Consider the following 54,460-nt stretch of genomic DNA (forward strand, 5'->3'; position numbering starts at 1 on the left):
CAGAAATTCCCAAATAAAACTTCCAGGAACAAAACTCCAGTGCTTCTAGGTCAATGAAAAAATATTTTAAGTGGCCAGAAAGCAAGAATTCAAGTACTGAGGAGCCACAGTCAGGATTTTATGTGATTTAACAGCCATAACTTTAAATGAGTAGAGAGCTTGAAATACCATATTATAGAAAGCAAAGGATATAGGCTTACAGTAAAGAATAATGTACCCAGAAATACTGAATTTAATTCTAATGGAGAAGAGGGGAATGGACCTTTATTAGAGAATTTCCAAACATTCCTGATGAAAAAACCAAAAGTGCACAGAAGTTTTGAAGATCAAATATGAATGAAGAGAAACAGAAAAAGGTAAACACAAACATGTAATGACAAAGCATTACACAAGGATAAACTGTTTACATTTTATTATGGGGAGATATGTGTGTACTCACTAAATTCTATCAGCATCACAGAAGGGGTCTAATTAAATGGAAGCCTATAGTTTGGGGCATGTCTTGTTCTTAAGAGAAGAATAAAAAGAGAGGAGAAAAGAAATACAATAAATATAATGGTGGGGGGATGGGAGGAAAGGGTGTTTAAGAAAATGATCCCAGATAGTCAAATGTATAAGTAGACTTTTATACAAACAAGGAGGAAGAGGAGTTGGGGGGGGGGGGTGGCGCTGCTGACATTTGAATCTCACTCTCAATCTCAATTATTCAAAGAAGAGAAGAACACACACAAAGTTAGATAGAAACATGTATCTTACAGGGAAGTGGGAAATGGGAGAAAGGAGAAGGGGGAAGTTGTAGGAGGGTAGTTTGAGGGAGGGATTAGTATTAAGCAAAACAAACCAAAAATATGCAAAAGTATAGTTCTTTTTTTATGGCACATGAGATTCTGAGGGATACCCATGGCAAAACAAATATATGTATGTGTGTGTATATATATATAAACATATACATATGTGTTTATGTGTATATGTATATATAGTTTTCGTCCAGTTTTTTAAATTTTGTTTTCAATTCCAAATTCTCTTCTTCTCCCTCATCCTTTGAGAAAGCAAGAAAAAGAAAACCTATTACAAATATATATATCCATGGAAAACAAAATTTCACATTAGACATAATCCAAGGAGGGAGAAAGCAAAAGAAGAAAGAAGGAAGAAGAAGAAGAATGATGAAAAGAAGAAAGGAAGGAAGGCAAGAAAGGAAAAAAGAAAGAGCAAAAAAGAAAGAAAAAAGAGAAAGAAAGAAGGAAAAAGAAAGAAAGGAAGGAAGGAAAGAAGAAAAGGAAGGAAGGAAGAAAGGAAGGAAGAAATTATGTTTCAATCTACTCTGAATCCATCAGTTCTCTTTCTGGAGGTGGATAACATATTTCACCATGAGTCCTTTGGAATTGGTTATTGTTTTAATCAGAGTTACTAAATCTTTCGAAGTTGTTTATCCTTATAGTTTTGTTGTAATTACATACATTTTTCTTCTAGTTCTGCTCACGTCGTTCTACATCAGTTCATAAAAGTTTTTCTATTTTTTTCTTCTGAAATTAGCCTCTTCATCATTTCTTTTAGCCTTTATCATTTCTCTCACACTTACATCACATTTTAATCACATAAAAATGTAATGGAATTTTTTTGTGCTACAAAAAATGACGAGGAAGATGTTTTCAAAGTAACCTGGAAAGACTTTTATGAACTGATATGGAATGAAATGAACAGAACCAGAAGAACAATTTATACAGGGACACCAATATGGTCAAGACAAACAACTCTGAAAATATTAAAAATTCTGATCAGCATAATAATCAATCACAATTCTAGAAGATTCATGATGAAACATGCTATTCACTTCCAGATAGAATATAGACTGAGTTGTTTTTTTGTTTTTTGTTTTTTGTTTTTCCCTGGACATGGCCAGTGTGGAAATTTATTTTGCTTGACTATATATATTTGTAATAGTGGTTTTGTTTTTCTTTCGTTCTCAATTGGGATAAGGATGAACAGAATTGAGAAGGAGTGAAAGTAGATTTTTGCTGATTAAAAATGTATATAATTTTTAAACAGAAAGAAATAAAAGAATCAAGTGACTATGCCACTAAATAGAGCCGGAGCTCAACATCCTTTTTTACTGCATGACCATTCCATCTGCCTTCACTACTGACCCTCTCATTCTCTGCTCTGATAAATTAAATTCCCAATCAATTGATGCTTCTCCCAACCAATGACTTCAAAATTCCCACCTCCTACTTCCCCAATCCCATGATTCAGTCTTATCTGAGTAGAATCTTCAGCTGCTATCACTCCTCATACTCTCAACTGAATCCCCATCAACCCTACCTCATCCTGCCTTTACCCAGTTATTGTTCTCTTCTTCTGTTGTGCCATCTGGAATCCCAGTTTTATCATTAATGAACCTTCCTTCACCCTAAATTTAACTTTGAGATTCATTCAATCTTGTACTCATTGAAAATTGATTTTCTCTAAAAGATATCTCATCCTGGATTGCCCCTTCCCTGGCCAAAAAGAGAAGTCTGAAAGTTATTTGCCTTCTACTTATATTTCCATGGACAACATCTATCAATCAGTATGCTACAGTGGAAAGACATCTGTATTTGGAGTCAGAGGACCTGGATTCAAATCCTGACTCTGTTCCTTACAACCTGTATGACCTTACATGGAGACCCCATTTTCCTTTCTTGTAAAATTGAACTAGGTGACCCATAAGGTTCCTTACAGTTCTAAATTTATGATCTTTTCAGGTGTATTCCATCCATTTATGTTACCCACTGGCAGATCTTGTAGTTATACAAGGGTTCTCAGGTTACTTTCCCTTCTTTCTCAAGTTCAATACTTGGCTCACAATCTCCCTCTCCACCCCACCAGTCCCTGATTTTATCTTTGCTGATTTCATACTGTTGTCTCCTCAAACACCTAGCCTCTTAGTTCAATAACCTTCTTAGTTTTTCAGTTCCATGACCTACAGCTTCATTATTTCAGTCATATGTGGGGATAGAAATTTTTCAGACATGCCCATCACTTCCATGATATTGAGTTCTGAAATTTCTCTCTTAAATCATAAACACCTATCCTTTTTTTTTAATTATTTAGAAAAACAGAATAAGAAAAAGGAAAAGCAGAAAAGGAATACAAAACAAAATGAAACAAAACAAAAGAGAACATTGTCATGTGCCCAGCAGAACATCAAGGAAGATTCAAAATCTATAACAACAAATTACCAGATCAAGAAAGTATATATATTAGTAAAAGAAATTATATTCATGAGTGTCCATTTTTACTCCCTTGTAAATTGTTCTTTTGTTCTCTGCTGCTCATCTTTTTTACTTTATTTTTCCCTCTTTCATCCTCCCCACCCCCAAGCAAGCTATAGTTAGAAAGGATATATTTATATATAGAGAGAGATATATACATACACATACACACACACACACATCCCCACACATACACAAACATATCTTTTCTATCTCTGCTGACTCCTATCTCTGCTCTCTAATTTGCCTTTCAATTACTTAACCTCCCTCCACCCATGGATCCCTCCTTTGTCTTCTTCCCTCACCCTTTACTTCTTTGTCTGTTCATCCCTCCCCCCTTTTTCTTTATAGATTTTGGAAGGTGCTTTATCCTTCATAGTATATATGTAGTATTGCCTTTTTAACCCATTCTCAATGTGAGGTTTTCGGAACTATGAGCCCTCCTTCCTCTTCTAGCTATTCTTCTGCACCTTATTTGTATAACATAATTACTATTTTTACCTTAACTCTGTCCCAATCTTTCTTTTGAGCTGCCTTCTTGTTGATGTCAATCTTAAATACTGACATGTTTAAAAAAAAAAAAACCAAACCAAACAATTTGTCCATATTGAATTCCTTAAAATTGATCTTGGCAACATCTTGATATTGGCTCTTATCTGTTAAATTTTCTAAGTTTGGTTTGGTTGACATAAAGTTCTGAAAATCTGCAAGTTAATTGAATGTCCTTTTTTTTTTTCATTCAATATTATAGATAATTTTGTTGGATATGATATTTTGGGCTGCAGGCGTAGTTCTTTTGATTGTCAGTAGATATGATTCCAGGACCTGTGGTTTTTTTTATTGTGGTTGCCAATAAGTGCTGTACGATTCTAATTGTAGCTCCAGCATATTTGAATTGTTTTTTTCTTGTTTCTTGCAAATGCTCTCTTTGATCAAAGGGTTTCGAAATTTGGCAATAATGTTCCTATGTGTTTTCCACAAAAGATTTCATTGAGATGGTGATCAGTGGATTTTTTCTATTTCTACTTTTCCCTCATGTTCTATCACTCCAGGACAATTTTCTTGGATTATTTCTTGCATAATTGTGTTAAGTTCCTTTTTTTGGTCACAAATTTCAGGCAGTCCAATTATTTTTATATTTTCTCTTGATCTGTTTTCCAGATCTCTCTCTCTCTCTCTCTCTCTCTCTCTCTCTCTCTCTCTCTCTCTCTCTTTTTTCATAAGATGTTTCACATTCTGTTCTATTTTTTTATTCTTTATAATCTATTTTGTTATCTCTTGGTCTCTGGTAGCTACACTGGCTTCTCCTTGCTCAATTCTAATTTTCAAAGAGTTATTTTCATCTTTGAGAGTCTGTATCTCTTTTTTCTAGTTGGTAATTTTTTTTTCATCATCTTGTTTTTCTTGGATGGTTTTTATTTTTATTTTTTTTAATTTTTTCCTCAATGTCATTCATTTGATTTTTACATTGTTTTTTGAATTCTATAAATTTTCTGTGGGCAGGGTACCATTTCATGATACTTTTTGGGGTGGAAGCTTTTTTTACTTTTTTTTACTCTTAAGAAGATGAACCCCAGTCTTCTGTGTTCCCATAATGTGTTTCTAAGGTGGGGTTCTTTCTTTGCCAGTTCATTTTTTTTAATAAGAGGTAGTGTAAGCACCATTAATAGTAGGATGGAGGTATATGCCTCAAGCTTCTCTTCATCTCTCACCCCTGACCAGGAACCCCAAAGCAAGAGTTCCACCCTCCTGCAAGTGCCCATAGCCAGCAGTGTCCCTGCCCTCAGTCTTCCAGGATCCAAACCCCGACTCTACAAACATCCCAGGAGGTGAAAGTCTCTGTGGCTCCTGCTGAGGCTCCAGCCTCGGCTCCCCCCAGGGTTCCCCACTGGTGTTTCTGAGGTAGCTCCTCCGGAGGTGTTTGCACCTCACATGGATTAATCCCCAACCTGGGACTTTCTTTGGATCTTCTTGGGTTGTACAGGAGGATCCCTGTTCTGCCCCAAGTCTTCTTGAGCCTGTCTGTGTTCACAAATTTGTTCTGTTTGTGAGGCAAATCTGGAGAGCCTTAGACTTGCTAGCCTACTCCACCACCTGCCCAGAATCCTCCCTGCCTGTCCTTCTAATGCTGTCTCAAGCCCAAACTTTTAATTTATCCTCAATATGGCTCCAGGACTTCACCTGCTCTTTCCCCCTCTACAATCTTGGCTCAAGAGCCACCGGGTTCAGTTGTTTACCACTGTCCTTTGCCTTTGACCCCTCGCTCCACTTGCCTTTTGTTGAACACATTCTGCCAATGAACCCTGGGTTATATTCTCTATCTTCCTTCTGCCTGAACACTGCTGGAGGAAGGCAGGCAAATGGATTGACTTGGTCCACCACAAATGTAGGTTGTTCTTTGTCCTTCCTTCTGGAGGAGGCCCATGGCAGCAGGGAGGGGAGGCCATAACAGTGAGGGAGGGCTGGGCAAGGTCACCTGCCTCAGGTTCCCCCCAGTGACCAGATGGAGGTCAGGACGACTGGAGATGGTCCTGGATGCAGTGGGAGACCTTGGTCATTCTAAGCTAAGGTCTTAAACAGGTCTCAGTGTGGCTAATCTGAGCTCCATATAATCACATCTACATAGTGATCCTTTCCCTCTCTCATTGACCATCTATCATATCTTCCATAACAGCTATTAGAAAGCGGCTCTCCTCTCCTCAAGCTTTCAATAGTTGCTCCCATTTCACTTCTCAGTAGATGACCTTATCTCCTACTTTACTAAGAGAATCAAGGCAACTTTCCTAAGTTTCCTTGTTTTACCTAATACACACCTGGAAGTCTCTGTCTTCTCCAAGTCTTTCCTTGTTTGCTCTTGACTCTTGGGAAAAAATTGGAGTCTTTTTCTTTGCCAAGGTCAACCAGTCTATTTGTGCTTTTGAAGCATCCTTTCCCATTTCCTTTGGGAGCTTATTCCCACCCACCAATCTCAATTTTAATCTCTCCTTTTCTACTGGTATCTTTTCCATGGGTCAAGGCTTCCCAATCCTTAAAAAAAATCGCACTTTTCTCTGCCCTGCCTTCAGACTATTACACAATATCTTTTCTCCCTTTGAAAATCAAACTCTTATATTTCTGCCTTTATTTCCTTACCCTCTTCTCATTTTTCAACCTCTTGCAAATCTAACCCCACAACTTCAATGAAACTAGTCTCTCAAAGGCTACCGAAGATGAAAAGTTTGAATCCTGCCTTTATTAGGCACACGAGTTGTATAAATTTGAACAAATCACTTAACTTTCCTAAGCCTTGGTTTCCTCACCAATAAATGAGCATAACAATATATGTAGTACCTATCTCATGGGGATGTTTAGCCCTGAATAAGATATTTGTTAAGCTCTTTTTCAAACCTTAAAGCCTATATCAATTCCAACTTTTGTCATTATCATCAATATAATTATCATCTCATAAATGCTAAATCCAAACCTTGTTCTGAAGATTAATTTTTTCTTGACCTCTCTGAGGTCAACCAACATAGTCAACCATTTTTTCCATCTGAATTTTGCATTTCTCCAGTTCTCCTGTCTATTTTTTCTCTTGTTCTTATTTGCCAGATCATAATACATCTGTTGTTTCCATCCAAGGTCCCAGTCTCTTACTACATATACTCTCTCAATGATTTCATCACATCCCTTAGTTCAGTTATAATCTCCAAGCAGAAGACTCCCAAGTCTGTATATCTAGCTATACATCTCTCTTGAAGTCCAGAATCTTGAAGATCCAAAGAAAATCCGGGCTGGGGATTAATCCATATGAGGTGTAGAGTCCTTCTGAAAAGGAAGAACCCCAGTTGACTACCAGACATGACATGTTGACATTTCAAACTTATCATATCCAAAATGAAACTTATCTTGTCCTCCATACCAGTCTTTTTTTTCCCCAAACATTCCTATTTCTGCTGCTATCCTTTCTGTTCTTGGGTTCACAATCTTATCATTATCTTCGACTCTTTCCTCTTTCTTACTATGAAGATATCTCCACAACATTTGTTCCCTTCTCACATAACCACCAGGCTTTTATCACCTCTCTTCTGGATTATTTTAGTAGCCTCTTAACTAGTCTTCATGATTCTAATGTTCATTCTCTTCACAGCTGTCAAATCTTCCCAAAGAATAGAGTTGATTGTGTCATGTCCCTTGCTCAAAAACCTCCAACGGGTCCATTTAGCTCTAGGATAAAATACATACTTGTCGAGGCGCCATTCTAGTCCCAATGCAATCTGGTTCCAATCTATCTTTCTATCTTTATTTCACATTATTCCCAGTCATACAATGTGTCTGCACAGCAGAGCTACAGTATGAATTTAATTTTATAGAGGAAAACATTAGGGCCCAAAGTGGAGAATTTCCTTGTCCAAGCTTACACAGAGGAGGCAGCTGCAGAATTGTTACTCTAATGCATGGCTGCCTTATAAGGCTCTTTTCCTTATCCCAAAATGCTACTCTATTATCCTCTGTCTTTAACATCCAATCCTGGGCTATTCTAGGAATGTGTTGATCTCATCCTGGTTTTAAAACTGAGAGTCTTGTTAGGGCTGAGATGACTTTGGTCTCTTCTCTTCATATTCTCTGGGAAGGAAGATCAAAACAGGATTATCAGTAGCATTTGTGTTTCCCATCTCTGGGTCTGACAGCCCCATTTTCTTGGATAGTTCAGAGGTTCCAAGTAGCATTTGGGATTTAGTCTCCTTTTAAAAAGTGTTTATAAATTTTCCTGCAGTTACTTCCCTTTTCACCAAGCTGACCAACTTATTTTCTTCAATACTAGCATAGGACCTTTGAATTTTTTCTCTGTTAAAGATCAATAAGATCATAACATTTAGAGTTAGAAAAGAAGACTTTAGAGATGCTCTAGTATAACTGCATTCCAAGGTAAGGTAATTGGGGTTCAGAGAAAAGAAATAACTTGGACAAGGCCACATCACTAGTAAGTCCAGATTTGTATCAAGGTCCAATATTATAAATAATATGAGAGGATTAGACCAGTTGATGGCTGATGTTTGTTTTAAGCTTTTTTTTTTTTAATTTTAGAATTTATTCATTGCTGAGTTCATAGAAAAGCCTCAGTGAATATTTATTGAATATCTGAGAATAATTTGAGCTCTCCATGGTTCTTCCCTGATTGGAAATACTAGACTTCCATTCAATTTTATATCCTTTTTTCCCCCCTCTCACTAAGGTAATTGGGGTTAAGTGACTTGCCCAGGGTCACACAGCTAGAAAGTGAGGTCAGATTTGAACTCAGGTCCTCCTGACTTCAGGGCTGGTGCTCTATGTACTGCACCAACTAGCTGTCCCTAAATTTTATACCCTATAGTACTACCATATTTTAGTGAGGAAGCCATATATATATATATATAGCCTGGTTCAGAAAGCTTGAATGCTAGTATCATACTTCGTTTTATCCAATAAAGGACTTTCACTCTAGTGAGAGTAATTTTTTTTTTTTTTAACAGTGAAAGAGAAGCTACCAGAGGAAGGGTTCTCTAACAAGAACTTCTAGAAGGACTGGAAATGATTTTTGACAGAAATTAAATTTAGGCCAGCTCTTTATACTGTACACCATAATAAGATTTAAGTGGCTACTAGCCTTAAATATATTGTTTTATAAAAAAAATTAGAGAATGAAATGAAGCACCTTTCACAACTATTACAAGGAAGATGATTTTAAAAAATAGATCAGAACTTAATGGCTTTTTATTTTTTAAAACAAATTCTTTCCCTCTCTTTGACCTTCTTCCACCCATTGAAAAGGCAAGCAGTATAGTATCAATTATACATGTGAATTCATGCTAAACATATTTCCATATTAGCTACTTTTTTAAAATAAAAGAAATATATATATATATATATATATATATATATTTATGTGGAGAGAGAGAGAGAGAGAGAGAGAGAGAGAGAGAGAGAGAGAGATTGAAAGGAGAAATATACACATTCTCAAGGTTTATTGGTTCTCTCTGGAGGTGGATAACATTTTTTATGAGTCCTTCACAACTGTCTTGGATCATTGTATTTAAGTCTTTCACAGTTGATCATCATTATAATATAATGGTTATTATATACAATGATTTCCTGGATCTGCCCATTTCACTCTGCGTTAATTCATATAGTTCTTCTCATGTCCAACTCCTTAATGTCTCTGGGCTGAAAGCTCCTGAAGCTACTACTGCCCCTGTCACTGCCTCCAAGGCCCATTACTGGTAAAGATGTATGTAGATTGCATTCTGGACTGGTCACCACTCCAGTCACAGACCTCTCTTTCTGATGTCCTAAGTTGTCTTGGGCTTAAAAAATGTCTCACTCTAAATTTTTTCTTGGTTATGCCATTCTAAAATTTTGATATATTATTTTCAAATTGTTTGGGACAGTTTGACTGGGTTTGTTGCTTCTACACCGCCATATTGGCTCTTCCCATAGAATTTAAAGTTAACAAATAATTTTAAAATAGATTGTAATTGATATTTTCTGCTTTCTATCACCTACATTTCTCCATGTTTCTCTTCACTTTCCTGACTAATACTATCCTTTACAGAAAAAAGAGAAAAAATAAATCCAATCAACCTGTTAAAAAATTTGATATTTTATGCACTGTTACATATTTATTTTTCCTTCCCCCATCTCTTTAGAAGGACAAGAGATGTCTTGTGATAACTCTTTGGAACCAAGATTCAAAATTGTAATTTAATAAAATTCAGTATTGTTTTGTTGTTCCTTCCATTTACATTATCGAAACTACTGTTTTCCTAACTTTACTCACTTCACTGCGCATATTTTCATATTTCTCCATATTTACCATGTTTGTCATTTCTTTTTTTTTCTCAATGGTATTTTATTTTTCCAGACACATGTAAAGATAGTTTTCAGTATTCATGTTTGTAAGACTTTGTGTTCCAGATTTTTCTCCCTTCCTTTCTTACCCCTCCCTCTCCCCAAGAGAGCAAGCAATCTGATATAGGTTAAATATGTGTAACCCTTTTAAACATATTTCCATATTTGTCATGCTGTACAAGAAAAATCAGACCAAAAGAGAAAAAAAACCATGAGAAAAATAAACAAACCTTCCAAAAAATGAAAATACTATACTTTGATCCACATTCAGTGTCCATTGCGCCCTCTCTCTCTTAATGTGGATGGCATTTCCATAAGGAGAAAATTCTTAACCAAATAAGAGAGAATTATCATAAAAAATAAAAGTGGTAATTTTGATTACATGAAATTCAAAAGCTTATAGGAAAAGAAATTATTTATTTCTCCACATTGTATTCTTTTATACTTTCCTTCTCTTTATTTTTTGTTCCTTGTATAAAAGAGAAGAGGGTAGTGAGAGAGGAGTGTTCTTAGCACCAATACTCTAGGTTTGATGCAGTTTGCTTCTGCTCCTCTACCGCTGTTCTCTTTATTTAGTCCAACAACAGGTTGGACTAAATTCCTGGACTTATTCCTGGAAATCTACTCTTTTTAGTGTTTATTTTGATTAGAACTGATTCCTCCCTTAATCTACTCTTCCTTATTCTCCTGAGAACTTTTTTTTTTTTCCAACAGGAAAATTATTCACGAGCAAGATGAACAAGAGTAGACAAAGGATGCACTGTGGCTATTCTAACCAAGCCAAAGGAAAACCAGATTTAGGAAAGCCCCAACCCTCTGCATCCCATCCAGCAGACAGCTTCCATCTTTAAACAGCTGGTTACTTAGATAACTAAGCATCCCACTAATAAAGTAAGGAGTGACACACAGAAGGCTGTGGGTCAGTCTGGCCAGTTTTTTTTTTTTTGGGGGGGGGTATGAGATGCAGGGGCTGGGAAAGAAACTAAGTGGATTGAATGCCTTTGAGGCTGCAGAAGAGTCAAGTAATGGATCTTCCTAAAGTTTATAAGTGGTCAGACCAGGCTGTACCAAGAAACTGTTCTCTCCGCCATTGCCAGTATTATCTCTGCACAACAGCTCAGTGCCCATCACTAGGCACCTCTCAACAGCTGTGGGAGAACTCTGGGCTGAGGGTTCCTCCCAAGCATTTTCCAAAGCATTTAGCAGTAGTGACTGATGAAGGGATCAGGAAATAGCAGGTGGGAGAGGTTGCAGGAAGCACTGATAATTGATGTGCTCTAGTGGAAGAGATTGCAAGGGATGGAAATGAGCCTTTGGGGAAAGGGGCTGAGGAAGAGGAGGAAGATGAAGGAGAAGAAAAGGGGCAGGAGCAAGACCAAGAGTGGAGAATATACTTGTTAGCATGTGTTTATTTATATCTTATTTAGAGGGTCACTAGTTCAGAATGGTAAATTTTCCCAGGTCTCTGGTATATTTACCTTTTTTGACTAAAGTTTAGCATTTTCTCTCTCCTTCTGGGTCTTTTTTTTTTTTTTTTAGGTTAAGAGAATTGCTTCTTCTCTTCTCAGCATATCCCCAGTTACTTGCTTGACAATACTCAAATCTAACAGGCCATTTTTGTTTTGAGTTGTTGTCTTATATTTGAATTCAGGTCACTGAATTTCATGCCCAGATTCATCTTGGGAAAGAGTGGAGAATAAAATAAAAATGTGATACTCTCTTCCAACATGCCTTATTTGAACACAACACCAGAATTCCTTTACAATATGTTCAGAATTAAAGTTAGTATAAAGAAGGAAGTTCTGACAGGAATCAGATTCACCTTTCATGCTAAGTTTTTTCAAATTTATCCTAATTCTGTATTGACCCTACTTTACAATGCACGGTGGAACTAAGCCACCAACATTACAGTCTCCCAAAGTACAGACTCCCAAAGAGCCAAAGGGCTCTTTAGCATCCCTTAGGTGTGGTAGCAGAAGAAAGGAGATATCTGGGAAATTTTCAGTGTGATATCCCAAGTGAGGTTGGGGAAATGCTTGCAAACAAAGCAGAAAATCCATCTGTAAAAGGAGGGTTCTCCATCCCTGCAAGAGACTGCCTGTAAAAAGTGTAAAAAGTTAACCTTTAGTTTGTTTGTTCGCCTACACAGCACTTGAAACTGTGATAGTCTCACTCTTATTTTTTGAAGTTCAACTTTCTTTAATAAATTGATAGCAACTAGAAAAAAAATACATCTCTTCACAAGCTACAAAGGGTATAAAATTTGCTTCTCTTATATATATATTTTTAATGATATGACCTTAAAGAATCAAGTCACATATAACAGTTTGAATTTACTGTGGTATAAGGTATAATTAGTCTAAATTCTGCCAGACTGCTTTTCAGTTTTCCCAACAGTTCTTATAAAATAGACTTTTTTCCCCAGTAATTTGTTTGGGGATTTATTAAAAACTGGGTTATTGAGTCTCATTAATTCTATTCTCTTTAGTCTAGTCTGTTCCATGGATACCAAATAATTAATTGTTGCTCCTTGTAATATAGTTTGAAATTTAGAAGTGATATTCTTCTCTCATTCCTAATTTTTTTTTATGTTTCCCTTTTTTGTTCCTCCGAATAAATATGCAGTAACTTTTCATTGGACATTCTGTCATATATCTTTCCCTACTCTTATCCATCCTCTTCTCAATTTCCAAAGTGATTTTCATTAAGTATAGGTCTGATCATGCCGGGCTGCTACTCGATAAACTGCAGTGGCTCACTATTACCTTTGATTTGATCTGATTTGATTTGATTGTGCCTTATTGCTCCATGTTTTAAGCTCCTATGGCTCCTCTCTGCACCACTGATGCCTTCACCCCTGTAATCCATAGGGGCAAATGGTTGTATAGACCTCCCACCAGGAAATTGAGTCTATGTTTTGACAAAGTCTAACTCTACTCTGTCTGACCTCTTTCTCTCTTTCCCTCTTAAGCTCTCCAAACTCCTTGCATCTCAAGTGTATAAACTAGCTATTAATTTTATAATGGATATGTAGTATGGGTTCAACCTGGGTACAAGTACCCATAACAAAGCAAATTCACTCACTAAGTAAGAGTTAACCATGTTCAGGAAAAGTAGAGAAGGTAAAACTTCTGAAATATAACTGAGCATATGTTCTCCCCTTAGTTAAAAAAATATTCTGGTTCTGCAAATTATACAAGGGTGTCTTTGTGCTCAGCAGTCAGTAGCCCCAACTTTGCATATCCTTCTAAAGACCTGGGAAAATTCCATATTTTCAGACTGTTCACTCAATATACTAATGGTGTTATCTTCCCTACTTAATACTTTCCCTAGTACCTTATATTCCCTCAAAGATCTCGAAGTCATTTATAACTCCCAGTTCATAGACGTCCCTAAAACATAACTGTTCAGTAATTCTTTCTTAATGCTGTATTTCCTTTTATTCCCATACCAGGAGTGGTCTATATATGTGGGAGGTAGGGGAGGAGAAGGGAGCAAGAGGGGAACTCATTAGCATTTGCTCCCCCTAAGATCTGATTGAATTCTTTGGATGATATTTACTTAAAGATGGGAGCAGGGGCAAAGGGGAAGGGAGTAGTAACAAGAAAGAATCAAGTAAAACAAATCATGTGTGGCAGTTTGACTCTTCAGCTGGTGGCTCATCAAGTGATGAGAGACTTACTCTCTAGGATTTTATAAACCTGCCTATGATTGGAAAAATATAATAATAATAATAAGTAAATCCTTGAGGATGTAGTGTACATTAGCAGATAAAATTATAGGACTTGGAATCAGAGACCTGCATTTAGATCCCTTCTCGCTTACTAGCTATGTGAGCCTGAGTAAGTCACTAACTCTTAGCCCTAGGTTCCTCCTCATTAAAGTAGAAATAATAATAAGTCTTACTTCACAGAATTGTTGTGACACTCAAAGTAGGCATTAAGCTAGCCCTAAGCAGAGTGTCCCAAAAGTTTTAGAGCAGGATTGAGCTAGTAAAGCACTAAGACATCACTAATAAAGCTTAAAACGGCACCAAGAGTTTTGGGACACTTGTTTGTCTTAATCTGTACTATAAACAAGCATAAAATACAGACCTTTTCTTTCCTGGGCTCACAATCTGTTTAGGAGACTAGATACATAAGGAAAAGAAATAAACAATGCTGGGCTGTACATCCTTATGGCCCAATTATTGGTATAGAAACTTGGTAGGGGACTTTGGGGCCTTAATGTATTCATCTGTAAAATGGGGATAACAATATTTAGACTTTTTCATAAGTGTACTGATTAAAGCACCTTAAATCAGGGCAATTAAGTAGCACAGTGGATACAGTACTGGCCCTGAGTTCAAATGTGACCTCAGGCCTTTGACACTAGCTGTGTGACCCTGGGCAAGTCACTTAACCCTGCTGGACTCCGTTTCCTCATCTGTAAAATGAGCTGGAAGAGGAACAGCAAACTGCTCCAATCTGTCAAGAAAACCCTAAATGAAATGACAAAGAGTCAGATATGATTGGTCAACTAAGCAACAACAGACCCTTAAAGGACCTTGGAAATGGGGGCTAACAATAAGGGTGCTAAAAATCATCATCCATCTCATTAGTAACAGTAATCATAGCTATGGGAAATGAGAGAGGGAAGAAATCATGGGCGCGAGGGGGGTTGGGAATGTGTCCTGGGGCAGGTAACTTTGGCACAGTGTCTCCAGATGTTCTGGGAGGAAGGCCTGGTCAGCAGAGGCTGGGAGGTGCCGTTGAGCTCTGAGCCCAGCCCAGAGGGCACTGACCCTGCTCTTCCTGTCCACATGAACGATACTCCCTGAGCCTCAGCCCCCTCCCCGCCTTCCCACCAAAGAAAAGAGGAAAAGAAGGGGGAAGAGGAGGCAGGAGATGCTTGCCCTGCAGAAGGCCGGGCTGGAGCCAGCCCCGGAGAGAAGGAGGGTTCCTGTCTGCCTTCTGGATTTCTGGGCTTGGACTGTCTCCCGGTGTGACAAAGGGACCGCACTACATCAGGGAGCTGACACACAGGTGCACAATCACCCTGTGTGCAGGTGCACCCAGACATAGCCACGTATGTGTACACATCTGTCCATCTGCCAGTGGAGGCAGACCCTCGGCCAGCCATCCCTGGCTGCTTTTCTTGAACATTGGTTTTAAAGCCACATTTCTGGGGAAGATTCTCCAAGGATCTAACAAACATCCATCAATTCCCTCCTTGGGAGAGCTGGGGGAGAAATATGGGGAAAAACCAAATGAGTAAATTTTGGACTTCGTAAAAAAGCTGAGCCTCAGGGCAGGAAGTGAAATGTTAGGGGTGGCGGGCAGTGGTAAATGTTGAGGTAGGAATAGTGGGATAGTCACAGAAGAATGAGACATTAGACCCTAAAGTGGGGATGGGCTTCAGATGGGGGGAAAAAAAAATATATATATATATATGTATATATATATATGTATATATATTAGAGAGAGAGAGAGAGAGAGACAGAGAGACAGAGAGACAGAATTCTTAGAACTGCCAACTAAAAAAATTAGTTGAAACAATAATTTTCCCCCTAAGGCAATTGGGCTTAAGTGACTTGCCCAGGGTCACACAGCTAGGACCATTAAGTGCCACATTTGAACTCAGGTTCTCCTGACTCCGGGGCTGGTGCTCCATCCACTGCACCACTAGCTACCCCTGGAAACAATAATGTAAGCAAAGTAACAGGATATAAAATAAACTCATACAAATCATTAGTATTTCTATATTATACCAACAAAACCCAGTAAGAAGAGATAGTAAGAGATACCCTATTTAAAATAATTGTAAACAGCATAAATAACCTAGATGTATACCTGCCAAGTCAATTACATGAATTATTTGATCATTCATTAAACACTTTTTACACAAAGTCAGATTTAAATAAATGAATATTAATTGTTCATATTTAGAAATCAACTACAAAGGATCTATGAAGGAAGATGCTATTTACTTCCAGAGAAAGAACTGATAAATAGAAGTTTGCATGACATGGTTTTCCTTATATATGTATGTATATAAGATCTGTATACACATACACATATATCCACAGACATACAGACATATGTCAAATGTTAGCTTTCTCTAGTGTGGAGTGAAGGAAGAAGGAAGGAAAGAGACAGTTTGTAACTTAAAATTTAACAAATAAATAAGATTTAATTTTTAAAAAATGTTAGAATTAGATAGAACTTTAGCTGTTAGTTCATTTTCTTCTTAAGCACAGAAAGAGGAGCAGTTTGCCAAAGGTCACCAAATAATTTAATGACAGAGACAGAAATGAAACCAGAATCTTATTTACTCCTCCCTGATTATTTGTTCTGCTGGAAAAATCCTTGGACAGGTGATTACAGTGCCTCCTGAGGCTGAGCCTCTCCCCCAGAGATTCCAGATTCCTAGGTTTAATTAATCATCTTTCTTGAGAGAATGCTTCAGAGGCCCTGAAATCAACAGAGACTTTCTCTCCTCCTCAATCACCCAATCTTCTTCCTTGCTCCAGGTCTTTAAGGGGAGGAACATTTTTTTCCCCTTAAACTCATTTGATTTTTTTTTTTTTTTTTTTTTTTTTAGGTTTAAGTTGTTATGATTTTAAAGGCAATGCTGACCTCTTTGGATAAAGATACTGATGAGTGTGGGGACTCCATTCTGTCAACACTATATTGTCAGACACTCAGTTGTAGTGTCCAAAAAGTGGCCAAAACCAATTCAAAAGAATACTTGCCTGCTAAAGAAAAATGCCAGTGAGATGATGTACTTCATTCTCTCTTTTGTACTGTGAGATTCTTGAGCATATGTCTCTTCCATCTCATTATTCTTTTCCTTCTCTCCTTTCCTCTTCTAGAAGGACAAAGCTTAATAAAAGTCTGTTGAATAATTGCACATGTAAAACCTAAATCCAATTGCTTACCATCTCAGGGAGGGAGATGGAGAAATAGGGAGGGATGGAATTTGGAACTAAAAACCTAAAAAAAAAAAATCCTAAAACAATGAATGTTAAAAATTATTATTACATATAATTGGGGAAAGATAAAATAGTATTTAAAAAAAGATAAGCTGAGGGGAGGTGAGAGTGACAATGCAGATTTGAAAATAAAATAAAATTAAATTAAAAAATTAAAAAAAAAAGTCTGCTAAATTTAATTTGAAATCAACCACTCAGAGTCGACTGTAGGTTGTCTTTTACTGGTCTTAGCTATTCTTCATATGGCACCCAATGGGGCTCAATCGCCAAGAATATCATGAAGCTTCAATGGCTCCCACTGTCTAGAACAAAGTCCAACTTCCTATGTTAGACTTTAGCATTCCAGTTCTCTCTTTCCAGAACTATTTCATGCTTTCTTCATGGGCAATCTTTATTCCAACCAATATGTTCTATTCCCCAGCCCCCAAATAAAACATCAGATTTTTCTTCTTCTAGAGCTCTGTTGATTCTTAATTAATCTGTAAATCTATGACTTTTCCTATAGCACTACTCCCCTCTTGGATCCTCTCTGCCTCTCCAAATCCAATTTATTATTCAAGTCCATATCTTCCAGAAAACTGTGCAAATTCAATAAGATTTAATTGCAATACAGTCTGTAGTCTTAGTAGACCACATGGCACAACAGTAATTTTTTATTTCCCCTACTATCCTCTACTTATTTCCCCTACTATTAGATAGCCTTTGATATACCCTATCCAAGATATTGGACAGTAAGAATGTGTAGTAATGGAAAGGATATTAAACTAGGAGTCCAAAGAAATGGATTCTTCCAGATCATAGTACACGGCAACATCAATATTATAGGGTAATCAATTCTGATGAACATGACTCTTTCCAACAATGATTGATTCCAGTTCCAATGATCTTGTGATGGAGAGAGCCATCTACACCCAGAGAGAGAATTGTGGGAATTGAGTGTGGATCACAACATAACATTCTGACTCTTTTTGATGTTCCCTTGCACTTTGTTTTCTTACTCATTTTCTTTCCTTTTTGATCTAATTTTTCTTGTGCAACAAGAGAATTGTATAAATATGTTTACACATATTGGATTTAACATATATTTTAATATGTATAACATATATTGCAGTGGTTCTCAAACTTTTGTTTTCAGTATCTTTATCCTATTAAAAATTATTGAGGATCTCTCCAAAGTGTTTTTGTTTATCTGGGTTATATTTATAGACATTTACCATATTGGAAATAAAAACTATTTTTGAATTTGTAGACCCTGTAAAAGGGTTTCAGAGATCCCCAGGATTCTCTAGACCATACTTTGAGAACCACTATATTATATTGAATTATTTGCCATCTAGGGGACGGGAGGAAGAGGGGAAAATCTGAAACACAAGGCTATGCAAGGGTCAATGTTGAAAATTATCTGTGCATATGTTTTAGAAATAAAAAGCTTTTTAAAAAAGTAGATTCTTGTTCATAGATAGAGTCAATATAAAATTACTCTATTGATTAGAGAAATGCAAATTAAAACAACTTTGAGATATCATCTCAGCTTTGTCACTAACTCATTATGTGACTTTACAAGGTCTCAGTTTTCTTCTTTGCAAGATGAGGGAATTGATCCAGTTATTTCTAAGATCTTGCTAACTTGATGTTTCAGGGTTTATCCATTTCTCTCTATCCTAAGAAGAGCATGTAATAGGGATTAAGCGAATGTTTGCTCAATATCCAAGAAACTAGCTTGGGTTTCTCCGTTCTTCCTGGATGGGGAGTGCTGGGTATTTGGGCATCTGTACTTTCTGGTGAGGTAGCAGGGCATTAAGCTTGGCTGCCAAAGTCATGACTTGCCCAATAACAAAAACCACATTCATGAAGATGTTTCACTGGGGGTCTGTGGGATGACATCTGGTCTTCCCTTTGTCACACTGTCAGACCAGCTTGGCCATAGGATTTGGATTTAGAACATGCCTTTGGAAACAACTGGTAACTCTTGTTTATTAAAGAAAAGGGCTCGAACGACTCCCTTTTTTTCCTCTTTATCTCTCTTCCCCTTTCCCTTTCCTGTTTCTTTTAAAGTCCTTCCTCCACTCCTCTGAGTTCACTTCACTTCCATATCGGTTACTGCCAGTTATCAGGATCAATGAAGGAAGACTTCAGGAGTGTGGAAGTAACTCTGGGTTCTTGAGGGAGAGCACACTTGGGAAAGACTTAGTGAGCTACAGAGACTTGTGATGCAGAACAGCCCGCGGCTTTACATCATGATTATAAATCACATTTCCACAGGGCTGTGAAGTTTATACATCACTTTCTCCGTAACAACTCTGTGAGGTAGGCAGTATGGGTGTTATTATCATCACTCTACGGATGTGGAAACTGAGGCTGAAAGGAGACAAATAACTTGTTGAAGAATACACAGCGAGTTAAGTATTGTAACTCTGGAGGCGAGCTCTTCAGACCCCAAATATGGTGCTCCTGCCCCATTCCACCGCACTGGTTATTCCTTGAGGGACTATTAAAGAAGCCCTAAGTGTCTCGAGTTCAAGTCCTGCTTCAGCTACTTACTAACTGTATTATCTTGGGCAAATAACTTAATCTCCCTGGGCTTCGTCCGCAAGATAGGGACAAGCAGTATTTGTGCCATCTACCCCACAATGGGGTGTTTGAGAACTGTGTAAGTGCTAAGAACAATACATTTGTTCCATTCCGGTCTGTGTGACGTGGGAAATGCTCAGATTAATCAAAGGCAGCAGGTGGTGCTGTAGGGCAGAGCGCAGAACCTGGAATCAAGAACCTCATCTTCCTGAATCCAAAAGTGGTCTCAGACACTTCCTGACTGTGTGGCCTTAGATCAGTCACTTCACCCCGTTTGCCTCAGTTTCCCAATCTGTAAAATGAGCTGGAGAAGGAAATGGCAGACCGTTCCAGGGTCTCTGCCAGGAAAGCCCCCAAGTGGTCCCTGCCAGACATGACTGAATTGACTGCGCAACAACAATATTTGGCTTAATGGGTTAAAAGTAGGAGGGACCTCAAGGCCCAGAATGTCTAAGCTGGAAGGGACCGCAGGAGACGGAGCTCATCTAGTCCGACCGTCTTGTTTTATAGAAGGGGAAACTGAGACCCGGACAGGAGATGGCAAAATGTCCGGGGGAGAGGAAGGGACCGAACTCAGGGCCTTTGAAAGGAACTACTCTGGGGCTTTATGAAGCCGAGTAAGAAGAGGTCTTTGTGACCGGGAGAGGGTCAGAGGAGCCAGGAGGGTGCTGAGCAGCACTGAGAGGGAAAGGGGCAGGCTGAGCCTTCTGGCCTGAATTATCTACTAAGACAAATAATCAAATTCCAGGGACCACACGGTTCTGGCGCCAGAAGACCAGGAGGGGGGCAGGGCCGGGCAGGCCCTGCTTTAGCAGGTGGCGGCCCAGGCCTGACCCAGGCAGGATGCCCTCCCCCCTGTCCCCCAACGTGCACCAGCATCTCAGAGGAAGCCCACCTCCCTGACTGGACCGTGGGAAGTTTCTCTGTGGCCACCCCAGGTGAGGGCTTCATCAACCCCCAAACTGTTTATAGGAATACTTACAAGCTACAGGGCCTGCTCATTGAGGCTCAGCTGGAGGCCCAGGTCCAACAGCTGGGAAACATCTGGCAGCTTAACCCACCCGCAGCCGCCAGAGCTGCAGAGTGCCTCAGGATCTCAGCTTCTGGGCGGTGGGGGTGGGGGTGCAGGGCAGGAAATGCAGCTTGGCGGCTCTCTGGGATGAGGTTCCCCTGCCCCCCGCGGCTGCTCGGGTTTCTGGGCGCCACAGATCTTTCCGTGTTGGAGGGGCCCTGACATCATAACCCAAACTGTCCTTTGGAATCACCCTTTGCCCATGCCGACACAGATTCTTCAGGGTTTCTGGGCCGGGGGCAGGAGGGAGAGAGCGGGGGAGGAGAGGACAGGGAGGATTTTTGTAGCTGCATTCTCCGCTCTCCATTTGCTGCCTTCCCCTAAAAGAGTGAGAATGGGTTCAGGATCTTGGGACACATTTCAGTGAGTAGCAAATAACTGATAAATAATACACTTTAAATAAATAGAATACTTCTAAATACAAAAATCACTAATAAAGGATGAGTTATTCACATTTATATAGTGTTCAACCATTACAAAGTTTTTAAGGTTCTATTGCTCCTTGCAACACCCCAGCGAAATAGTGCAAATCCCATTATCCCTGTTTTACAGATGGAGAAATAGATGTTTTGAACAGGAAAAGGTCACACAGCTTGGGAATGTTTGGCGGAGAGGGAAAGACAGATCTTCTGTGTCCAGTCTTCTTCCCACTTCACCCAACAATTCCTGCAATGTATTATCTCCTGTGCAAGGGCTTGAAGCAGCTCTAGAGAGGGATGATCCATCATGGGTATGGCTGCTTCCTGTCAGAGAACTGTGGTGGGCACTCAGAAGGACGGGGTGGGGGGGGGGGTTGTTAATGGTAGTGGAGTGGAAGGAGGGCTGGTGGATAAATTACTGATCCAGAAACTCGACCATAAGGTCTCTTCTAGCTCTAACTCTGTGATAGGTATCAGTTAGGGAGAGAGCGTGGTTGAGGTTTGGAAGAAGGAATTAACACCAGAGTCTGCAATGACTAAGAAAGAACATTTAGTGGAGGCCAAATTTCTCTCAACTCCATTTGTAGCATCCTAGGACCTAGGATGCTTCCTTGCAAAGACAAACCGAGAGGGACCGAGTTTGGGGAGTTGGAAGGCCGGAACCTTAGCTCCGTCAGTATTCTCACTTTAAAGACGAAGAAGCTGAACCCCATAGGGAAAGGTCCTCGCTCCGGCTCACTGGGGAGTGAGTGCCCTGACTGGAAATCCAGGGCTTCTGCCACCGTAGCAAGCAGGTGTTTCTACCTGCCAGCATAGGTATCCTCCATCTCCAAATCTGGCTGTTTGCATACCTGGGGTGGATGACTGAAGAACTGTGTGGCTCCTGCTGATAAGCAAGCAAGGGTTGCCAGGAGTTGGCGAAATGGGGCTTTGTTGGGGTCTTGGGCCCATAGAAAGGCCCATAACTCCTAGCCACCGACTGCTTCCCATCCCCAAGGGAAACCTCTACATTTGGCACCCCACACTCAAACCAAAAAGAAAGTTCTACATTTCCTTCCACTGGGGTTTGGGAGGGAGGCTAGTTGCCGAGTAGTTTGCCCAAGAAATGGAAAAGCCAAGAAAGCCTGAACTCACAGTGGCAAGTTGTCGCCCTCCAAACATGGGGACTACTGAACAAGACACTTTCCAAACATAAACAGAATTGGAAAATTGTTCCCAGATTTCCCAGGGCTCTGAGCAAAGGAGGAGAAAGCAGGGGAGGAAAAAGGCTGGATCTTATAGTTAAATTACTGAACAAGAAACAAGGATGTCCCAGCAGCCTGGTGCTTGGTATCCTTGATGAAAAAAAGACCCGTTTCTATGGCATTCTAAGGGTAACAAAATGCTCCCTTTACAATGGTCCTGGGAGAGATGTAGGGCCTTCATTTCAAGTTCCTCACAATATAACACTTTCCTGCTTCTCATTTTTTTAAAATAAAACTTTTTTTATTTACAAAACATGCATGGATAATTTTTCAACATTGACCCTTGCAAAACCTTTTGTTCCAAATTTTTCCCTTTCCCCCTCCCTCCCCTAGATGGCAGGTAGTCCAATGCATGTTAAATATGCTAAAATTTATGTTAAATCCAATATATGTATACATATTTATACACACAAGAAAAATCAATCTAGAAAGAAAAAAAAACCTGAGAAGGAAAATAAAATGCACCTGCCTCTCATTTTTACTCTTTACTCTCATACACCCCCTCTAGGGTTTCCCTGGAGCTAGACCCACTACATCTTTGAGCTCTGTGTCACTGACTGTCCCCCACATTTAGAATACCCTTCCTCCTCTCCCTGCCTCTTGTAGTGTCTATCCTCCTGCAGGAGCCAGCTCCTTGTCCCCTTCTTTATCAGGCCTTGCCTCCCCCTCCAAAGCCACGAGGTATCTGCTTTGTGTTTTGTACCTATTAGAAGTCCATCTAGTCCGTCCCATTAGAATTTAAGCAACTTGCAAGAAAGAATTGTTCTACTTCTGCCTTTACATACCCAGTCCCTTGCATACAGTAAGTGCTCCATCAATGCCGTGCAGCTAACTGGTATAGTATACAGGATGCTGGACGTGGAGTTGGGAAGGCCTTAATTCAAATCTTACCACAAATACTTTGTGTCTCCTGCTTAATTATTTAGCTTCTCTGTATCTTATTTACCTCATCGGGGATCCCTTCCTGCTCAAATTCTGTGTTTATGCTGGACATTATTCTTATTTTAAAATGGGGGAAACTAAGAGTTGAAAAGGGAAAATGACTCTCACCAATTGCCAGATCTGGGGCTCAACCCAGGATTTCTTACACTAGATTTTAGTGAACTTCCCTGAACCCAGTTTCCCAATATGGCTTAGCTCTTCAGCCAGGAGCTTTAAGGGGACAGTGTTCAGGGAAATATGACTCTCCCTCTTCCTTCTCTTTCCTTTTGTTGACAAAGGGGCAAATGCATATACAAGCCGAAGAATGGAAAATTTCCTGGGCTGGAACCTGAACACAAATGAGTCCCCTTTCTGGGCCTGGGTTTTCCCATGTTTAAAGTGGGAGGACTGAACCAGATCTAGCTGTCTCCAATGCTCAAGGACCTGATTTCTTCGGAAGGCAGAGTAAGACAATGGTTCAGATGTGGCAGCGAGAGCTTGTCAGCCAGTGTCGGGATGTCGTCTGACAGGAGAGAGAGGGGGGCCCTAGACAGAGAAGCCAAGTGGCCCCCACAAAAGCCCCGTGCTTCCGTGGTAAGGAGGAGGGATGAGCTGCAAAGTCAATGGGTCATTTTTCATGTTAAGAGAGCCCCGATTCTTGCCACAGCTCGCTGGCTCCCTCTCCTGAGGGTCTGGCCCAACGGCTGGAAAGATCTGCAGGGACGGACCTTAGGCAAAGTACCCTTTGTACACCTGAAGCTGATCCCAGAGGTAGAGTGGGATGGGGGGTTGGCAGGCTCCCTCTTCAAAGAGTCGACAAGGTTCATTCCCTCAGGACTCACTTACCTACATCTGCTTGAGTAAAAAAATGGCAAATTAAATCAAACCCATGGGATAGCAGAAAGAAAGGTCTTCTGAAGAAAGTATCTCCTTTCCTAAAATAGGGGAAGATGTTGGAATAATTAAACTAATGGAGACTTCCTGAGCTTGTAGTTTGGGTTCTGCCATCAGCTTGCCGCCTGGATTTGGGAGAATTGTTTCCTTGTTTTCATCCTGGGTTTCTTCATCATAAAATTAGGGGGTTGGATTAGATGAGGAGTTCTAAATTTGGGATCTGCATTTGCCTTCAAATTTATTTTGATAAGTATACTTTGATAAAATTGGTTTCCTTTCTAATTTGTGTTTCAATTTATGCATTTGAAAACATTATTTGGTGGTGAGAGGTACCAAAAGGGTTCATGATACAAAAAAGGTTAAAAACCTGGACTGGTGTAGATCCATTCTTGCTTTAACATTTCATGCTTTGAGGTCTCTTCTAGCTTTCTATAGTTCTACTTCTTGGTCAGTGTTGTTCCCAGAGATGGGGCTTTTTGGGTTGGAAAAAAAAAAAAAAAGATCTTTCTCAGGCATATACTGAAACGAATTCCCAGAAACACTGGGAATAGGAGGCACACAGAGAGCATCTTTTTTCTCATCTCTTCCTTTGATATAACCTTTCTGTAGCTGATCAAGGGCTCAGGCTTCTATCCTTGGGGCAACATGGAAAGGAAAATCGATTTATTCTGCTGGAAGATGATTCTGATGTGGGCATACTACATAGGAAGGCATCTTCCAGGCTGTGTAAAAGTCACTGAGTTATGCAGGAAAAATAGTTTCTCCCCTCCCCCTGCATTATCCTAGTTTTACAATACCCTGACCTGAACAGTTAATCTCTCTCTCTCTCCCTTCCACCCCTTTCCTTCAATCTTTATTAGGATAGAAACAACTGAGATTACATATAAGGCTCTTCTGACCCAACCCTCAAATACCTGCTTGTTTTTCTGAAGGAACAGTAAAAAAACAAAACAGGAGACCTATCTGGGAATACCAACAGATGCATCTTGCTGAATATTACCATTAACTGAAGAATTGGAAAGGAAGCTGAGGAAAGACCAACTCGTAAAAATACCACCCTGCTCACCCCTCTCCTTCACCCCTCCCATTATCTCTATATTGCTTTATGGTATTCAGAGTACTTTCATTCATAAGATCTGAGTTTCAATATTTACTAGCTGACCGGGACATCTCTAAGCCCATTTCCTCTCTAAATTGAGAGGGATTCAAATTGGACCCAAGGTTCTTAAATTTTTTTTTTTTTTTTTTTTTTTTTGGTCATAATCCCTTTTGGAAGTCCAGCAAAATCTATGGAGTGCTTCCCAAAACCATCTTTGTAAATGAATAAAAATAAGATACACAGAACTACAAAGGAAAGAAGTTATCTTGGAAGTTTTTAAATGATTTTTCCCACTTCATGGATCCCAAGAAAGACAGAACTTCTCAGAACTTCGTCAGCTGCTTGTTCTAAGGATCCCCGATTTTATTGAAGTCATACAGAAGCAGCATGATGCATCTGCAGGAGCACTGGATTGAGTCAAAGCCTGATTTATGACTCTGCCACTTTCTACATCTGTGTGTGAATCACAACCACCTGGGGCCTCAAAATTTTTTTTTAACCTGTAACATTAGAGGCGATTAAACTAGATAAATCCTTAAGGTATCTTCCAACTAACTGTAAATCGTGGAGTTTCCAGCAACATTTTCAACTTCCGTTCATAACTTTTTTCAACTTTAGTCATTTAGCTATATTAATCACAGCCAATGCAAATGAAAAGTCATTTCTCTGATCTTAAAACCATGGACCTAGTGCAACTGTGAAATTATAGGACTTAGAAACAAAACATTTGATATCATCTAGTCACTTTATAGATGAGGAAATTGGGATCGAGAGAGGTTGGTTTAATGACTAAAAGGTCACAGAAGTACTATGGTGTAGAGGCAAAATTTGAACCCACACTTTCCAAGGGCAAATTTAGTGCTCTCTGACATGCTGCCAGAAAGGCTATAATAGAACCTTAAGAGCTGGATGTGGACCCTGAAGGAAACTAACGTCCAGAGAGGTTAGATGTGACTTGCTTCTTGACTTTGATCTGGTGGATCATATTTTCTCTCAATGTGGTTCATGAGTCACACACATCTCCGTTTTGTGACCTTTATAATAGACTGTAAATATTCTTATTCAATATCTATTTTTATAGTTCCTAAGACGACAATGGTGACACCATCCAATGTTCTTCTGGGCTCCAAGCTCCTTTCATCTGAAACCTTTACAATCTGTAAAATCACAAAGTACCACCTCACTCTCAAGGAGAGTAAAATAGTGGTATACATTAATTTAGCCTTGATCACATAGCAAATCATAAGGGAGAGCTTAGAACGGTCTCCAAATCTATTACAGACTGAATTTCATGACAATACCATTTTGATGAAAATCCTTGTGTGACAAATTCCTAGACTTTTGCTGATGATCCATATCCTTTATTCAAGTAATATGTTTGGTTTTGTTTGTTTTTAACATTTTAGTTAACCAAAAACACATGGCTGATGCTTTGGAATTTACCAATTGTAATTCTAAGAGACCAAGGTTCTGTTGCCAAAGTTGCAATCTTTCTTTTGAAGGACACTTCAAATCTATATGCATCTTACATACTTAGTGGAACCCAAACTGCAAGGTTCTCTCTGTTAAACTAAGGAGAACACTGCAAGTCTCCTTTCTACCCTTATGTCTTCCAAAGATTAAATACTAAGCATGTATCCATCAGGACAACAAACAAGATCACTGAAGACACTCCATAGGGCAATGAAAAAATAGCATAACTGTTTATTTTTATACCATTCACAATGCTAGACAACACTAAACCTTGCCTGAGGTGGCACATACACCAATCAACCCATAGGTCTAAAGCCTCGGAAACAATCCATACAGATATTGCTTAAAAAAATCCTACATACCTGCCCTCACTCAGTTTCAGGAATGCAGCAAAGGTCACAGGGCAGCTCTAACACATTGCTCATGTCTTATTTCCTGATTTTGCAAATGCAAATTTACCGTATTGGTACCAATATTGGCTTAACTCTGCCCTTCCTCCACTCTCCCTTCTCCCCTTAAAAATTTTGGTATATAAGAAACTTGAATGCCAAATACACATTAAAGAAAGCAGAAAGAGAATGACAATGAAAATGACAAAGAGCAGTGATGATAAATATGAATTTTAAAAAAATGTATTTGAATCTAAAGAAATGTTTTTAAAAGCCTTTCACAGTAAATGTATTTTTATAAGGAACGTTAGTATTATTTTTTCAGTGTATAATTTTTTTTTTCCCTTTCAAAAAGATGTTAATTTAAGAGTGTAGCCTATATCTGGACCAATACGGTAACAGGCTGAAAGCAGATGTAGCTACCAAGGGGAATCAATTTTCTAAAATTTTTCCCACCCTCAACCCTCCCCCTCCCCCAGCAATTATAATTTCCAAGTCACTTTTGCATCCCATTCGATTCAAATACAGTGACATTTTACATGGCAACCTCTTTGCATGAGTAAAGATAGAAAACATGGGGAAGGGGGTGTCAAAGAAGATCCTAATAAGCAAATAAGTGACAGAGAAAACATGGGGAGGGGGGTATCAAAGAAGACGCTAATAAGCAAATAAGTGATAAAGAAGGCTATGACATTGCCAGGCACAGAAGGCTTTCTTTGATGCTTGGAAAGATGAAATATTTCTATTCTAACACTAGGTATAGACCTTCACAAATCTTTTTGATCCTGCCCATAAAGTACATCCATCTAGAAAGTTTATCAATAAGCAGAGCATTGTTTGCCTCCAATCCTTTCCCTAAAAGGGTGGAAGGCAGGACAGGGAAATCTAACCAATCACATTTTAAGTCTAAATGAGGACTTCATTGAAGACATTTTCAGAAATATTATTAAACAGGTTGTGTAAATCCTAGCAGAAAGAAGGTAAGGGTTATAAATTACAGGACATAGAAAAAGGGACTGTCAGCCTCTGCTTTTGATATCATGGACTATAATGAAGGTTACCACCTCTTCTGTACTGTACTTAAGTTTGTTTTTCCGACAACTAAACCTTTCAAACTGTTTGGAAAGTAAAATTTTGTTTCCAAGAGTTGAGCTGTCTTCTTTCATCTAGTTGCTTGGGCTGCATATAAAAGAAAGAAGAGGAGGTATCAGTGTCCCTATGCTAAGGTTAAGCAAAGTTCCAAGAGAAAGAATTCTAAGCTTTAAAAAAAGTAGCTGGAGCCACATTGTATTTCATTTGGGAATGCCAGAATCCAAAAGTTTTTATGGTGTTACTGTTAGCTCTCTTAAAAGCAACACATTGATGGCCCAAATATGGTTTATTTTGCAGAAATTCAAGTCATTCTTCCTGTGGGGACTTGTTTAGGAATCCCATCCCACTCCCTCTTCTCCAGTGATAGTTTCTCTGCTCAGTCTAAAGATAGGTACTACATGGCTGAGGATGGCCCAGAAGCCTCCTTCTTGGAAGGCACGCAATGAGACCACTCTAGTCTTTGGAAAGCTAACAAAACCAGAGACTCTTGGAAGAGGATAAAGGGACAACCTTCCAGACATGGTGAAGGTAGTCTTCCCTAAGAGTTACAGGATCCAGTCTGTACATTTTCAGTAAGATCCTGACTACCCATCACCTCACTCAACTATTCAAGTAAACTTTATTTGGTCACCCAAATTTTCAGTTCTTCAAAATCAAAACTGTTTCATTTCAAACATTTAAATTCCAACAAGATAAACACCTCTGGAGCTTAAATCAGCAAAGCTATCAGTTACTTTCAGCAAGAGAAGAACAACTTCTTGGAGGAAGTTGTGATTAGCAACTTTAAACAGAAAGAAATGCATGATATTACACAAATCATAACAGTAACAGGGTTGCTGAGACGAAGGGAGAAAGGATTCTTTCCCACTATCCTAGTGTTTGTTTTGTTTGGCCACAAGTTTCATCAGGGCAGAAAATACAGTGGTTAGAGAGAACTTACTTGGAAAAAACCTACATTAACTGAACACATGACAAAAGAGGTTATGAACTAGCTAGGCACAGAAGGCTCTCTTTCTAGCATCCAGGACATTAAAGGCCACAGCTCAGAGCAGTTCTGCTCCTAAATCAATAAGCTAAGAGGAATAAGACTGCAGCCTCTTAATATTAACGCACACTTTATTATATTAAAACCAGGCAATGGTCTGACAATAAAAAGGCTGCTTATGGAATACTGTTATGTTAAACTTTAATTACAGAGGATATGAAATCCTTACAACGAATATTTTCCCCAAAAGAGTTTTAATGGAAACAATTCTTTTTCTGACTTGACAGCTGCTGCTTTTTATGTGGATTTACACAAATACTGAATTTTTAAAAAGCCTCAGGACACAATAAGTTGTTTTTATTTAAGCTTGTATCCACATTGCAGCAGCTAGTGGTCCAAGACAGTGAATCAGAAAAGGCAGTGATTTGCCAGGGAGTTCTGCCAGCCAAATTCTGGGATCTGCAATATACCCAGGTTTTTTCCCCTTTCAATCTTTGTTAAAAAAAAGCTAGAAAGGAGGAAGTGCCAAAACCTAAATCTGTACCAAATTCAAATCGAAGGTTTTGTTCCCGCCATTGAATTCCAAACCTGTTATTAAGCTATGGCATAGAGCAATCATGTGAATGCAATGCTTGTCAAGTCACATTTCTTCAATTTTCAAGAACAAGTTCGATTCTTTCAATTGGAGTGTGTGCTTAGGGAGTCTTCAAGCAGTCCTTCCTTTTAACTATTAAAACCTTTGCTAAGCTGGCAGATCTGAGCAATCCTGGGAAATTACTGCTCTTGTCACTGTATCAAAAGCTGAGCTAAAAACACTGCCCGCTGCCAGCATCCTGACATGGCACAGGGCTGGTGGAGGGGGTGATCCAGGTTTGCAAACAGTTTAGATATTCATTTCCCAGGCTGGTGATGATTAAATGTAGTTCCAAAAATGAGAAGCAAAAGGAGTCAGGGATTTTTTCCAACCCTACCTGGGTTGGCTACTGGCCAGAAGCAAGGAAGTATCACTGAAATGGGGAGACTGATTTTAGGAAAGAGGAAAGAGCAGCACCCCATGATGAAGGTGGGGAAAAGAGAAGACACTGAAAGAACCCTGAATCCCTCACCAAAGGCCCATGTAAGAGAAGATGGATGAGTGGGTGGGGAGAAGGATACAATCTATGCATTGGCCAAAGGTTGTGGGGAAGTAAAATGGCTTGCTGGGGCACCATTTAAAATGGAAGGTATTTAATAATAAAAATAAAGACACCAGCATTGTTAGCCTTTACTAAAGCCAGCACAAAGGGAGGGGTGACAGATTAGCACACACCCTCAATAGTAGTCCATTAAGCTTCCTGTGTCATACAGGAAGTTAAAACCTTTGTGTCTACTTTAATAAATGGCTCAGTGCTGGAATGCTATTGCAAAAGGTTAAGGGTAGGGGAAGGGTGGTGGAATCCTTGGCCATATAAGCAGCAAGGTGATTGTGTGATATATTCTTTCACAGTTGAGTTAGATGTGCCACACTGGTTATGACAGTAATAAATTTAAATAGACTTTCTTGATACCAGAAGTTCAACTAAATGGACAGTGGTTACACATGACAAGATTATTTGTTATAGCACAACTTATATTTCAAATGAAAAAATTAGTATCATTTTACAGTATCTTAAGATAAATCGCCTTTGAATGGGAACTTCCTTTCCAGTACTTTGAGGTCTACAAGATGCATCTAGAAAATTTACTACTGTGGAAAATGAAGACAGCTTAAAACTGAATAAAGGGGGAAGATTTTTTTTTTTTTTTTTGATTAATTGCTGTAACATTGTCCTTCAGGCGGCTGAGGAAGCTTCATATTTTCTTTAGACATCATTAGACGTCGAAGCTCTTGCAGAACCACTTTGATGCTATATGAATTCTGCCATTTTGCTAGCACGGATATGGCTCTTGGGTCCACCTAAAAAAAAGAATTCAAGAAAAATTTATCAATTTATAGATCTCTGTAACCTCTCATCTATGATAATGTGTATTAGGATTCAGATGCTATATAAGCAGTAATTCTAAGACAAAGATACTTTTCACCTTTTTCTTCCAAATTTATCTTCTGACAATATAATCACTAACCTTAACTTCCATATGATATTCCTGGCAAAAAAGCTAATCAGATTTTAGGGTACTGTGTTTGGGACAAGATAGGTCATAGTTCCTTTTATATTTTGTCCTACCCCAATTTTAGGAAGACCACTGACAAACTGGAATCTGTCCAGAAGAGGGCAGCCAGAGCAGAGAAATAGAAACAAAATAATAAGATATTTGGTTGAAGGAACTCTGAATGTTTAGCTTAGAGAAGAGATTTCAGGGGAAGACTATAAACAGGGACTGGTGGGATAAGATACAGTACCTGTTTTCAAATACATGAAAAGTTGTTATGTGGAAGAAAAAGGATTAGACTTTGCTTGTCCTCAAAGGACAAAACTAGGAGGGTTAGAGGTAACAAGAAGGTAGATTTTGGAAAGATGTAAGAAAAAATTTCCTAACAATAAGAGCTATCCCAAAGTGGAATGGGCTGCAGCTTCAAGAGGAAGCAAGTTCACTTTCACTGCTGATCTTTTCAAGAAGAAATTGAAAAACTTTGTCAGGGGTATTGTAAAGGAAGGAGTTCCTACAGGCAGAGGTTGAACAGATGGACCTCTGAGGCCTCTTCCAATTGAGACATTCTACTCTATAGGAAGGTAGTAGTGTTGGTCCTACCATTCCTTCCAGTTTTCACCTCTCTGCTTTTGAAATTGCTGTTATTGAGGGGAAGAAAACAATAAGAAAATCCTGAGTTGTCTTTTACTTTTGTTTCTCTTGGAGATATTCTTAATCTGGGAAGGTTGCCTAATTATTAGAAAACAATTATAATGGGTTGTATAAGGAAAAAGATTGAAGGCTTCTCATAGCCAAACAACTGACCAAATTACCTGAGACTATTTTGTTCCTAATAGATCTACACTCCAGAATGACTGGGTTAGTGGCCCCTTTCTCTCTACCAATGCCACTGATCCTTCTTTAAAAGATCTTCGGTTCTTCATCTTTTACATCAATCTGCCCCCATCTAGCAGGTTCATTCATAAATTACCTATTATCTTCAATGGGCCGTGTTGGGAAACACACAAAGATTAAAAAAAAAAAAGTCTCAACCCTAAAGAAACTTATGATGCAGCAGAGACACTCATAAATAATAAAGCCTGGAACTACAGAGATATAGTTATAAACCTTAACTTTTAAACATTACTGCCTTGAATCACAATATATTTATAATTTATATAATGCTTTAAAGAGTGTTACAACAAATCTGTGGAAATTAGTACAAGTAGCATTAGCCCCATATTACAGATCATTAGACCACAGATTTAGGATTAGAAGGAACCTCAGAGGTTATTTAGCCCAACCTAGTCTATTTCACACAGAAAAAGTACACAAGATATACAAACTGAGGCTTAGAGAAGGAAGTAGCTTGTCCAAAGTCACAACAATTAACAAACATTTATCATGTCTTTAGTATGTGTAAGGCATCATGGATCCAAAAGCAAGAACCAAAAATTTAAATGTTAGAGATGGGGTTTGAATCCAGGTCTTCTGACTCCAAGGCCACTATCTTTCCCTCTATCCTTTGCCTCTCACAGTCATCTCCAAATATTTGTTGCACAGAAAGAACACAGGAAAACATAAAAGATTTGTTACAAATACTAGTATCATCACTGCTCTTTTCCAAATGCATGTACCTTGGAAGTATAGGGTAGACAGCTGGGAAAGAAAATGGCCAGCATATTATTTGTCTTTGTAGCTCCTTCAGTGCTAACCAATGTCTGAATGACATGGAATTGTGGATTTAGGTTTACAGAGATCTACTAATTTGTAATAATCAACATAGTTCTTCTTTCTCTATTAGCTTTACAATGAAAAAAACTAAGTTTTCTTTTTTTTAAAGTCCTGATGATTAAAATTATCCTTTCAAGTTAATACTATGTGATTCTTATTCTAGAAGAATATAAGTGAAGATAAGAGGGAAAAATACAACTTACCACTCCATTAGAACTATTTACTCCATTCATATTAATTTTTGTTACAAATCTTACAAATGGGGGGGCTTCTGGATATTTAGGTCCACACTCTATTTTAAGGCTGTATATTCGGTTTTCATAAATTGTCTAGAAAAAGAAAAGGGGCATATAGACAATCAACAATCAACTTTGGATCATGATAGTAAACATCTTAGAACATGAAACATTCAGTGAACATGGCACCTGAAATAATGCTTTTGTTTATGGAATCAAGTATACTGGTTTCAAATTAGTTATGTATTATTACCTTACCACCAAAAACTAATTTTCCTATTTGGCATGGTAGCATGAACTAGTTTTTGATCTGGTATATATGAATGCTACAACTTTGATTAAACGAATTTCAGAAAAAGGAATAGCCGTCCAATTATTTATGTACCAACTAGATAAGGTGTGTCTTCTACACTTCTACCTTAAGACCTGATATACTATCTCAATGTGTGACCTGCACTTTCCTTCTCTGGCCTCCAGCTTAGTCATCTATAAAACAAGAGGGAACTCAGTCTAGATTCATGCATTCCTGCTCTCTAAAGCTTGAGATCCTTTTCTACTGTTAACCATGTATATTCTCCAGTGAATGAGTAGTGGATTTGGAGTTGGATTCAGATTCTATTATTTATTGTCTGTGTGACTATTGGGAACGCATTTAACCTCTCTCAGCCTCAGTTTCCTCATCTGTAAAATGAAGGGACTGAATTTAAAGACTTCTAAGTTCACTTCCAGCTCTAGACCCTAATGTCCAGCTAAGCAGCCTTAAGCTCATTTGGTGGCTTCCTTTACAACAGTGACATCTAGTGGCCAGACAGAATAATCAAGTACATAACATTTAGAGACAAAATTTTCTGCCCAAACCAAATATACTTTTGCTCAGGTAAGAACATCTTAGAACAAACTTTTAAAATATAACACAAAATACATGAAACAAATGCTTAAAAACTTCAGTCTCTGTCAATTCAATGAAAATGCATGGCTTAAAATCCAGCAGGTACTTTTTAAGTATATATAGAAATTTACGACATAATGTATATAGTTGGTTTTTTTTTTTAAACAAGATTTTCAGAAAATTATAATTTTTTTTTCAAAGAAAATTCCAAACAGAAAAATATCATTCAAGATAACAAAACTAAGAAAATAAGTAGCTTAGGTCTGGGTCTAGTCCCAGCTTTTCCTTAAACCTTCTGAGAAACCTTGACCAAGAGCTTTCCCATTTCTGGGCCTTTAATTTCCTCCTCTTTAAATAAGAATTAGAGTGGTATATGAATATCATGGAATACTCTTGTGTTATAAGAAATCACAAAGACATGGTGGTTTCAGAGAAGCCTGGGCTGAGCTGCATGAACTAATGCAGAGTGAACTAATTTATATAACAACAACATTATGAAGGAAAAAAACTCTGAAAGACCAATGACCAATCATGATTCCAGAGGATCAATGATAAGCACTCAGACTCTGAAGATAAAAAGATATACATTTTTGGACATGGCTAAAGCGGGAATTTGTTTTGTTTGCCTATATGTATTTGTTTACAAGGACTTTTCTTTTCTTTATGCCAATGTAAGGCTGGAGCTGGAGATAGAGTAGGACTGAGAGGGAATCTAAGAATAAGGTACAACCTCCTTCTCAAGAGAAAAGGGCCATTGAAATTTTTTTTTTTTTAAATACACAGAGGAAAGGGAGGTCAAAAATAATTACGGAAAAATAGAGGAACTTTGAAAGCTAAATGCTGAATTTATTAAACATTTTAAAAGAAAAGCAGCCATACATAAAAGGGATTTGCAGTTTTATGGACAATCCTTTCTTTCTATTTTTATGGATATACCCTTTTTATTTGATGTTTAAGTTTAGAATACAATAAATTAGTTCTTAAAAAAAAAAAAAAAAAAGGAAAAGACTACATGATCTGAGGTCCTTTATACATCTTTAAAAAGATGACTCCAATTCTCTTTGATACAGAAAAAGCAGAGTAACCTGTCATTTTTTTATATTTCATAAAAGTTGATAAAATATCAAGCCAGGAATCCAATGGGGGGAAAAAAAAGAGCAAGAAAATATAGCTTGGAGTTTTGTTGTATTTAGTTCTATAAGGAAAAATGACGAGGTCTCAATATCTTCATGGACATGAGGTACAGTTTGGGTTTCCTCTATCCTAGGAATTCAACCAATATCATGATTTAGAAATGGCTGTGTTGTCCACTTCTCGGTATCAGCAGCAATGTTTTTATATCTGGTATCAAGTGCAGAAATCATCTTTTTTATTGCACAACATAATTGAATTCTCCATGAAGGAATATTAGTTGTAATCTTTCTTAATTCTGTGCCTTTTGTCCACTGCTGAATGAAACATTTGGAACCTAAGAAAGTAGTCAAGAAGGTAGAAAGAGGAGAATCACTGATGATCTGATTCCAAAAACAGAATGCTGAGGAAAAAATAACAGCCAAAGTTCAAGTTAATTTTAGAAAGATGCTGAAAAATCAAGAGGTAAGATATTTAAAAATCATACTAGAGAAAATTTTGGGTTTTTATTTTTATTTCTTATAAGCACTATAGAAACTTAATGAAAATTCTGAAATAAATACAAGTCTCCCTAAAGATAACCAATAAAATACTGTGCTTCAAAGCAATGGATATATTCTTTTAAGATGCATTTAAAAAGTTAGTGATGAAACAAATTTCTATGTGGATTAAACTATGTGCGAAGACATGCTACTGTAAGTGATAAAAGTGCAATCACTAGTTTGGAAACCAGCAGAGATATCTTCTGAAAGCTGATTATTCTCGGCTGATGGATTTTCAGAAAAATTCATTCCTCAGTCTCCCTCAATCAAGGTGGAGCCAGTCAGGTGTCTGTTAGAATTTTGTAAACAGGCTATATTAAAGAGGTAAGAAAGTGATTCTTGACTTTGGGATTTGAACAATTTTCTTTTAAGGAAAATTTTATGACTAAGACAGTGTCTTAGAGGAAAAGGTGAAGTAAGCAAGTGGTCTATGTTTACTTCTTAACAGTGATGTTAATACTACATGCAGGCAATATATGTCCATAAATCAAACATTTTAAAAAAAGTTTTTCTTAAGTCACAAAAGCATCTGTAATCAAATATTCCTTGCAACACCTTACATCTCCAACAGACAACATAACTGATTCAGTTAAAAGTCACATGTGACTTTTATCACAAAAGATCAACAAAGAATCAAAAATTACAAATAACTTAAAAGGTAATGGAGGAGCAGGTAATGGCGCAGTGGACAGAGTACTGGCTCAGGAGTCAGGAGGAGCCAAGTTCAAATCCGGCCTCAAGACACTTTGACACTTACTAGCTGTATGTCCCAGGGGTAACCCCAATTGCCTTAAAAAAAAAAAAATAAAAGGCAATGAAAAGGCTAATGGTGGATACCTACCTACTCAGCAGACTGTAGCATAATAACCAAAAAAGGCTAATGTAGCAATAAATGAAAGACAAGAGTGAGACAGACTACATTAATGTTTCTGAGATAAGAGGCATAGATACTAACTACTCTGATGAGATCAGACATCTACCAAAGTTAAAAATGATTTAAAACTCGGAGGATACTACTTTACTTTCAAGCATTAAATGTAAAAATCAATGTAAAATGTAAAATGTAAAAAATGTAAAAAAATAAATGTAAAAATGTAAAAAAATCAATGTATGCAATTAATCTAATACTGAAGACATTAAATAACACTTGAGAGTAAGTGGGACAGTAATTTTTATTCCATAAACCTTATAGTTCATAGTTTTTAGTTAATAAAGTACTTTTCCCTACATTATCTCATTTGTTCCTCACCAAACCTACAGAAGTAAGAATGACAGGGATTATCTCCATTTTATATGTATGGGAAAGGATGGGGAAGCAGAGTGACTTGCTTCAAATTACACAGCTTATTAGTGGAAAACAGAATCAAAACCCATATGTCCCTATCACATTGACATGCACATTACAAGCAATAACAATAGCAAAAGATTATATATTTCTTGAGGTTGAGGCCCAAGTCTTTTTTAACTACAGTTCATTGTATATATTAGGTACTTAATAGTATCTAAAAGACTTCATGTTTGAGACAAAATGGTATTAAGATTTTAATGAATTCACTTGCTGATTTCTACACTATGGGTACCATTTTTTCTTCTGGACAATTTTTCTGAGAGTAACATATGAAAATGCAAATATAAATAAAGCTAGCTTTTTGTTACAAACTATGGAAGAGTCACTCAAGAAAGGATAGAATTTTCTCATATTCTCAGAATCAATAAAGTGACAGAATTGGATATGGACATTAAGTGCTTAAAAAAACAAACAAAAAAAAACCCCAAAACCTGCCGGTGCTTCAAAAATGACGATAGCCATCCACTGATAAGCATTTCTGCTTAAGATGTGATAGTCAATCACCTCAAATTTCACTGTTTATATTGTTAAGCAAATCAAACTAGGAATTAAACAAGAGCGCTGGTAATAAATATTTTTTCCTTATCATTTAATGATTAATAACATTTGAAAGAATATTGTATATGTAAACTTAAAATGGTAAAAAAAATTTTTCAATTTAGAAAATAAACTATTGTTGAACTTTTCTATAACAAGATTAAGATATTTGTAAAGCAAAGTAAATCTTAAATTACTGCTTAAAGCTTACTCTTGGAGGCCCAATAATCATTCCTGTCCATCTTGTAAGTGTCATATCTTCATCATCTTCAAGACCCCAGCTAACTGTTCCATCACCTACTCCTTTCTGACCTTCTTCAAGTTCTTCCAACAGTCGGAAATTTCGAGGGACTTTAACTCCTAAAATGAATGAAAAGAAATTTAGTATACTGATAAAGCCAACAGCATTTTTGAGGTTGAAGATTTGTTTCTTAAGTTCTATGAGAGATAGGTATTTGGGGGAAAGAGAGGAGTGTTACAATAATGTAATTGTCTCAATGCACTGAGATGATTTCTCTCTCCTTAATTGGGAAGCTACTTTTTTGTACACTATTTCATAAAATTCCTTTCTAAATTCAATATATCTAAACTATGAGGAAGGTACAAGGGACAAATTACTAGGAACTACAATTCAGGTTAGGATATTAAGATAATAGAAACAATGTGGAGGGGTGTTCATCCAAACTATAATTCAGTGTGTTTGCATTTGAAACAAGGTGGCATTAAAACAATCAGGGAAAGCTAACCTTGGCCTGATGGTCACAGGCTTCTTATTCCTTGGACTAGACGGTTTCTCCAACTTTGATATTCTATATTCCAAGGTCCTTTTCAGTTCAGATTCTATGTAATACTTATAAAAATAGGAGTTTATAGGAATATGTAATTTTTGAATAGTTAGATATAGGACCAATTAGTGAAATGATGATTACATTTGTTTTATCTAATTAATTTATCTAATTAAAAAAAGACGTACAAACATACTTTGGTGTTCTAATAAAACTATCCTTATTTAGGATAGAAGCAAATGTAAGTTTGGTGTTAAAAGTTTACTATTCAAGTCTAGTGCATGCTGGCCTTCGCCACAACATAAATTATAATGCAAGGGTGTCTTTAGCGATAATTTATGTAGCGATTATAGTGACCGCAGAAGATTATGTGGGAAAAGTGGCTCAATTGGCTCTTGGAAATGACTTTAATAGGTAAGAGATGGAAAGGGGGGTCCCCTACTGAAGGCATGAGAGACAAGAAAAAAAGTCATGGGGTTGAAAGTAGCATGAAAGCAGGAAATAAGTAGTCCTCCAATTTGCCTGGAACACAATTATGTGAAATAGGCAGCATAAGGCTGGAAAGAAGGGTGAAGGTGGTTTATACACAAAGGGTAAATCTTTAACCTTTGGTTCTTAACCAAGATTCTTAACTATGGGTGAACTTGTTTCAAAAAATTTTTTAAATAATTATTTCAGTGACTGATGTCTTTTGTAACCCTATAAATATTACTCTGAGAAGGGGTCCACAGCCTTTACCAGATTGTCAAAAGTCTGTGAGACTAAAAAATTTAAGAACTTTGGCTGTAAATAATGGAAAGCCACCGTAGGGATCTCTGTATTGAGGAGTGACTGATGACTGACAGTACATTAGTAAATTCAATTGGACACACATTGAGAAGAATAGGAATAGAGAGAGGAGAAACTAGAAAGAGAGAAAACACTTAGAAGTTACTGTAGCAGTTCAGGACAGAAAAGGTAATGAGGATAGTAACTAGAGTGCTGAGAGTAGAAAGGAGGAGATAGAGGAGTTTTGAGCCTGAGTGATGGGAAGAGGGCACCATCAATAAAAATAGAGAAATTTAGGGGAAGAAGCAAAGATGATGATGAATTTTGGAAAAACTGAGCTTGAGGTGTTAATGGGATATCCAGGTGCCTGTTTCATAGGTTGTTGAAATTTTTATTCAATTCAACAAGCATTCAGGAGCCCTGTATTGTGTGAGGTCCTAAGGATACACAAATAAAATAGTCTTTAAGGATCTTTGAAACTAGTAAGTTTAAAGACAAACAACAAGTTCAAAGTACACAGAAAAGATCCAAAATAGTGACATAAGATTAAAGGGAAGGATTCACATTGCTATTGAGATCTAGGGCAACACTTCACTTTTTTGGGTCTGTTTCTTCATTTACAAAATGAAAAGTTTGACTAGATTTTCTCTAAACTCTCTACTAGCCTTAAATTTTATAAATTATAGTTGAGATAAAGTAAAGTTTCATGGAGAAGGTGATGTGCAAACGACTTCTGGAGGTGGGGGAGAGGATTTCTATAAGTCAGAGATGGGGGTTTTATGATTTTTTATGATTTTTTATGATTTTTTTGATTTTTATGATTAACATACACAAAGGTAGGAGCAGTAAAGTCCAAAACTGACTAACGAATAATCAATGTGCTATGGCTAAAACAATACAAGGAGCAAAGTAGTAGGCAATATGGCTGGATAGATAAGTAGAAGCTAGAGTATGCAGGGCCTTGAATGCCAGGCTAAAGGATTTATTTGAAAGGCAATGGAAAGTCACTTATGGTTTCTTAACAAAGAAATGACACGATTAGAAAAGAAGAGTGCTCCTGGAGACTTGAGTAGATGGCCATTGAAATCTCTTCCAACTCTCCTCAAATTCTGTGATCAGTCTAAAGGAGAGATAATAAGGAACTGAATTAGGGTAATAAGAATTGGATTTATGCAGAAATACTAACCATCCACTTGGGAAGGAATCCAGAGCCACTGCTGCTTTTCCTTTTAGACACTTAGCATTGCCTGTTAATGAATTTAATGTGACCTGCACCTTGTCATTCACTATACCATTAGTTGTATAGATTTGAACAAAGCATAATCTCAGAGTCTTAGGTTCTTCATCTATGACATGCGTATATTTTGTACTATTGATATTTCTTAAGAGTGAGGAAAATGTTTTATAAATCTTAAAACACAATGCACTTGAGAAAAGCAAATCAAATGTTTTTACTCTTCAAAAACAGATATGATTTTAGTTCATCATAACTACATCGAAGAACATTCAATATTAAAACATGATTCAAATTTGATTCAAGTTGCAAAACATGCATTAGAAATAATGCAACAAGCAGAAAAACTTGGTATAATTCCCTTTTAGGTAGGCTGGAAAAATTCCAAGTAGATGTTCAACGATATAAAAAAAACTTCAAATCACCTCCATGCCTTTTTGTTGGATATCTGTGGATTCTTTCCCTCCCCACAACTTTTCTGCTTTCTGTTGTGTGTAGTATTCCTCCACTGGACTATAAAATCCCTTGAGATCAAGAGCTTACTTATTTTGTGTAACTAGCTCTTAGCACAACATCTGACACACACCTTAAATGTTTATTGTCTAAGATATTTGAGCTTTCTGAGCCTCGGTTTCCTGATATATAAAATAAGGAGAAAGTCTGCTCTTACTGGTAGGGTTACTATAAGGAAAGTGTTTAAAGATCTGTAATGTATCACATAGATCTGAGTTTTGTGGTGCAATGGAAAGAATTCTGGATCTGGAAACAGGAAGAATAAAGTTCAAATCCTACATGGGAAACTTACAAACTGTGTGGGTGACCCTGACCAAGGCATCCTGTCAATCTCACCTTTTTTCCTTGTAAAATGAGGTTAATAATGGCACCTCCCTCCCAAATTTGTTGTAAGGATAAAAATAAGACAACATTTGTAAAGTATTTTGTACTATACAAATGCTACTATGTTAATTCCAAGGAACTAAGACTCATTTCCCTGTTATGAAACATAATTCCATAGACATTTTAGGGCAAAACTATTAGACTTAAAGTCCCAGATCTGTTCACCACTTGCCATGTGACCTTGGACAAATTACTCTGCCCGAGTCTCAGTTTCCTTATTTGTAAAAATTAATAGTAGAGGGGGCAGCTAGGTGGCACAGTGGTTAGAGCACCAACCCTGAAGTCAAGAGGATCTGAATTCAAATCTGGCCTCAGACACTTAGCACTTCCTGGCTGTGTGACCCTGGGAAAGTCATTTAACCCCAATTGGAAAGAAAGAAAGAAAGAAAGAAAGAAAGAAAGAAAGAAAGAAAGAAAGAAAGAAAGAAAGAAAGAAAGAAAGAAAGAAAAAAGAAAGAAAGAAAGAAAGAAAGAAAGGAAGAAAGGAAGAAAGAAAGGAAGGAAGGAAGGAAGGAAGGAAGGAAGGAAGGAAGGAAGGAAGGAAGGAAGGAAGGAAGGAAGGAAGGAAGGAAGGAAGGAAGGAAGGAAGGAAGGAAGGAAAGAAGGAAGGAAAGAAGGAAGGAAAGAAGGAAGGAAAGAAGGAAGGAAAGAAGGAAAGAAAGAAGGAAAGAAGGAAAGAAAGAAGGAAAGAAGGAAAGAAGGAAGGAAAGAAAGAAAGAAAGAAAGATCACTATCTCTAAGGTTCCCCTGCCAACCAGATAAGAGCAGGTAGATCCTTCAATGGCTACCATAAGGATCATGTGTGTGGATGGTTCCCTAAGTATATTGTTCATTTTTAGTTTATTTTTCTAAGTAATGAAAAGTTTTTATGTTAATTTAAAAACTGATTAAAAGCTTATCTGCATTACAATAGCTAACAGAAACCTAAAGATTTCAAGTAAAGTATTGCTATTCACAAATGCTAAGTATTCATTAGAAGTTTTTTCCTATAGCTAGAAAAGTAAAATAGATAACTGTCCCTTGATTCTAGTAAATAAATTATGTGTCTAAGAAAAAGTTGCTTAGTAGCAGGACCATTAATTCCTGGGTTTAACATTTATAGTATACTTCACTCAAGAATAAAGATTTCCAAGCATCTTCCTCCAGCCCCAGATTTTGCTAAAACACTGTGTTGTTCTTTTCTTCCATCTTGACCAACTGTGCATCATATTTAGATTAATGCCTGACACATAGTTAGTATTTTGTAAATACTTCTTGATTGGCTGATATTCATAAAACATACATCTTTTTCCTTTGCACAGTAGAAAGTTAAGGGAAAGAACTGTTTTTTTTTTTTTTTTTTAAATGTTGATATTCCTAGCACCTAGTACAATGCCTTAGACACAACAGTTAGATTTGTGGGCAAGACTATTAGATAAAATGTCTTCATAGGATTCTTCAGATAAGTTAAATGTTTCACATGATCATCAATTTTTACTACCAACAGTCAAATTTAACAGTAACATCCCTCATATCTTCTTTCAAATAAAAATTTTCTTACTTAGCAACTACTATGTTTCCAATTCTATGCCAGGTGCTGCAGAGGTTACAAAATAAGTATCAAACTCTGACAATTTAGGTACACAGTACACAAAAAGAACTAGTCATCATGACTAGTATTTTCAGTTTAGTCTGACCAAGAAGAGCACTTTTATTCTTTCCATTCAAAAATGTTCATAACTTACTATGAAAAGTAGAAAAGTTGTCCTGGGTTTCTTCCCCACCAATGCACCTGTTTTAGCTTTGGCTCTTCCCTGAGGACATTTCAGGAGACAAGAGAGAAAAGAAGGTAGGACTTGTGGATTTGGTGGGAGAAAGAATCACTAGCCACCAGAGAAAAATATCCTGTTCAGATATGTTTGGCTTCCTTTTTTGAGATTTTTCCCAAAGATCCCTCAAACTTTTCCATTAGCTCCACTTTTAGATCTGTATAAATTTAGATCCAATACTCTTATTATATAGGTTTTTAAACTTTTTTTGGTTCTGGCAGTCTGGTGAAACACTAGCTTTCCATTAGAACTTAATGAAAAAAAAATGTAATTTTCCCTTCCATCCAAGTTCTCAGACCCCTCCCCCTCAAAGGGGTCTTAATTGAACACCTACTCAACGGCAACATATTGCCTGTTCCTCCTGCTTCTGCTTTCTTTTCCTTCAAAGTTTTAAAAAAACAAAAATGTATAGTTCCAAAGCTCTGCCAGGACCTCTTAGATACAAAGTAAAATCAGCTAAAGGTACCAAAGAGTATTAAAGAGTAACAATGAGACTAGCTTAGCTCTAAGGAATGATTACTATTTTAAAGAACTGAAAGATAAGGTTGAGAGCTACGATGTAGTTAATTTATAAAAAAGAGCAAAAATCAATTTGAGGAGTTTGGACTTTATCCCTGAAGATAATGATGAGCCATGGAAGATTTTCAACAGGGAAAAAAATCCATCTTCACAAAACACTGCTTTTATTACCTCAGGATGAACTGATGAGAAAAACCAGTTTGGTTATCATTAGGTATAAAGTAGAAACATAGGTTAGAGCAAATATATTCTTAATTTACCTCCCCAAAATAGCTAACACATTTATGGGGGAGAGAGTGACACTGCTTTTATAAGTGAGCTCACTATATAATTTCTTTATGGGCCTGAGGTTGAGCGGGAAGTATGACAAGAAATCTTTATGAGCACTGTATTAATTTGCAACTATGATTACTTTTTTAAAATGAAAGAAACATTTGCTTTAAGTTGCAGCATCAAGCATAGTATCTTGAAGCTACCAAAGATTTTGCAGATCAGGCTTAAATTAACAAAAAAAAAAAAAGTTTTGCTGACCCACATCTACTAAAATACACTATTTTTCTTAAGGTGTACATACAAATATTTCTGTGCTTCAGACCTAGAATCCTAGAACAAACAGTTGGAAGAGCTATTACTAGACCCCTCAGTCTATTTCTCAACTCCTAAAATACCCCCACACAAGTAAGTCTTAACATCTCATACAGAAGATTACCCAACAAATTTGAATACGCCTTCAAGTACACTTCATTTCAGGCTTGAACAATCCTTTACTGTCAGAAAATCAAATCAATAAGTGTTTATTAAGTACCTATGTACCAAGTGCAATATGTAAGATTTTAAGAGCTAGAAAGGGCCTTAAAAGTCATTTAATTCTGACTCATTATGCAGATAAGGAAATTGGAGTTAATAAGGGTAAAAGCAAGTTTTCAAAGGTCACACATAATTTCAATAAGGAGTGAAATTATTTTTCATTCCAGCATTTTTCAAAATTCAGCATTCTTGTTCAAGTCATTTTTCAGTTGTATCTGATTCCACATGATTCCATTGGGGGTTTTCTGGCAGAGATAACAGTGGTCAGGCATTTCCTTCTCCAGAAAATTTTGATGAGGAGATGAGGCAAAAGGATTAAGTGGCTTGCCTAGGGTCACACAGCAAATAAGTGTCTATAGCCAGATTTGAACCCACTCCTCCCAATTCCAGGCCCAGCACTTTATTCACTGAACCCTCCAAGTTTAACATTTATAAAATGTAAAACAGAGCAACACAAAGCTTAAAAATATACTGCTATTAAGAAGGTACCTATTCTCAGACAAGAATCACAAAGATCATAATGGTGTTTCATGCATCAAAATTTGACAATCCAAGAAAAGCAAGTTTAAAGGGAAAAATAAAAAAAAAAATTTCTTTAAGAACATTATAATGTGTATTGCTCTTCTATCCCAGATTCTACCTAATATAATGGTAATATTTAAAAATTACCAACTGAAGCACCTGAATTCAGTAAAGAAAGATTATCTACAGTCAATTTTTGGTTTGAGGTGATTTTAAAAAGGGGTTAAAAAGTGAAATCTGTAGAAGATTTCAAGAAATCTGAAATCAAGAAGACCTGTGTCTCAGATACTTACTAATTGCATGATCCTGGGCAAGTCACTTAACTTCTGTTTGCCTCAGTTTCTTTTCTTAACTGTAAAATGGAGATAATAAAAGCATATATCTTATACTTCAACATGTATGAGACTGCCTGCCATCTGAGGGGTGGGGTGGGGGGGGGGAGAGAAGAAAAGGAAAAATTGGAACAGAAGTGTTTGCTAGGGTCAATGTTGAAAAATTACCCATGCATATGTTCTGTCAATAAAAAGCTATAATAAAAAAATAAATAAATAAAATAAAAGCATATATCTTGTAGGGTAACTGTGAAGATCAAAAGAGACAGAGCTATGTAAATTCTTCTTTCTCCCTTCACTTCCTTTTCTCCCAGATATAAAAGTCACAAAAAAAAATTTTACCAAGATATTTTATTTCTTAATTGCATTTTATTTCATTCATGAAAAAATCTGAAATCTCCCACTATTTATTCACAAAAAGGTAATGATCTCGGAGAAAAAAATCACCTCAAACCAAAAATTGACTATTGCTAATCTTGTAAATCCATGAGACCTACAGGATTTGCAGAGATAAAGAGCTTAACTAAAACCCATTTTGGTTTCAAAGACTAAGTGTAAAAAGTATGCAATCTACCATTAAAATGTTAAGTTTATATGAGGCCTTGTTAATTAAGTGAGATCGGGATTTTTTTTTCCTCCTAAATTGAGTACAGCAAACTCAGAAAAGCAGCAATTATAGCCAAGTACCACAACTCCCATGTAAAACTATGTTATATGCATATTCATCTATATAATACATACTCTATATAATACACACACACACACACACAACAGCTAAAAAACCTTTCGTATGTAGTACTACGTCTTCTGTGGAGCAAAGTCATTCTTAGACCATGGGTTGTAACTGTAACACTGAGGTGAATGGATAAATTTCAGGGAGTTCAAGAACTTAAAATTTTTTTTTTGATAAAAGTATGCCACTGTAATTGCTTTCCTTTGTAATCTTAAGCAGCTGTTGACTGTTATAGTAAGACAAGACATTTTTCTATCTTGGAAAATGCTTGTTCTTGCTCTAATTCCTCCCTGTAAATTAATTACTGAAAGTGTTGATTTAAAATAGATAGATATAGATGCTAATTTACCAATTAGCAGAGAAAAAAATATTACAGCCACAAGAAAGGTACATGAGAATTTGATGTGTTTCATAAATAGTATGTCATGGGATAACATTTAATCTACCTGGTTCATTAAGATAGTAATGTATAAAATAGCTTTGCTGCATCACAAATACCAGTGTCTTTAAAAAAAAAAAAAAAGAATCATTAAGGGATGACTACACAAGAGTAGTACTGCCAAAAACAGGGGAAGAACTTTAGGCTACTTTGGCCTTCACTTATTTAAAATGACATCCCCCAAGACATATATACTACTTAAAATTTGTTTTGGTTTGATTTCCCATTAAGAAAAGTCTTATGCAAATGTCAATTTATCCGGGAATCTTGAATTACCACATCTCAGTAGCATATTATTATACACAGAATTTGCAAGTTTATATGAGTAGTCCCTGATCCTTGAGAGAAAAATACTATGTAATAGATCAACTGATATTTACTGGGAATGCTAATACTACATCAGAAGTTCTTAATCTTTTTTTGTGTCATTAAGTCAAAAGAATATTTTAAAATAGATAAAACATAAAGGAAACTAATTATGTCAAAATAATGAGGGAAATAAATCATTAAAAAAGGGGAAAGACTCATATGCAAAAATATTTCAAACACCTCTTTTTGTTCTGGCAAGGAATTGGAAATTGAGGGGATGCCTATCAATTGGGGAATGGCTGAATAAATTATGTTATATGAATGTAATGGAATATCATTGCTCTATAAGAAATAATAAGCAGGCTGATTTCAGAAAAGTCTGGAAAGACTTAGATGAACTGACACTGAGTGAAGTGAGCAGAACGAGAACATTGTACACAGAAACAGCAAAATTATGTGATAATCAATTATGAGAGATTTAGCTCTTCTCAGCAATACATCAGTGCAAGACAATTCCAATAGACTTAGAATAGAAAATGCCATCTGCACCCAGAGACAAAACTACTGAGATTGAATGTGGACCAAAACATGCTATTTTCTTTCTTTTTGCTTTTTTCCCCTCTCATGGTTTTTCCCTTTTGTTCTGATATTTCTTTCACAACATTGACTACATAGAGATATGTTTAAAAGTATTGTAACATGTATAACCTATATCAACTTGCTGTCTTGGGGTGGGAGGGAATGAAAAGAGTAAAAAAATTTGAATTCATAATCTTAAAACAAATGAATATTAAACTATCTTTACATGAAATTGGAAAAAATAAAATACTATTGAATGAAAAAAAAATACTGGGGAGAAAAACCTAAGTTCATGAATCCAAGATTAAGAAGCCCCATTAGGTGAGACCAGAAAAGTCATAGTTCATAAATAGTGCATATCCTCTCAGCATCATTCAAGTGTCATCATTTCTTAGAACTACTTTTTCCAGACATGAGTACAATGCACCAGGCAGATTTTTTACTGGGCAAGACATAAAATCCAGTACAATAAAGCTTCTGAGACTTTGTGCTATTATGGACAGAAGAAATTAAAAAACAAAACAAAACAAAACAACAACAACCCTCCCTCAAAACTACAGCTTCTCTGAGGAAGGGATAACAAAGATAAATGAGAAAGCAGAGGGCAATCTGATTCTTTTCAAATGTACCAACCCTTTCTAGAATCACAGAACATTAGACCCAGAAGGAAACTTACAAATACCCAATTACAAGCCCAATTTGTTTGTTTTATAGATGAGGAAATTTGTACCCTGAGAGGGCAAGGTCTGCTCAAGGTCGGAGAGAATGCAAATAGTGAAGCCTGGATTCAAAACCAGGTCCCCTACTTCCAAATCTAGTGCTCTTTTTATCATCAATCAGCAGGTGGCGAAGGCTATCTAGAAGGCTAGATACTTAGGCATTCATCTCAAGGCAGCTAGGAGGCGCAATGGAAACGTACTGGCTCTAGAGTCAGGAAGGCTTAAATTACAATCAGCCCCAGATCTATGTTAGATGTGTGACTCTAGACAAGTCACTTGACCTCTATGTCCCTCAAGTTCCTCATCTGTAAAATAGGGTTAGTAATATCCCCTTTCTCCTAGGGTTGTAATGACAATAAAATGAGTATTTTAAAAATGCTTTGTAAACTTGAAGTGCAAGATACATGCTAGTGATGATGCCATGGGAGTATCACCTTATCACTAGCACTTACCTCAAAAACAGGACTATACAAGCAAAATACTTTATAAGCCTTAAAGTTCTATAGAAATAGGAATTATTAATACAGGTGAGGAAATTAAGGCACCAAGGTGCTCAATACTGTTATGAGAAGATTCTCTTATTTTCCAAAGGCTGGCTATTTTTGTCTTTTTCCTATCAAATATTAGATTCACAAAAATGTTGATTAATTTTATTACAGGGATTCTGACTCTCTGCCTATGAGTCCTAAATATAATCCTTCTGATCTTTTGAGGATGTTACTATGTCCCCATTAGTAAATAGCCTTCAGTCCATAAGCTGGCATGCCACCCACATTTAACCAAAGGGCCACTAAGCCTAAAATAAATAGAATGCTCTAATAACTACAATCTGTACATTATACCTCCTAATGGAGCACAGCTGAGTAGAAAGGACCCTGAAAGAAGCATCAGAAAATCTGCAGACAAGTCACTTCACTTTATATATGCTTCAGTTTTATCATCTGGAAATAAGAGAAAAACAGCATCTCTTTCCCAAGCTACCTCAAGGGTGTCGTTATAAGTAAAGGAAAAAATGAAAATGCCTGTGAAAGTGCTTTGAAAACTCTTCCTATTATAGATGATGATCAAGAATCAGATAAAATAAAATAAATCATTATTCTTCAATTTTAGATATTAAAAAATATTATTTGACTAGTAGCTCATAGTTCAGTTAATCATTTCAAGGCAACTTAAATCCTCAGAAACCTTAGCAAGCTAGATCTTAAACTAATGGCCTGCAAATTTCAAATAGGTATCAACAGATATGATCATATTGTGTAATTAAATCCACCTAGTAGCCCTTTTCTACTCCAGACCTATCTAGAATTAGACAGCACTCATCTCTGATATGTAAGTCAAGAGCTACTTCACACTCTCTCTGGAGGGTTGGGGAGGACAGTTTGGACTAAAGGTCTCTAAACACCCTTCCAAATTTAAATCTCACTAGAAGCAATCCTACTTGTACTATCTACCTGGAAGAGCTGTCCAATTCTACAAATATTTATTAAGTACCTATGCATAATGTAACAGCTCCCTTATGAGATAAACAGCCTGTACAGCTAGAGTTTTATAACCACACAATGTCAGAAGTGGAAGGGATTCTAAACATTATCTAACATAATTTCTTCATATTACAGATGAGGAAACTGAGGGCCTAAGAAGTTAATTGCCTTAAGGTCATATAGATATTAAATAGATCTATATCCATCTAGGATTTCTTATTCCAAGTCCAGTACCCATTCCATTATAATTTGTACTGAACTAGTACTAACACATCCAGAATGAGCCAAGTTGCTGATGACTTCCTGAAGGGATTTAACATTCACTTCAGAAGTCCAATTCCTACTCTCTCCTGAAATTATGATCTAAGAATTGAAGGAGATTAGGAGTTCTACTAATTATAGCCAGAATCAATGACCATAAAAAGAAATATTTACTCCTTTGAGGAATTAATATATGGAGTCTATTTTTTCCAGAGGTAGGGAGGGCAGGTTTTTAAGTATGGACTTCACATTAATGACATTTACATAAGGAGCTAAACAACACAATGGTGTATAAACTCTATAACTTCAAGAATTGCTTTTCATTGTCAAAACAATAGTAACAGATTAATATTTATGCTAATATGAATATAATTAATAAACCAGCTTTTAATAGCTTTCAAATTACAGATGGGCAAAAAAAGGGTCTCCTCATCTAATACAGCCACAGAAAACATTTTTAGTTTATCACCATTTATTAAAAAACCTTTGACTGGCTACATCTCAAAAAGTTAAAATTAAGTGGTTATTAATTAAACAAATTCACAAAGAGATAATTATAAGAAACTAGCAATAGGGCTGTAATACTATGACACCCAATGAGAACCAATGGGTTCACAATAATATAATACACTGCAATTCAGGGAAATCTGGCAGAGATGTTATTCTAGTTTGAAGTTTCCCACAGCAGTCTGGCCTGACTCAGCCATTCTCTTCTAGGAGTGCCTGTTGCAGAAGCATTGTATATTAATACATCATTATTAAAGTTGCAACCAGCACAAGATTTTCTCCATTCTATCTTTAAGATAAAATGGGCTTTCAGAAGTCAAATTCTACTGCACTAAACATCAAATCAATCAACTGCAACTCTGGTGTTAGGTTTAATGTGGACAGTCATTGGAGGAGGAGGAGTAAAATTCAAGTTCCAGGTTTTACTAAGATGTTTCCTAGGCAAGCCACTTCACATTTCTGAGGTTCACTTTTCTCATTTCTAAGATGAGGATGATATCTGACCTACCTACCTTATCTGGAGGCTGTGACAATTACATTATTAATTAAACAATTAAAGCAAAGAATTTCACAAATCCACTCACCTCACAAGGGCCTGCTTTGTAAACTACTATAAAGCACACTATGGAAACGTCAAAGGACGGTTGTATCCTGGCTATGTGAAACCAGAACACAAACATCTCTTGCTTCCTCACTTCCACCTTCCTGCAATCCCTATTTTTCTTCAAGGTTCAAGTCAAGTGCTGCTTGCGAGAGTCGTTCCAGATCACCTGTATAGTCCATGTCTTTTCTTCCTCAAATTACTTTTTTTTTTTTTTAATTTAAAAGATACACGTATCCTTACTTCTACCCCCCATGTAAGTCTTTTGCGTAGTTTTTAATCTTTGTATCATCAGATACACAAGCACTAGCATAGTGTCTTTCAAATCAGTGCTTAGTCAATGTCTTTTAAATTCTTTCCTTGTTTCTTCAGCAAATCCCACCAACTCCATCTCTTACAAATCCGGTCCTAGCACCCAACTCCTGGTGGAAGGGCTAACCTGAGGCCGTCTCATTTCTCAGAGCCCCCACCCCACAGCCTACCTCAGACCCTTTCGTGGTTCCTCCCCCTTCCCTCTGACTCTCTCCACCCTCGTCAAAGCACAGACCCCCTAACCCCCTCCACGACTCCTTCCTGCCCCAACGCACAAACCCCCAGCAGTTTCCCAGTTTTCCCCTCCCCCCCCACCTCTGCAAAGTTCCCCTCTAAACGCAGACTCCTGCACCGCCCCCCTCCCCCAAACACACAGCTCTCTGCAAGGTTCTCCCCCTCAGCAGGCCTCCGCCTGGCCCCCAGATTTATGCAAGCTCGCTGCCAAACACCAACCCCACTAAGAGTCCCCCCAAGCCGGGCAGAACTCTCCATGGCGCCCCCCAAACACGGACCTGAGCACGGTCCCTCCTCCCGACTCCAGTACCACTCCTCCCCCAACACAGAGACCCTTGCACGGTCTCCGCCCCCCTCCACATTTCCTCTCCCTCGGGGAGACCCCCGGCCGGTGCCTCCGAACACACCGACTCCGGCCCCGCGTTCCCCGGCGCCTTGCAGCGCCCCCCTCCCGGCTCCTCTTCCAGCCTCCCCGCCCCCCCTCCCGTCCCCGCGGCCTCTCCGCGCCCCGGGCCCTCGTTTCCGGCCCCTGCCTCCCGGGCGGCGGCCGCAGCTGAAGCCGACACACCCACCGCGCCCGAGGGCCCGGGACAGCCCCCCGCTCGGGCTGCCGAGAGCGTGCGCGGCCCCCGGGCTGAGGGGCTCGAGGAGCCAAAGCCGAGGCCCCGGCGCCCGGGCGCCGCCTCAGCCCGCGGCCCCTCAGCCGCTCGGGCCCCGGAACCCGACCCCAGCCTTCCCCAAGCCGCGGCTCCCGGGGCCCTCCGGACTCCCCGCGGCACAGGGCCCGTCCGGGCCGACCCCCGAGACCCCGGCTGCTGGCCCGGGCCCCGGCGCCCCCGCTCACCCGAGCCCGTGGTCGCCGCCATCTTGCGTCGCTGCCGCTCGGAGTCCGCCCCTTCTTCTCCGTCCGCCCCTCCCTCTTCCCTTATCCCCCTCCCTGAGCGGGGTTCCCTTCTCCGCCCCGCGGACTCGGCGTGCCATGACGTCACGTATGACATCACCACGGCGGGACGACGCAGCCCTCCACCGGGTCACGGAGAGAAAAAAAGAAATAAGCTTACGGGAGGGCGCGGCAACCTCAACATTCAAAGGAGAGCGGAAATGAACACCCGGGATCCAGTTCTGGGAAATGAATTATTGAGGTTCTTGGTAATAAGGATAGGGGAAAAACAGGCTTGGTCGGGTGCAATTTGCAATTTTGTTGGGAGAGAAAGATCTCTCCTTTTGGAGACCTTGTGAGTGATTAGCTGACATCTCTGCAGGACTTTGCTAATTTGCAAAGCGCCCCATATGCCTCATCTCTTTGCATCCTCACTGCAATCTTATTATTATTAATACTATAATATAATATAGTGCATAATAACAATTAGTGTAGCATATATTATTAATAGTATCACCATTACCTCTTCCGCTAAGGGAGGCTAATGGACTTGCAGGGTAGCGTGCGCACTAGCAGGCAGACTTCCCATCGCACTCCAAGCGACTCCGCGGCCGCCTTGAGGCGCTGGAGCTTGTGGGATCTCCAGCCAAGGCCGGGGCCGACCTCGGCGCCCTGCACGCACCTGAGAAACTGCAGCGAGGGCGGGGCGTGCCCAGGCCGCCAGGTAGCCCGCCTGGGAGCCGGGAGAGCCCGGCTCTCCGCCCGCCCGCCCGCCCGCCCCGTGGCAGCGCGGCCGCGGGACCTGAAGACCGAGAAACGGGACGGGCGCCCACCCACCCGCATAGCAATTCCCATCGGTTATCCCGGGCCCAGCAGGGCACAGACCGCCGCAGATGCCGCCTCTCCATCCCTCCCTCAAAGGCTCGCCGCCCCTCCGCAACCCCTTTCCTCCTTTACAGAATGAGTAGGTGCGACGGGATAATCATTAAGGTCCTTTGCCTTTAGGGAACCTGAGCTCGCTCTGACATTCTCTGGTTTTAGCTGAAAAATCGAGAAAGCCTGAAATTTTTAACCCAAGAAATAAGTACGCGAGAAAAAAATAGTTTATATTGTGGACAACTTAATCAGAAGGAAAAAAGGAAACGGGACAGAGGAGGAATAGAAAGAGAGGGAAAAGATCCTCTTTGCGGAGTTGGAACTAGAACAAGACCTATTTACGTTGTCTCAAATACATTTAAGAATAAAGTTTAATTTTAAAAAAGTACTACAAGGAACCAGTATTACAAGGGACATAGATATTAGTGGATCATTAAACTCTTAGATTTATCTGGAAAAAGGTATCACTACTCTGGACCTCAGTTTATCCGTTGGCAAAATTATGGAGTTGAACTAGATTATCTTTAACACCGTTTTCCTGCTTGAAATTCTACCATTAGATGGGCAAACTCAGCAGAATGTAACAAATGATGCCATGAACATTCACGTGGGTCCTAAAGTCATGGAATCAATGTCCTTCTAGGTTTCCAGTAAGGGAGAAAGCAAAGTGAGTTTCCTTTTGATTGTTACGGCTGAAATTTTATTTCATACACGCACATATATCTGAATGCATGTATGTATATACATACATATGTACGTTTTACATACATACACATAGAGAGTGTGTGTTCCTGCAGAACTTCCCTACAGAAAGTCATGACTGAGTGTTTTGCCATCTACTTTCAAACACAAAGATGCAATGATCCATCCAGTGATCCATCAAAGGGTCCAGAATCTGGAAGAATGAAGTTCACTCTGAGTCTTGCTATCAGGTAGCAAGATTGCTCAATGACCCTCCAAAATCAAACTGGAGGACATAGATTATAGAATATCAAGCAGCTACATTAATAGGACCTCCAGCCCTGACCACCTGGCCTGCCTCAAAATACACCAGAGCCCCATACTATTGTAGAACCTA

The 54,460-nt window shown here is 38.2% G+C and overlaps 1 protein-coding gene across 2 annotated transcripts; it reads right to left on the reverse strand.

Annotated features, from left to right (window-relative positions):
- Window positions 1–26,993: 26,993 nt before the first annotated feature.
- LOC100921822 (ubiquitin-conjugating enzyme E2 variant 1) lies at window positions 26,994–52,591 on the reverse strand. Of its 2 annotated transcripts, XM_012539706.2 has the most exons (4): window positions 52,471–52,591; window positions 37,991–38,139; window positions 33,300–33,425; window positions 26,994–31,189 (listed from the first exon to the last, which is right to left on the reverse strand). In XM_012539706.2, exons 1-4 carry the CDS (start codon window positions 52,490–52,492, stop codon window positions 31,043–31,045), a joined length of 444 nt encoding a protein of 147 aa, XP_012395160.1. In that variant the 5' UTR covers window positions 52,493–52,591; the 3' UTR covers window positions 26,994–31,042. The 2 variants fall into 2 exon arrangements, with proteins under 2 accessions (XP_012395160.1, XP_012395163.1); XM_012539709.2 differs by lacking the exon at window positions 33,300–33,425 and having other exon boundaries at window positions 52,471–52,584.
- Window positions 52,592–54,460: the final 1,869 nt, after the last annotated feature.

Source organism: Sarcophilus harrisii, chromosome 2 (genome assembly GCF_902635505.1).
Source record: "Sarcophilus harrisii chromosome 2, mSarHar1.11, whole genome shotgun sequence".
Taxonomy (NCBI): domain Eukaryota; kingdom Metazoa; phylum Chordata; class Mammalia; order Dasyuromorphia; family Dasyuridae; genus Sarcophilus; species Sarcophilus harrisii.

What these genes read in the sequence shown, in the direction of transcription:
- LOC100921822 (XM_012539706.2), bottom strand. Translation starts at nt 52,492, where the DNA reads ATGGCGGCGACCACGGGCTCGG. An exon ending in TGATTATTGGGCCTCCAAGA is followed by an intron (nt 33,426 to 37,990) that starts GTAAGCTTTAAG and finishes TTCTTTTTCTAG; the next exon opens with ACAATTTATGAAAACCGAAT. An exon ending in TAAATAGTTCTAATGGAGTG is followed by an intron (nt 31,190 to 33,299) that starts GTAAGTTGTATT and finishes TCTTTTTTTTAG; the next exon opens with GTGGACCCAAGAGCCATATC.